This window comes from Galendromus occidentalis, unplaced genomic scaffold, assembly GCF_000255335.2.
Source record: "Galendromus occidentalis unplaced genomic scaffold, Mocc_1.1 scf7180000076336, whole genome shotgun sequence".
In the NCBI taxonomy this organism is placed as follows: domain Eukaryota; kingdom Metazoa; phylum Arthropoda; class Arachnida; order Mesostigmata; family Phytoseiidae; genus Galendromus; species Galendromus occidentalis.
The window spans coordinates 387,432-456,592 of record NW_003804325.1 but is presented as its reverse complement, the minus strand read 5'-3'; the positions used below and the strand labels follow the sequence as shown (position 1 = coordinate 456,592).

The following is a 69,161-nucleotide window of genomic DNA, read 5'->3' as shown; positions in this document are numbered from 1 at the left end:
CCCATGACGGAAGCCGCATTACCTCTCTGTACGCAAATTGATAGCCGTTGGCAGAGGTACTCTCGCGCTCGCCTACATCCCGTCGCTTCCTCGATTAACTGACCCACTGTATCCAGCAGTCTCTGCGTTACGGGGCCAGGGCCGCCGAGAGTCTCGAACGCCAGCGGGCACACGACGTAGTTCGCGGCGAGATCCTCGTACTTCTGGAGTTTGAGCGTTTCCGCTCTGGCTCCCGCGAAACCCGCTCTGAGACTACCGGTGTCGACATATGAAGGGGCTAGAGTGTCGACATTTGCATTCTGACACCTCCTGGCTGAGAACTGGAAGGCGCTCCACTCAATCTTCATCCCGGAGAATTCTGCTCGCGATAGACCTAAATAAAAACTAGGAGAGTACGGTTTGGAGCAATGGAGTTTTCCCTCTAGATAACGATTGCATGCGCAGCCGGGCAGCTCCGGACCGTATTACAGAAGTCAGACTCGCACTGACAGAGCCCAAATATCGATGAAAGTCGGTGGAAGGTGGCCATCATCCGCAAACAGATGTCGGAAGCTTTTCCATTCAGTGTGTCCTTAAACACTAAGGAGACTTGCTTCGCTTCGGGAAAGTCTCCGCCGAGCGCGGTCGATGCGGGCGAAATATTTTGACATAAAGGAGGAAAAGCCTCGCCGTTGGAAGGGCCCACTACACTGAGCCGCAGGATGAATCACATTTCTCACCAACAGCTGCAAGACGCAATCTTGGCAGGCTTCGGAAGCTCCACGTCCGCATCGATCGACTGTAATTAATCGACCGAGCAAACACGAAAGCTAAGAGGGGTGAAGTGTTTGTTGTTTCACTCCGAAGAGGGCCCACGGTGAGCGATGAGCGTGCTTCTCCGCAGCTCGATCCATGCCGACCTCGTTATCGCATCTCTCGGATATCGCGAGTATTCGGCGACGACCGAGGAGCTATCCTCAGAACAGAAAATCGTGATCGACTTCCGACACGCACAGGCGGAGAAACCGGGACAAAATGTCGGTCCTTCACTCGATCGCCGGCGCAACATCTCCGAGTGAATAATAAAGAGATTTCATGAACCGGAAACAGGATGTTGCTGCGACATCGCCACGGATCTGACGGATGGAAAGGTTTAAGCTTATGGATCTGACGAAACTCAAGGTTCCGCCTCTCAGGGCCGCTTTCAATAATTCATCTCGGTACAGAGCGTGCAGCAATTTCGATTTCTTCGCTTGCCCAGACCAGGCTAGATTCATTCCTCTCGGAGCGAGAGCTCTCGGTGTCCGCATTCGTGCATCACTCGATGCGTTAAGAGGAACATCAGGAAAAGGTATCCGCCTCGCTGCGTTCGTGAAACATCGCATGACGCTGACCTTGACGTGGGGATGTCTGGGCTCGAGCATCGCTCTGATGAAAGAAGATATCCATGCTGAGATCACTCATACGGTGCAGCCACCGATATTCAATTCGTCACCGTGATAATTCTCCGGATCGTCCGAAAACGGGCAGAGAGAAATGACGCTGAACACATGTGAATACTTACGGCCAGCGATCGACACCGCACCGTAATTTCTTTTAATGCACCACCCAGTGACCCCTCAAGGGGGCGGTTTATTCACGACGACCCCCTCTCATGAGTTTGTTCAGAATTTGTAAGTTGTACACATAGCAGCCAAGGTCTGAGCAATGGACTCCTGGACCACGAGATGCTCGCGCCAGCCACGCTCCGCGTTCGTAGACGCGTGACACAGAGAACGCATTACTTCACGTTGAGATGGGAAAGATTCTTCCATGAGCATGCCTCCCGAACCGATCGCGACAGCGCCGCCTCCGGGGAGTTCCCAGAGTGAAGCCTACACCGAGACGGAAATATCTTCCGAGCGCGATTTCCTCTCAGGACAGCTGGAACTGCTGTAAAGACAAACGGCGGGATCACCATAAATCGGGTCGCTCTCGTCGCTCGAAATAACTTCGGGACACAAAATCATTGTCAGCCACCGTTCTCCCCTTTCCAGTACTTGCCTTATCACGGTGAGAGGAGCTTTCGCTTTCGATACTGAGAAACCTCTGATGCAGAATAGAGCATAAATCCAAGGGTTCACGGCTGAGTTCAACGAAGCGAGCAGTAGGAACACCATGAGGAGAGGACTGACATGACTGCTACCGGGCAGAGCGTAAGCCATCAGTAATTGTGCGACGCAAAACGGAGTCCAACACACGATGAAGCACAGAACCACCGAGAACGTCATCTTCACCATGCGAACCTTGGCCAGAGACATGCGTTGGCTGCTCTGCAGGAACCCGGCGTCGGAGACCCGCTGCGGCGATCTTGTCGCTAACGATAAAGGATGACGCTTTTGCATTCGGAAGATGATATAGCAAATGTATCCGTAGCAGGAAAGCATCAGAGTAACTGGCAGTCCGAGAATAATTATCACAAAGCTGGTGACGTAGATTTCCACACCGCGAGGATGCCAGGAAAAATCCGCCAGGCAGTCGAATTTCGACGAGTTGTCCGTAGTCCCGAAATCGACACGGGAATAAGAAAATATGAGAAGTTGCGGTAGGGCAAGCACAGCCGAGAGAACCCAGGCGACGACCACAATGAACTTGGCCAGCTTGCGGTATCCTATTTGAGACTGATGTCGATTGAGCTTGCGCTTCCGACAGCTTTTCGTCACCGAAGAAATTTTCGTCTCCCATTGAGCTTGGATGGCCCTCATCGAAAAAAGCCGATCCAGAGACATTCCCGTCAGGATGTATGTACTCAAGTACAGGACGAAGACTTGAGCGTATTTGACGAATTTACAGAGCACGATTCCTCCTTCGAAGTTCCCGGTGAGATCCCACGCAAGCTGTGGTAGAATATTCAGCAAGGCCACTAGGATATCGGCCAGCGAAAGATTCACTATGAACAGTTGGACTCGCGACAACGGTTGTTTTTCCCGGACTCGATTCCTAACGAAAACGACCCACAGAACGAAAATGTTCGAGCACAGGGTAACGATGAGTATGCTTAACAAGGTGCCGCATTTCACATTAGACACCCACTGTTCGGGCTCGGCGGAAATCACCAGATCACTTGATTGATTGTTGGCGTTGTTTCTGCCGCCGCCGTCACCGTCAGCAACGTCTTTGTGGAAGGTAATCCTCTCGGACATTGTGTAAGTCGTCGACACGGTAATCGCAGCCGTAACACCGTCGTCGGTTGCAGCCATCCCCGTGATGATGCTCCCACTCTGGAAGCCACGTCGGAACTGATTCCATTTCCAACGGTACTCCATCCCACTTCACCGGGAGCACATGGCTGAATCTGCGAGGCGCGCCACCCTTGGCAGACGACCCAACTACGAGGGGCCTTATCAGTGCTCACTTGCAGACTTCTGACACTTTCCGGTTGGGTTTCCGTTCTCTCATTCTGGAATCGAGAACTCGTCGCGACTCCGGAGGCGGGAACGCAGGTTTCTCATTAGATAATTTTACGCTCCTCTGGGGTTCCAGCTCCCTCTTGCTCACCACCAGTCGGAGGGTCTCTTGGATTCTTCGGGGCGCCGGATCGGACGCCGCTCCACGGAGTGGAAATCCGGGGTTCGATCAGCTGCTTGAGATTTCGTTCAGTCTCCAATGACTCCACCCCACCTATGGTTTCGTGACCAGGCGCATCGTGAGGCACTCACCCTCGACGCCAGCGCCCCACGATGGAGGAAAGGAAAGCCCTCGACTCCTCCTCGTAGTCAGGACATCGCTCGTTCCTGCACGATGCCCCTCACGGCATGCGTTTTGTTTGCGATCGTGATGCAGGCGGTCCTTCCGTGAAGGGTCTCTTTTTTTTGACCGGAGTCCTTGCCGGAAATCGTTCGGTGGGTCTCCCCTGAAAGCCAAAAGTTCCCTAGGAAGTTCCGTTTCGTGATCCGTCTGTTTTTTATCTGCCTTGTGTCGACTTCAGTCGCCGAGATGCTTCGCAGAAACTTATTCGGGAAGAAGTTCAAGCCTCGTCTGGTGCCCGATCCGCCCAAATGCTTCCCGAAGGCCATCCATCCCGAGGAGCTGCCTGAAACTCCTGCGGAACGACTCGTTCGGCTCGAAACTTCAGTCAGTGGACGGAGCAGAGTTCCCAGAGCCAAGACCGACAAAGGAGACACTCTCAGAGGAGAACCGAAACATGCATCCCGGAGTGAGAGGAAGAAGGCACTCAACGAGAATTTGCTGGAGGATGACAGACACCTCGCACTCGGTGAGGACCTGGAAGTAACGGACGAGGAAGGAGAGCTTCACGATGATCATTTAGAGAACAAGGACGATCATCTGGATGGCACCGATCAAGAGAAGTTACTCGAAGGCGAGCAGATACAGCTAGATTCCCCTCCGGTGGCTTCGGTCGAGATTCAAATCGAGCCCCCTCTAGATGAACTTCCGATCGACGTTCAGGGACAGGCAGATCGTGAAGGTTTGCTCGGTGAGGATGGAGTTGTCGCGGTGGATGATGGGTCCAAAGACAAGAAGAGCAAGAAGGAAAAGAAGAAGAAAAAGGAGAAACAAGAGAAAACTAAGAGTGAGGACGGATTGGAGGAGGAAGCGTCAAATGAAGCCGGGGAAAACAAAGAAGAAGCTGAACGAGGGAAGGAGAAGAGGAAACGCAGTATCTTCGCCCGAAGTGAGTGATTTTTGATGTCGTAATTAGCATTCCCCGGAATCTTGCCGGGAGAGTCCACAACTTAGTTCCGAAAGTCACTACCGAGCTTTCCTTAGAACCGCGGCTTCTGGAATTGCAATTATTCGCGATTCCAGCCCAACATGGGGCGTCTATGGAGGACCGCTAGGGACCGCACCGAACCGCGGTTCTCGAGAAAATTCGCGGTTTTTCAGAAAGCCTAGTCCTAACAGAGTTCGCCAGCGGGAAGCAGGCGAACCAGCTCGCCTCCGACGGAACGGATGGTTCTAAAGAGAACCTTATGGACCCCTCTCTAGCTTTCCGGAAATTCTATGAGAGAGAGTTTCGGCTGGAGCGAAGTATCGCCTTCCCCAGGCACGCGTCGAGTTGCGATAGCTCACGAGGCGACCCGGTGCGTATCGGAGCGATGAAAAACCGCTGCACCACTCTAGGGAAGTGGTTGGGCTTCATCGTTCTCTGGGTGGAGTCTCCCTGATGCCAACGGAAACGCGTCCCACTTGGTCGCCACACTTGCGATTGCCTCGAGACCTTTCTCTTTGAGGAGCAATCACTTCTATGCCGAACCGTGGGGGCGAATCATGCGAGAAGAAAGTGTACTCATTGAAGCGGCTGCCGATCGGGCCATCTCCGATAGCCGAGGAGCCCTCTCTTTCCCCGCTCGTTCTGACAGCGATACCAGGGGAAAAACCTGGAGAATTTCTCGCGGCCAGTGATCCTCAGCGCGGCGCGAAGTCGATCTTCGTCTGCGTTCGCCTTCAGTGACAGTCCATGGGAGCTCCTGCGCTGTTCGTGATTCCCGAAACTGCTTAGATACCGTTCGACTTGAGAGCTCCCAACGGATTCCAGTTCTTGGTCAGAACTTCGATCTGAGTTTTCGGCGAAAGTACCGGCTCTGTTGCCTCCGTGGATGAATGACCATGGAGTCGAGTTGCGCCAGCTCGCCCAAGTTCCATTTGGCGGAAAAAAATCGGGAATAATTCAGTGTTATAGTGAAGCGCATCCACCGAGAGTAACTTTAGCAAGATTAAGGTGCCCACAGTTTTGGGCGTGGTTATGCTTGGCTCACAATTTTTTTGCAACAGAGGAAGCATTGCCGTGACATCATGGCCAAGAATCCCGAGCTCTCTGTTTACTTGATTGCAATGACCCGGTTTGATTCCTAAGTAAGTGAAATTCAACCCCCGCAGAAAAAAAGGAGCCGAGAGAGACGTCTACGGACAAGTCAGGAGATCACAGCGGCCTCGATGAAAGTGCCGCGGATAAGAAAATGAAGAACGAAAGGGGCAAACGTTATCTCAAGCGGAAAGACACCGACAGACATGTGGGTTTGAAGCTTCGGACTGAATATTCGAAAAAAGCTCTTTCATAAGAAAGAGACGAACTGGGTCTAATTACGTTTGAGTTGCCCTCCCACCAGGCCTCTGACTTTTCGCCGTCTGACGATGGCCCGCAATCGCCGACATCAGATGACGAAATGCTCGATGTGTATCACAAGCGACGCAGCTCCCGCTGGGGTCGACGAGGATCTTCGAGTGAGCCTTCCAAGAGAAGACTTTCCTCCTACACGACCTCATCCGGCGAGTACGTAATCATGCGCAGCCTTTGAGCCCGTCCCCATACGCGCGATGTGATTCCGAAGGCTGCGATTGCCTAGTTCCGAGACACACGACGCTCGCTTATTTTGCAGCACGGCCATTGACTTCGAGAATTCAGAAGACGAAGTTAAGGAGAACATCCGTTACCACAAGAACATAATCGAGAGTGTCAAAACGCAACCTTGGTCGATGGCTAAAAAGCTCCGTATGCTCCGGAGTGCCAAAGCGTACATTAAAAAACACGAAGGAGAGCTGGCGCAGAGCAAGCAGGCGAAGGATATCTTTGCTTCTTATTCGAACTGGTTTCGCAATGTGAGTAAACTTACTCGAGCCCACCCGAGATTATTTCAGGATCAATATTACCGCGTGAAACGAGGAGTCCGGGGTTTTTGTCGATGTAGCAAGCGTCGATCTCATTCCCTCAATAGATAATCAGGAAAAATCTCCTTTGTGCCACGTTCCGAATCATCGAGTTTCGTGTCGTTCAAAGAAAAGTTGGATGTGATCCGTCCTCCTTGTTGCGACAAAAACTCGGCTCACTCCCGTAAACATGAGCAGTTCGCACCGATTGAACTCGACGTCGAGTCCGCCCCTCCCCATTCCGTAGCAGAATACATCCGACGCAAACCGCATGTGTTCGCCTGGAGCGGCTGCTCCTTGTTTTAATGTCGGTCATCCTCTTTCCTTCCAGTCATGGCATCGATTTAAGCGCGAAATCGCCGACCTGATGGTGACCTTGACCCCGTGGGAGATGAGAATCAAACGCATAGAGAGCCACTTCGGCTCTGTCGTAGCATCGTACTTCATTTTTCTCCGTTGGGTCTTCTGGTTGAACAGTTTCATATCGTTGTTTATCTGCTGTTTTCTCATGGTTCCCGAAGTTCTCAGAGGCGACGACGATATCACAGGTTGGTAGTGGATTCCGGAGCGCTCCCGAGCTCCTCATCTGAAACGTCCACGCCGAGTGCGGTGTTCGATCGGAATTGATTGATTGATTGATTGATTGATTGACTTACAAGCATACAGACAGAGATTCTCCCAGAATTGCTCGCCGAGAAAGCAGTACTTACGCGCTCCGAGCCTCCGCGGAGGAAAAAGCGCAGTCTGTTTGCTCTGGCCCCGTTGGGCGAAGTCAGGCGGCTCGCTTCGGGATCCGCCTATTTGGATGTTTCTTCTAGAGAAGTTCATCAATCTGGATCTGGAGACTTGCCTGTTCCGGCAGAGCGAATACAGTCCTCGAACGAGTTTTCTCACTCCGTACGCGAATCACGAGTTCCCTCCACGGAGAGGAGCAATCTTAAAGGCGGAATGAACCGAATCTTGCTTCGAATCAGTCCTCAACCGAGAATAAGCCTCATATCCCTTGAAGGAACGTGGAGGCTTAGTCCCCCTTGAATCTATGTTTCGATCGTCGCTATCGAACGAGTGCACTTCTTCTGAAATAAGCTTAATTCTACTCGGATCAGGAATGCGCAAGAAAGTCAAGGATGAAGAAGCCAAGAGCGCTTTGAACCTCAAGGAAGTGTGGGAGTTCGAGGGCTATCTGAAATTCTCGCCCATATTCTACGGTTACTACTCCGATCGAGAGATCACACCGGAGGGATATCGGCTACCCCTCGCCTACCTGCTGTCTTCTTTAGTAATGTACATGTTCAGCTTCTTCGTGATCCTCCGCAAGTGAGTTATGCTGCCTAGGCGATTGTCTGACTCCAGAAGCGCATTCTGGAAACGCCCCTGAGCCCTCTAAAGTTTCCGACATTTGACAATTCGAGCTCATGCATAAAAATAGCGAACGTTCCCCCTTACGAGAAAAGCTCTCTCTAGGATGGCGGAAAACAACCGGCAATCAAAAATAACGGAGAAGGAGGATGAATGCACGTTCGCCTGGAAACTCTACACTGGTTGGGATTATATGATTGGGAATGCAGAAACCGCGCACAATAAAGTGTCGTCCCTGGTCATGAGCTTCAAAGTAAGCGCAAAAAGCTCGAAGCTACTGGCACAACGAAGTCTTGGAGGCATTTTGGACACTGTTCTCCTCTCTCTCGTCGACAACTCTCATGAAGATAATTATTGTTGTGCCATAGGAATCCGTTCTGGAAGAGAAAGAACGTCGCAAGGAGGAGCGCAGCTGGAAATTGATAACTTTGAGAACGTTCACAAATTTCCTCGTTCTGCTGCTGCTCGGCTCGTCGGCATACGCCGTGATCCTCGTGGTTGCGAGAGGTGAGGAGCCAGAAGCTCAGAAGAGTTGGTATCGCCAGAATGAGGTGACTCTCGTCTTGACCGGGATCAGCAACGTGTATCCGAACTTCTTCGACATGATAGGTGAGTTCCATGAGCTTAAGGATACGCTGTTTCCGGATTATTGCGATCGGTCCGAGAATCCCTTTCCTCGATACCGAACCCACACCCAATCCGAGGTGAAGTCTTTGTCAGCCTCCCGCTTGTTTTTCCTTCGCCGTCAGCCATCGTTCCCAGTCTAAAGACCCGAGGAAGAGTAGGATTTCGATTTGCGAACCTCACTCCGCCTGGGATGGAAGCTCAAGCTCGATTCTTTCCCACAAGGTGCGCTCGAACAGTACCATCCCCGCCAACAGCTCCAATGGCAACTGTTTCGTATATTGATGCTGTACATGCTCAACTTGTATACCCTGATCTTCGCTTTGTTCGGCAAAGTGAGGAAAATGGTAAGCCCACGTTTTCCGATTCGGCGATCCGTCCCAGGATTTTCCGATACTTTTGAGCGTAAGGTCTTCGTCGGCTTCGCATCGAAGGCTTCGATTTCTTCACCGCAGACAACCGAGCTGACTGAAATGAAGAAGAATATCACCGACCAGATCGAGTCCGGCTTCTTCGATACGACACCGGTTACCCCTTTATTCAACATGACTTTCAATGAGACAGAGATGGACAACATGAGTGGGTTCGCCAGCGGATCCTTGGAGCACTTTCTGTTCGACGCAGTTTCAACGTTCCCGCTGCTCGACATTTCCAAGTGTACCTCATGCAGCTGGCTCCCCGTGAATTGTACGCTATTGCTGGGCTTGCATTTGACCTTCTCGATTCCGCCGGCATTGTTCTTTAACGAGATACCCGAGCACTGCAAGAAGACCAGCTACAACGCTTCTTGGTGTTCAGAACAGATGTGGTAGGCAGAAGATTCACGGTTTATTCCCGCCAGAAACTCCGCGTCTCATAGAGGCTAATCGTGCGAGTAATCATTGTGTTTTCCATCGAAAGGAATGCCAGCGGTTCCTGGAATCTGAGCGATTGGGATGCGATGAATGCGAGCTACGCGCCTTGTCCGACCACTACGACGCCGATGCCGATTCCGAAGTTGACGACTACCCCGAAACCACCGTCGGTCGAAGAAATGGTTTTGCGCATCAATAATTTGACCGTTTTGAGCTCTTGGAATTCATCATCAGGGTAAGGAATTATCCCCGAGCGATAATTCGAGGCATGATCTGTCTCGGAAAATTTTTCACCAGGCGAGTATGAACGAACGACATAGATTCCATTCGTGTTTCTTTCGCAGAGTACCGCGGGTACCAATCCCGGCTTTGAGCACGAACGAATCGGACATTTGGAGCCTCCTCCCGAATATCTCTGACATGAGCGCTTTTTACGACTCCAATATGACTTACGGAAACATCACCGAACATCCTGTAACCATACTCCAAACAACTACCGTCTCTGTCAGCGACATGTTCCAATTAGACGACTTGAACTGCTCGACGGTTTATATGCCCTACTGCGGGAATCTTCCGGTCCCAGATATGCTCCTGACAGACGAGCAAAGGACTACGGCGATTTTCGAGAGGGAGGAGACTACGACGCCGAGAATTCCGGGTGAGCTCCCTGCATGTTTACTTCGGCTCGCTCCTTCTCTGACTCGCTTTCTGAAACAGTGGGAGGAAATTCGGAAATTCCGAACAGGAAGTATACAGGAAGTATACGAACAGGAGATATGCTCACCCCATCCCGGCAACTCAGGCCGAGCTCGTCTCCAGCCTCCCACGGGACAGACTTCAGCGTATCCTTCGATTCGGCGCCCCGGACGAGGCAGATTTGTTCTGCACTCATTTCATCCCTCCCATTCGAGACTTGAAATGATCGTTGTTCGTCTCGATAGGTGTCGTGAGGCAAGAAGACTTGGTTCGGATCGATGAGCCCTCGAAAGACAAGCTCCGGAAACTCTGCTGGGAGACGATGTTCGGCCAGGAGATCGTGAAACTCACAGTTATGGACCTTGTGATGACGATCGGAACAACTGTAATAACCGATTACATTCGCGCAGTCTTTATCCGTTATCTCAATAACTACTGGTGTTGGGATATGGAAGTTCGTTGGGTAAGATCATGCGAAGAGCGAAATAATTTCCTGCCCCGCTCAGATCTGACTCTAACGTTGTTCATTCTCGTCGACAGCCCGGTTACGGCGATTTTAAAATAGCTGAGAACATTTTGCATCTAGTCAATAATCAGGGCATGGTGTGGTGAGTGCAAAGAAAAACCGTCCGGAATTCTCTCTGCGCTACATGAATCCTCCAAGAATCGCTGTGAATGCAAGATACTCCTTTCAGGATGGGAATGTTCTTCTCACCCGGTCTCCCCGCAATCAATACGATCAAACTCGCGATCCTGATGTATATTCGCTCCTGGGCGGTCTTGACCTCGAACATTCCACACGAGACCGTGTTCAAAGCCTCCGGGAACAATTTCTATTACATGTTACTGTTGGTAATGTTGTTCATCTGTACTCTGCCAGTCGGTTATGCGATGGTCTGGCTCGAACCATCGTGGCATTGCGGCCCGTTCAGTAGCTTCGACAAGGTTTGCCCCGTTTGAATCGATGAATACACTCTCTGAGCGATAGGCTCCCCTCGAGGGAGGATTCCGCTCTTTGCCGGAAGCTCAAAAGTTCTAGAGTTACGACAACCCTGCTCGCTCAATATGTCCTGATCACCCGGAGTCACTTCTCGTCCATTCAGTGTAGTTCGTACGCTTACCACTCGAGCATTGATCACAATTTTCCGCAGGCTTATAAAGTCTTCACGAGCTATTTAAAACGAACCCTTCCGAGATGGCTCAATATCGTCTTGGAGTACTGCTGTTCTGCTGGAGCCATCATCCCTTTGATTCTTCTTCTGGTGTAAGTGGACTAGGTGTATCTCGAAAGAAGTCTCAACTGCGATGACCGAGCTCGGAGGTCCTTATCGGTTTGCGATACTGTATCCAGGACCTTCCGTTCGAGCTGATCTCAGTCGCTCCTGGCATTGCATTCTGCAAACTCCTTGCCCTCCTCTTGACTTCGAATCATCTGAGCAAAACGAATTTGTCGTGAGGAGAGAGCGAGCAGTCCATTTTCGTTCGGCCTTCGATGAACTCCGGCTTCGAGAGGAGCTTCGAGAATTTCATGGGATGTTCCGGATCGGGCACGGCCGATCACTGAAAACCTCCTAAGTGACTCAAATGTATGCTTCCAGATTGATCATTTACTACCTGCTCTCGATAACGGGCTCCTTGAGGGAGTCCAATAACGATCTCATGACTCAGATCCGGCGTGAGAAGGAAGAGAAGCGCGCCAAGAAGGAAGAAGAGGAGGGAGCCAGGGTGCCAGAGATCCCACTCGATCCCGATCAGCGAGACGGTGAGCCAGAGGGAATGAGAGTTCGTCCTTATTTGATTGTGGGGGGCCAACATGTTTGACGGACCGTTTATCCCCCTGTAGCTCTAGGCGATCCAGAACAAGCGGAGAAGGCTGAGAAGGTTCTCAATATGTGGTCAGCTGCCTCAAGACGTCAGTCCATGGTCCAGAAATTCAAAGGATCCGCATCGCCTCTGCAGAGAGCGGTTGCGTTGGCGCAGGTAAGCGGAGAATGGGATCTTAGTTGCGTCGATCCGTGTAGATTGGAGAAACCTCATGCTGATCATTCATTTTTCTACCTCTCTAGGAACAACTCTACAAGGAACGCGATGAGGCCCCCGGACCCGCGGCCGCCTCATGGAATGCCATGTTACAACATCACGTCGACAAAGCGAGACAAATGGGTTTGTTCCTCTGTTGAGTCTGTTCTTCTCTCCCCTGTCTTTATTGGAAAGAAACTCTCCGATCCGCTCGAGCTACATCCATCAAATGATACTAACGGTCGCCAAGATTGCCGGGACTCGCAGAGTCTCGCTCAGATTGATCATGAGGACGCGCCGAACTCGGCAGCATCCCTGCGAGCCTCAGACGATGAAAGAATTTTTTTTCATTCCGATGGATTTTCCGCTCATCAGTTCTTCATTCATCGGGAGCTTTCGAGTCCACGAAGCTTGTCTCGAGCGACGCACACCGAAGCGCACGTGAATCGCCTTAATCGACTGAATTGATTTGGGGGAGAGCCCGAATTCGTTGACGTATTACGGGACCCGTCGCGCGCAATCCAAGGGTCTGATACAGAAGCCTGTGAGGATTTATTTCCGGAATCAGGTTGTGCAAGAAGTTCTCATTGATTCTGTGATTAGAAGTACGAGATATGATCATTCACAGTGTATGAGGAGGGACACGAGTCATACTCTTCACGATCGAAAGCTCCACGCCTACAATCGCGCGATGGAGTGAGCGGACGAGTGACCTCGCCGAAAACCTGAGCCCTAATTCACTGCGTGACGAAAATCTAGGGAGAAACTCCTGAGGGGACGGGAGCATTAGGATCTAGGAGCAGCAGGATCTCTGTCTGACGTACTGGTTTTTCGTTCCGCATTCCAGACCGAAAGGACGATCGCACCAAGAATCAACGATCGGATGAAGAGCCGCTCGTTTCTACGGGGAGGTAGGTGTCTTTCTGGGAGAAGAAAAATCCCTCGCTTCTTCTCTCAGTGTTTGCCGGATGCTTCCTCTGCAATTCCGTCTTCCCAACGTCGGAGCGATTGTCTATATGCGCAAATTACTGTGAATATTCTCATTGTACGGCAGCCTCAGATAGACGGGTTTTTTTCCGCGGATTGGGGAATTGTACGGACGTACTCGCGCACGGGTACTTTCAGTATTCGGGCATGCGTGAAAAACTTTCCCCAGAGTGCGTCAGGCGCAGATTTATCACGATTCGGGATTTTCACGCAGAGTTCTGCAGAGTATGCCGTGCGAGCAACTCCGACCGATTCCCTTTCTGCGAGATGCTGAGGAAGTGTAATGCTAGATTAGAACACATAGAGACATAGATTTTGATGATCCTAAGAGACCGGATGACACGTCTCATTGCCCCGTCGCTCCAACCTAGAAGATTTCCGGTGCCGTCGAAAGTCTACACGCAGCTCCTCCAAATTCACGAGGCCGGAAACTCGTTGAGGGGATAGCGCTCCTTTATCGGATGCCCACAATCCTCTTGCTGCATGGGATATCACTGATCCTGTGCCTTTATTCCAGCTCACCAAAACTCACACCGAAACAGATTCAGGAGATGCGAGCCGTAGAGCAACTCAAAGCCTTCAGGGAGAAGAAAAGGCGTCAACGGGTGCCCAAGGTGAGCATCACATGGAGTTCTGGCGTACACTCCGGTAGTTTCCCTCAGTCGATCTTGCGGCTATGTAGTAGTATGTTTGGTCTCGATGTCGCCTGTTCTGACGACACAACTCGGTCTCCCAATGATTCCTTCACAAATATTAAATCATCGTTTTTCCGATTGTAGATCATGATCAGCAAAGATGGGAGCGAGGAGTCGCAAGGAAGCCTCGAGGGTGAACGAGCAGAGGAAAAGATGACCCCGCAGGTCGATAGTCAGCCTCTGTTATTGGATCCCGGCAAGCAGGTCAAGTGAGTAATCTTCCGCTTATTCCGCAGAGTCTGGAGCCTCTCACACAGCCCTTCCGAGCAGGGAGATCTGGGATCCCTGACATCGGCCTACTCCGATGACGAGCAGAGACCTCGGAGCGGGGTCGATCACCCTGCGGCTCCGAGTAACAACTTCACTGCAGACGTTTCGTCGTACATTCTAATTCTCTGTTTCGAATCGAGATATCAGTCTAGGGGATACCGACTCAGAGGGAAGCAATCCAAACTGGATGTTCCCCGTGACTATCGCTCAGTCTTGCACAAATCAAATCAAATATCTCGAAATGAATCTTTCCGCGTACAATAGAATCGACAAAGCATTCGAAGGTCGCGCCCCCGCTCCGATTCGTCTACTCTAGCGACAGATCGATACTCACGTAAATGCATGTTGGAGAGAAAAAGGAACTCTCAGACAATTGCGAGAACTCGACGACTGAAGCGACTTGTTCGAGCCAAACTTCGCAGTTCGCGCTTGCAGCAACCGTACCAGAGCCTCAATGAATAGAGCTGAGCTCAGAGATCGTGGCCGAGCATGGGCGGCTTCGCTGAATCGACAAGTGATTGAAGCGTGTCTTCATCAGTTCTCTTTCGATTCTCGTCCGACAGCGCGGTGGCGGGAGAATTTTCGGACCCATCACGATCCCGTCTGACTGATCCTGGCAACGTATGGCGATTCGCAACAATGACGACAAGAGAGGATTGATTCCCCTGAATATCGAGATATCCGCTTCGCTTGAGAGCTGTCGCTTCCTTCGGCGACTCGTAGAATAAGTGACCCTCCGCAGCCTCACGTCTCCGCGTGAGCATGTACCGATGTTCCCGCGACGCCTCAAGTTTTCCGCGAGTCCGAAGGCGGAGCGTGTTTTCCAGGCTTGCCCGGATTCGGAATGCCGGAGATGCTCGTTGGTGAGCATGCCATGGACTCATGAGTTATTCTCGATTCTAAATGTGATCGACCTCATTTTCAAGGAACAAGAAAAACAAACCAGCCTTGCGGAGGGAACCGACCAAGTACCCGATCGATGAAAAATCTTCGCAGTCCAAAGGGAGTCGGTCCCCGACGCAAACGCCCGACACGAAGCGGAAACCTCCACAACGTTAAGGTCGCTTAGCTCCGAGCGCATGATTGGAAAAAGAGTACGTGTGAGCTATCATTGGGAGCTTGTTGTTCGGAAGGTCGAGAGAGCTTCCGATTGCTGTTTGTGCTGATGATCACTGCCCTACGGAATCATATATAAGTGGAACTAAGGATCGGTTGTGAATTCTGACGAGAATAAAGCGCTTGTATCGATAAATCGCCTTCCTTGTCTGGTCTCTACGAGCCGACGTTCGTCTCCAGCCAGGGCTTACCGATTCGGATACGAGAGCAGGAGATTCGAGGAAGGGATGGCGCGCTGGACCGATCGGAGTCGAAATCCAGTTTCGCCCTCGTCGATAAGTTCGCCGACTCCTGAACTCGAATCTTGTAAGCATCTATCAGGAGCACGGTACGGGCGGGTGGAATCTCTCAGCCGCTTATTCTGATCACCACTCGGTAGAGCTCCGTCATCAGCAATTCTCTAGAATGATCATCGCTCTTCGCATTGTCACAATTCACCCACAGCTATCGAGATACCGCTCTATTGGTGGCATTGTGGCCGAGAGGTGATCGGCGGCTTGGAAATGAGGTCTCGACGAATTCGCCGGCAAGAACTAGTGATTCCAACGCAATGGGCACCTCTACTAGGCGTCCGAGTGACACTCGTGGCCGAGGTAAGTATAAGCGCGTTGAACGTGACCTGAATCCGATCAGCTGGACCAACTGTATTAACTCGTTCCGTCATAACGAGAGTCGGACGAAGTCGGTGGTCACGTTTTCATTTGTGACCATTCGCATGAGTTGCCGGAACCGGAGAAGTAACGCATCCTCCGTGGATCTCCCGTTCTCGTTCCCCGCCGATCCCTCCCGATGGAGTCGAACATACGCCTTGTTCGGTCGGCAGAACCTCTGTCGACTCGACCTTAGCCTCGTGAGACATCCGAAAGCGACCGACCGAAACCCTGTCAATTTCTATAGGGGTAACTGCAGAAAGAGAAGACTATTCCGAAGCTCAATGCGGAAATCCGATCTGAACTAGCAGGAGAATCGATTTTTTATCGTCCGCAGGAAGGTCTCCGCGTCCTCTAACAAATTCTCGCCGGAGAGTATGCGCATGAGTCCTTCGATTCGTAGACCCTCAATCCCCTGCATCGCTCTTTTCAGCTTGGAATCTCGGTATGAATCCGCGCAGAGCCCATGCTCACGACAGCACTACAGCAAGTTGACAAAGCAAGTCTCCCACATCCATCATCATAGGGCATATGGTATGATGTCGCCGCCTGCGAGGAGCTTCTCCGCATCATTGCTTCTTGTGAGCGAGCCTAGGCTACGAGTTTTTATGGCGAGGGATATAAGGGAAGATGAGCGGCAGTCAATTATAATTCACCCGACGAGGCCTCAGTATAAAGCTCTTCTCGAAGCGACGGATAACACTGCGGGGAACGCAATTCCAGGACACTGAATCTACGCTGACAGAAAAAGAAGCTCGCTTCGGATCATTCCAAGATAGGTGGCGAAATCGGTCGAACTCATCTATCAATGAATGATTTCATTATCTATCGATTGACGACTGAGTAAGTTCCCCTTTCGAAATGCCTATAGACACTGGAGCTCATGATCCTCACTGTACACCGTCGAAATGCTTATCCCGGCTACTCCGCAGCGACAAACTCAGATTTCAGCTCCCGAATCGATCCATTCATTACCGATTAACCCGATGCCCGGCCAATGTTGACGGCCAATCGTTAATAATGGCTGTCCTGATGCGGTTTATCGCTCAAGCGCAAGGCGACACCGATCCGTCTGGTGATCGTGTTATGAAATCACTTACGGGAATGCGGCGTTTGTAAGCAGTCCAGGGACTCGATTCGCAGGCTTCGGTTCGGGCGAAAGGCACGCCAAAATCGCTACCTTCTGTATCGACAGGACCGTTATTCCCGAAGTCTAATGGAAGGCTTACTCGAGAACGCTTGTCGAGAGGGAAGTGTACCTAGCTGTTCCACACAGAATCCTCTCGGGGAAACCTTGGGAAGAAGTCGTTTCCGATTCAGGATCTCGTCTGTTCGAAATTTTGATTTTTTTCCTGCTCGACCAGACGCGCCCCGGCCTCATCATCGGGGCCATTCGACACCGGCGCCGTGCGAAGACGGTCGCGCAAGGAGCCTTAGGAGAAAATAAATGGATTTCCACAACCCGAGACGTGGGCGTGTGTGACAATTCCTAATGTACGGTGAGTTGTCTCGAGTGAGGAATTGAATTAAGACAATTAAGTAACCCTGGACCGCTCGCTTCAAAATGCGTCTTCTTGATCACATGGCTGGTGGATCGATGGCCAATCCATTTGTAAGGAAACCTCCAAGAAGGCACAAATCCTAGTCGAAGCGTGGGAGAAGATCCTCCCGGACTACGTCGGAGCAGGCGAACTAATACAGTAGAAACGGCCTTTGTCCTTGGCGCTTATGCGTGGCGCACTGATCTATTTAGCAAGCAGTCCCTGAACATACTCGAACGAACAAGATAAATCAACAACATGAATTGTTGGCTGTCATCGGTTTGATCCTCACTTGTTTCATATATCGAGCACAGAGGGCGCTTCTGTTTGCCCATGTTCTACAAGATTCGTGGATACTACTTGAGGTTAACTTCCGCTGCGAATAAGTGGTCTTACTCGGGAGATCCCTGCCATGAGCCATGACCAGCTCCTTCAACAATACCTCGTTGATCGTTTTCGGAAACTCAAGGCCGAACAAGGAATCTACCAGAGAACCGAGTGACTTCTGTGAAGTGTGGAACTTTGCTTGCGATTTTCGTTCTGACCATAAGATCGAACTCGTTTTTGTCGTGGGCTATTATTTTTGGAAGAAGTTTCCCGAAGAAAACTCCGCTGCTGGGCCGTACTCAGCTGTTCATATTTAATCTCTCCGTAGCCGACATTTTGGTGGCATTGCTCAATATACCCCCTCAGCTGGCCTGTGATCTGAATGGGCGTTTTTTGTGGGGTAACACATCGTGAACATTCGTCAAACGCGTGCAAGTGTTCGTACTGTACTCGAGCACGAACACCCTCGCCGGCATTGCTGTCTATCGTTTCGTTTCTATGCGAGCGATAAAGTCGCAATGAGAAACCGGTCCGAGACGTTTCAAAAAATATACTCGGCATCAGCTACAAAAGATTCGCGAAAAATCTTAGCACGATCGCGTGGCTCATGTCGGCCATCCTCGCTCTGCTGCAAGCGTATGTTTTCTCTCCCGTGGCCGCGGACGAAGGCGCGGTTTGTAGAGCAGACTTCTCGATGCACGAAAAAGCCCTGAAAATCTACGTCTTCGTCCTCGTGATCTTCATTCTTGCAATACCAACGCTTGTGATGCTTTACTTGTACGTGAACACATGTTCCATAATTCTTAGAATTCTACGTGACTATGAGACGTCCCTCGGAAGCTCGGCGAGCCGCAGACAGGCTGAAAAGTAACAATAAAATCGCTCCGATATCTAACTCGAACTTCCAGAAGAGTAGTGTTCGAATGACGAAGGCCAAGACGCAAATGGCCTGTGGAGCCTTTTTAAGACTCCGGGATCGCTCGAGTGAGATGGCGATAGCATGGTAGCCCTCGAATTCGCGCCACGCGGAATCGGGATTCCGCCCAATTCAATTTTGCACAAAGCTGTAATCGCTTTCTTCTGTCCTCCAGCTACAATATCAGGACCCCAACAGATGACCTCAGACATCAGCCAGACGTACGGCCCTAGTATTCCCGTTTCCGATGTACCTAATGATGTCAATGTTATCCGGGAGATCTCACTCAAAATGTATAAAACGTATTCGCCATGAATTACGTGATCCTGAGGCCGCCATAGTCGCGAGTCCGTTCAACAGACTCTGATTCCCTTGACAAAACTTTCTCGACCCGGATATTGAGGGAGTTTTTGTATGAGAATTTATGCATGTACAAGAGGATCTGCTGGGAAGCTCCGCTCCGGACCTTTCCCTTGGATTCCGGCAGGGTTCCCATGACTTCGCCCTGAAAAGAAACATCACCGTCGATGTCACTCGATCACAAGAGGGGAGAAGACTGCCGATATTAGCTCCATCGAAGCTGTCAACGATATGCTCGCAGGGTGAGCTAGTTCCTAATACATACTAGAAGAAACCTTTACGCTTCGGGACGGTTTTATCTCTCTGGTTCACGTGAGAGTCGACTTCTCACTGTTTTACGCGCATCAGTTTCCCTGGTCCCCGTTGACCATCATAAGGAACCGCGTACGCATCCTGCGACGAAACTCACAGCTGCGGAAACCCAGGACGGATCGAGGAATGACATGAATTGAAATCTCTCCCGCGCTGCCCTCCACTGAGATTTATACGTCATAAGTCGCGCATGTTCCTATTCTCCGTACATCCCCCAAAAGCTCGTTCATCTTGAATCGAGCTCCCAGAGTTGACAGGTTATAACCCCGCGGAAACTCAGAATCCGCGTTCTCCAGCACGACAATCAATATCAGATCCTCTCCACTCAGATCTCTAGAGGCACTCCGTCTTCTTCCTCAATTTGAGATTTCCGAACAATTCTAGGGAATCAGTTCTATCTACAGGTTCAGCAATAGACTTTTAGGGATTCATAGCTCTTAACGTCGCGACGTCTCGTTGTCGAGCTTTCCGTCATTCTACTTCATCTCGAAAGAATTGTTGTCTCGACATCTGGACGTGAGTCCCCGGATCTCGTTCTCATCAGTCGGCATGGTGATGAACTGGACGCGTCGTAATTCATTCACAAAGTGATCTTGTTCCGCGGCTGTTAATTTAGAGACTTCCGCTGCGAATATGCAGGTGGCTGGCTCCGCGACACGCTCTAAGAGAAGCATGAGTCTGTCGAAGAAGTCCGACCCTGAGTTTCGGTATCTAGGTCGTCATCAAGACCGGAGCTGCATGTGGTCACTGTGTCAGGACCTCTTTCTCTCCCCAGGGTGAGTCCGGCCGGCCGGCCCGTATGAGGCTGTGGAGGTCAGAGATGACATCGGTGGTATGATTTCTATTCGTAATGGACATAAGTTCGGATCGATTATCCTTTCCATCCCTAAATATTCTCCTCTACAACCACTCCTCCAGGAGCAGGGCCGACCGCGACGGAGGAATATGAGCCTGGGTCAAGATGACTTTGTCTGCTGGGCGTCTCGGATGGACTCCTACGGCGTATCGCACACTCCTAAGACTGCGGGGTTTCTGTTCCGGAAGAGACGCAGCGACCTCAGAAGTTTCACTCTCTTGTGCAGGCAGGCCAATGAGAGTCACAGGTCGAGTGTTTCAGGAAAAAATTGAACTCGAGACGCAGCTCCGTTGTACGCCGACGACGTACGTTCAGGAACAGGACATTCATGCGACGATAAGGATATGCAGAGGAGAGAAGCGCGTTCTCGGTGTGGTCCGTTCAACGGGAGCGCAGAATTAACATCGCGTTGAAGTATCGCGACCTCCCGCACTGAATAGGATTTACATCGTTCATGACGGAATCCGCTGCCCCTGCTGAGACCTAGTAAGCTCGGGTCTTGACGCTCGCGATAATGCTTGCGACACGCATGCCGGCAGGCATACATGTATCGAGAGGCGCTTTTGCTGGCTGCCACACTGTGCCGCAGAGTGCTAGACTCGGTCGTTCGCTGGTAGTTGTGAGTGTAGCGGCCTTCCCTGCTAGGATCATCCAGACATTCGGACACATTCACTGGGATGTCCCCACGGGGATCCTGTGCGTAATTAGCGTAAAACGAACGTCTGTTGAATCCACAGTCGTAATCTCTGCATGCACTCAACGTTATTATTTTGCTCATGCTTCCTCTTCCTCCCTCACTCCGGAGCAGTAATTTCAAATCGGTGGCTGCTAATCGCGGTCAAAACCGTCGATGGGGATATATTTTTATCCGTTCTGTCACGCCTATATTCTTCATTTTCTCCGCGCCTCTACTTGACCCGAAATCCTCCGGACGCACCGAGCCCCCATTAGATATCGCGCTCCAAGTGATGATTTCGAGACGACTGCTAGGTAATTTCCGTCATGCGAATTTCTCCGGGGAGGAAAATTGAAGAAGCAAAAGCCCTCGAGTGTCCTATATTGACATCTTTTAATCGGTCGCAATACAAGTTGGGGGTTTCGGAGACGTCCACCGAGGGCGCTGCTCGGTTCAGCTTTTGCCCGCGCGAGGAAAGTCGGTTCCCTCATTGCACGCATAGCCGCGAAGAAGTCAGGAAGCAATAGGTCCTCAACTGTCGAGTCCAGCGACTCATGCAGTCGAATCGGCCGAATATGTCTCACGATTTCTGCTGACGCCAGCCGGCTCCAGTCAGCTCGTGCTGCCATCAGGAAAACATCTCGTCATGGAATACAATATCACCGATACAGATTTCGTTCCTCAACCGGAGAACTGGGTGTTGAGTGTGAAGTGTGCTACTCTTGTAATTATCTTCTTTTTGACGCTCTCGTCGAACTTGTTCGTTTTGCACGCAGTGCTCTTGAGAAACCGACAGAATCGGCCGCTGTCCAGAGTACAATTGTTCATGCTGCACTTGACAGTGGCTGACATCCTCGTTGCGTTGCTGAACATCCTGCCCCAACTCGCGTGGGACCTGACGATACAGTTCAGAGGAGGTGCTGTGCTATGTAAATTGGTCAAGTTCGCCCAAGTTTACGTGCTCTACCTCAGCACGTACATCTTGACCGGCATGTCGTTGGATCGACTGATTACCATGCGAGCCATCGAGTCCCAATGGCAGACGGCGAGTCTCAGGAGGAGCGATCACGACCAGAGCTCCGACAAATCGCCACAAAGTCACAAGATCAAGTTCAACAACCACCGCTGCCGAGTGGGCTATCGGAAGTTCGCCAAGAAGCTCATTGTATTCGCTTGGTTTCTCGCCGCGGCCTTGTCAATCCCACAACTGTTCCTGTTCTCTTACACTCGGATCCACGATCACGGCAGTTGGTACGACTGTAAAGCCAACTTCTCGTGGCATCGATTCGGGCAACGTATCTACACCACGTACTTTGTGGTTCTAATCCTCGGTGTCCCTGTAGTAATGATGCTCTTCTGCTATATTCAAATCTGCCTGATCATCGTGCGTATTCAGAGGCACCACATGACGAAGACCACGTCGGCCCCAGCGAATTTCGGAGTCAATACGGCCGGCTTCTTCGAAAGCAATCGGCGCATCACCAAGGCCAAAGTCCGGATGGTAAAAATGACCTTCACCGTGGTGTTGTGTTTTATAGTCTGTTGGAGTCCGTACTCGATCGCCGAGCTCCTGCTCGCCTATAAAATTGCGGGAGGAGAACACGTCAGTCCACCTTTCATGGTTTTCCTGCTATTAGCTTCTCTAAATTCTGCTGTGAATCCGTGGATATATACAGCTTTCACCAACTCATTCGCCTGCAAGTCTCTGCGGACTCTGAAACCCGAGGTGCATCTGATAACCGTTTGACGAGGGAAGTTCTCACGGATCTAAGCGACATTTTCCCCTCGATGAGCTTCCGTGCATCTCGTTATAACTCAAGAACCCGCTACTTTGGTGTCCGGGCGTGAGTGGTGCCACGTCGTGACAGCATCGAAATCCAAGAGAGTATTTCTCATCGACAATATCATCGTGCAATGTGGAATACGAATCATCACGAATCGATTGAATAAATGTATACTTTTTTGATACACCCATATCCTGTCATCCGGAGAATCGTCGGGATTGTTCGGGTCGACATTTGGACCTGTTCGAGCTAATGAAGCGTCAGCTAATGCGAAATGCGACTGCGCTCGGGATCACTTACACATAGCGTTCATTTGTTCACCCTTGACCTTCGGAGAAGCTGCGTCGGAGAAAGCCCATTCACTGGAGACTGCTTATCCCTGACTTAAACCACCTTTCGCGCCTTGAATCGGATCCGGAGCCCCGATGGGCACAACATTTGGGATCCCGCGACCCAGGCTCCCCTGTTCGTGGCTGCTTCTTCCGGCCTGGAGAGGCTGACAAGTACTTGCGGAACAATTAGGCTGACGGGACGTCGACGGAGAATCCTCGAGTGAGCCCGTCTCCGGCTCGCGGTCGATTGCCCTCTCGTGGGATGAGTGCGCACTGGAAGCTGAAATCGGGTTTTGCCCGCGACATCTCTCGAAATGTCGTCATTTTCGGGCTCTGTCACAGAGTGGGGACACCACGCAGAGACGAGTTCCCCTCGGACGGATGAGGCAAAAGGGTTTCCGTTATTTCTCAGAGACCTTAGGAGAAGTGTCTATGCGCCGTGGATGTCATAGAAGATATCGGCGGTTAGCTCATACTCCCGAGTAGGGCGGACGTCGGCAGGCGTCGGAGAAGGACGCGAGCAGCCGTCATCTCCAAGTAACACCGATGTCATCTCCCTTGTAAAACGTCGAAAAGGCGTCGAAGTGCTATCGGGAGGCGGGACGGATCAATGCTTTGGGGAAACAGCAAGCTGACGCGTTAAAGAGAGTCTCAGAAGGAAGAAATATGCATTCTGGATGGAATCTAGTGCGTACACTATCGCCCTCAAAATGATATCGTTCGGGACACGTCGCGCAAGAATCGAACACCCGATAAGAGCTTCATCGAGAGTCGATGCGGGTTGGGGAACTTTCCTAGCGATTTTTTTCTGACATTGTATCCCGAGGGAAAAGTTCAACTGGAAACGATCGCCTATCATGCTGTGGAGCTCTCCATTTTTCTCGGGGGTTGTCAAACGATTTCATTAATTCAGAGTCTGCTCTGCCTTCAGGACCGCGAGTGAGACTTTCCGCAGCTCTGGCGGTTGTTCTCAACCGGGGCTCCGAAAGGCAGGGTATATTCGGAGGCCGCCAGTCGAAACTATCCATTTCTCAATCCACCGCTTGCTGGAATTATTCTCGAATGCGTTTCATACCTTCATCTTGACTTGGAGCAAACTTTCGGCAGAGCGGTCTGCCCGGCCCTTATTGAAACACTGCAGCTCAGCAAGAATCGTCATCGGTTTAATTTCATAGGATGCGCCCCATTAGCTTCATTGCTCGCCTCGCAAAGCATCTCCGCATATTTCGAAGAAATGGGCACCTGTTGTTCGGTACAAAATTCTCGAGAACGAGATTCGGTAAATGGAGTTTTGGTGCGAGAGATTAACGCGCGGAGTGCTCGACCACATCTCTCTTGTCGTGGAGAGATTGCGACTGGTTTTCTCCAGAGAAGGTGATCGAGGTCCTGATGTGGGAGTAGGTTCCGCCCACCATAGACCATAACCGATGGCTCTAGGGAGAGCCGAAATTCCGGTCCGATTGTCCGAATCTAGCCAGAGCTACCATGAGATATTCTATGAATTGACGCTACGAGTTTGATGGTTCCCGGGGCGATGAGACTCCGTTCAATCATGAATCGTGACCGTCGAGGACCCGAGCTCGTTTGGCAACCGCGAAGTGAAGAGACACATGGGATACCGAACTCTCCGATGGAGACCGGTGTCGAGAGTCCCTTCACCTCTGTCGAAATGATCTGGGATAGGCGACGAATATCGGGCTAGTTCGCTTCACATTCTCTGATTGCGGCATCGATCAGCTACGCAACAATGATTCGAGGCGAATGACGATTGCCGTTCCCTTCCGACACGCAGATTAGAGAACTTTCCGATCGAGCTCCATGATTCGATTCATGCATTCGGGGATTTCCTCGAACTCTTTTGAGCTACGATCGGGATTCCACCTCATTCGGCAAGCTCCAGGTTCGAAGAGGAACCAGGACCCGAGCCACGGTGATAAAGCGGCAAGGAGGGCACTAGCAGACCGTTACTTGTGTAAATAAACTATCCCGGAAACCCAAACTCCCGCTGACCGGCTCCACGGAGTAAGCTCGTGCTCTCGGTAAGAAGTCTTGGTGAAACACACGGGCTGCTTGACTACACGGCCCCCCACAACATCATCATGAGTTCTGCGTCAGCCGTCAGACTTACGAGAGGTTGTATAAATAGGTTCGGCGGTCAACGTCCCGAAGCAAGTCCGGCGGGCGTCTCGGTCCAGGCACCGGTTGCTCTCGGATCGCGATTTCTCGCTTCCTCTCCTCGTCGATTTGTCGGTGTCGCTCTTCCGCGAGCCATTCACCCCCGATCGTCCCTCCCCTTGGAAGCATCCAAAACCTGAATCGAACGGTTCTTCTTCGCAGAACTTTCGTGATTGCAGGCCTTCCCCCTTTATACAGGAGTTCAGAGACATTTTCCCGCTAGGTGATGCGCCCGAAAAACATCTGATATATCCTCGAAGAGGCCGCAATAATTGTGCCGAGCATCCTTTGGGAGAGTCCCACAGGGAAGCTCGACACTGGAGACCTCCTCATCTCGCTCGCAATTTAACACGAGGACGATAGTTCGCGTATCCGGCGGAGGGACTCCCTCTGGGATTCCGCTCGCACGAATTTTCCGGATCTCTCGAATACTACGAGAGTTGTGTTCCGAGTACTCAGCTTCCATCGCTTGCTGCTGAGACGTTCAGTTCATTAGGAGCAGATCATATGAGTGTGCCTCATGAGTCCAGCGACCGAGCGGGACAGTCAGTCCTATCTGCATGTAAATGAATTGTGTGCTTTCTTAGCGAAGCCGTCCGTGGACATCAGTCGGATATTCAAATAGAGCCGGAGTGTATCGACCGTTCGGAATTTGTGATGAGCGCCTCCCACTCGAAAAGCGAGAAACGTTTCTGTCCTGGCACAAACGGAGAGAAGGAGCAGTTGTCCAAATCTGATGCAGGAAGACGCTGAGACTCCTCGGAGCCTCATGCTGAGCCTGTCATTGAGGTCAATATAAATTATTGGCTTCCTTCAAAGGCCAGCTCTCAGCGTACAGCAGACGCTGTCCTGTCTCTGTGGAGGCGATCTCGGAGCTCATCGAGGCCACTCTGTCGGAATCCGATTCCGTCCGCATTTTTGCATCGATTCCGAGATCTTGATGAGCGGAATAAATCTCACCCAATGATTTGAATCTGCGGCAGCGGGGAGCTCTCGCCCGAAATCCATAGCGCGAAAATTGCTTTATGAGATCGCTGGTCAAGGGAACATTGTCCTTGCTCCCCACGCATTGCCGCACAACTTAACCGGAGGCTCTTTCCGCATAAGTTCCGCAGGTTCCGTCTGGGTTTCATCTAGTCTGGGTCCTTGTATTCGAGGGAGGAGACGATGCCGAGTTTCCCGTCTACAGCCGGAGAAACACCGCCTTTGACAAATATCTCCGCTCCGGTCCTGGTCGTTCTTTTATGAACATGTGAGCTGCGGCGTCTCCGGTACGCTGACAGGTATCACTGACGTCACATGAGAAGACGGACTTGATTGCGCCAAGATTCGTCTGGGTCGAGTCTCTGGCTGGCTCTTACGATTCCTCCTTGGCAGGATCACTCGTACCGCGAGGTGATCAAAAATCAAACTCGTCCTCGATGGTCATACTTGGTATAACCAATACCCACAAACTTCGGGTTGACTCCCGACATCTACATACATACGAGATCTGGAGCTCCGGCATAAGTGTCCGAAGAAGGAAGCGCCGAGAAGCACCATCCAAAAAAGCGGGACACTCGAGCTTTTCCCGAAACGATCTCAATCCCGAGAAGGCGTCTCTGTCGAATCCATTTCCCACCGACACCGTCTGCCCTCACAAAATATGTTTCCGACGGCGCGGCGTTGTCGCAGGAGGCAGACGTCGCGGCGTTGTCGCAGGAGGCAGACGTCGCGGCGTTGTCGCAGGAGGCAGACGTCGCGGCGTTGTCGCAGGAGGCAGACGTCGCGGCGTTGTCGCAGGAGGCAGACGTCGCGGCGTTGTCGCAGGAGGCAGACGTCGCGTTGGCTTCTGGCGGCGGAACACCGAGGTTGCGCTAAAACAGCTCCCGATGTTATTCTGCTTGAATGGAGCAAAGCGAGGCAAGTAACAGGGAAGCTCTGTGGTCCGCTCTCTTATCAGTTGGTCCTGGGAAGCGCTATTCCAGCTTCCCTCCGTCTAAAGCTTCGCGCTTGTAACATCCCCCGAGGAGACCTTTTCCCATGAGCTTCTCGTAGGAAAAGTTCACGATTTTTCAGAGGGATTGCGATTCAGCGGCTCCAGCTCCAATGACCCGTCCTTGCTGGATGTGTCCTCTTCTAGTTCGCATCCGACTCCCGGTTCGCCCGAAGAAATCAGCCTGGTGAACGAGGCGACAGAGGAATTTTCCTCCACCTCCAGAGGCTATAATTTAAGACCAACCCTGGCGTCTGCTGTTTCCAGCACCCTCTCGCGCCCTGTAGTATAGATTTATCTCCTGGAGATAATCAGTTTCGCGAATGATTGCGTCTGATGCCGAGCCCATGGCGGGGAACGCACTCACAATGCTCTTTTTGGATAATGTTGCTGAAGCCTTCCCAGGGACCTCGGTTCCATAGCCATTTCGGTATCAATCGAGGAAAGGAAAGCAATCAAGAGAGGATACATCGTGACGGAGCCGCTTTCTCGTGGGCGTCGTGCGGATGTCATGTGACGTGGGGTGTGAAAGATGTGAGCATCGTCTGACTTCTGGGCTGTCTTTCTGCGAAAGAATCGTCACGGCGCTGGTGCCGGGGAAGATCATGGGGCGCGTTTCGTCCGAAATCACCCCATCAAGGGCGCGATTCCTCAGCTGTTACACTGCAATGATTTATCTCGATGGTCATCCATGTCTTCAAGAGTCGCTCGTTGCGATTGCGAATCTTGCACAAACTCCTAAGGCTCCCCGAATTTCACCTCGTCGCTACTTGGGGACCGCTCACTCCTCGATGAGAATTGAAGTTTCAGTGTCTTTCAGCGGCTCGCTGTTTGTTCTGTTCTCGTTCTGAGGAGTTCGCAGGGTTTAGTGACGTTAGATTTTCTGAGACATCCTGAGCCCTGATAGCTACCAGGGAGAACTCTTGTGCTTCGCTCTCATGAATAATAATCAGACGCGCAATTCCTCATTCTTTTGTTTGGAGCAGCGAAGATCCCAGACTTCCCGACCGATTCCATAGGGACTCATATCCCTACATCCCCATAGGCTCGGTTTCCAGAACGGACAATCCGCGCACCGTACTGAGCGATCTGTGGAAGTGAATTCACAGCTACATTATAGTTTCCTCGCGAGACCGGCAGATACTACGGGGATCGGTGCACCGCGCTCAGACTCCGTCTCTCAGATCACGAGCCGCCGTGGACGCATAGAGTGGCTCATGCTACGCCGTGCCGCCGGAGGTAGCTGAACAATCCGGACTGGATTGGAATAGGTACTTCCGGAGGATTTGCTCGCTAATATATGGTGAGGCATCATTCTCTTTTCTCACTGGCTTCTCCCTGAAATTTGATCGCTGACTCGTGGTGCGGAAGGATTTCACTTATTCGAATCTGAAGAATCGGAAGACTCACCCAAACAGCGCGAAAGGAAAACTACTCCGTCGGGCGAGCTAGATCCAATCAAATTGCCGTTCCCGGAGGCTCTGTACCCGGAAGTCCGAAGCTTTCGTGAGCATCGACGTGCCCGATTCCGATGTCGACCTGTCTGAGCTCATATACTCATTCCAATCCTGGCACATATCTCCGTAGGACTCCCAGCAGCTGATACCGTTGCTTCCAATTCATCCGAAAGTTCCAGTGAAATGTCGCTGAGCCAAGCAGGCACGAGGAATCGAGCGAACATCATGCGTCATCATTAGTTCCATCATTATCAATTATTGAGCTTGTGGCGCTTTGAGACGCAAATCCGTTACTCTGATTATGCTCCCGGGGAGAACGGAAAAAGGTTTCTTCGCGATGTCGATCGCAGCTTCACATCACCGTGAGTGAGACAATGTGTGAAATTCCAGCATGCGATTAGACGTATCACAAGACTTAATTGTTGTTGGGAGTGCTACTTTTCGACCACTATTGGACCGGACGGAAAACATGAAGCTTTCATCGCCACGGATGGGCATACACTCTGATTTATTCTGATCTCACAAGCACGTTATCTGTGACGACTCTCCATCTCAAATCCGACCCGCGCACCTCGGGCTCACAATAATCGACACAATGTGTGGTCAGACCTATTGGAATTTCGATGGAGCGCGTAGCCTCCCCTCATCGCTTGTATAGGCACTCGTGCCTTTCGATGCGTCGGACCACCTTACCACGACGGAAACCCTCTCCAGGGGTCGAACCTGCGCCTTCGACTCTTTCCATGAACGTATTCACGAGCTTTGTGTGTACACACGTTGCCGTCGCTCTGTAGATTCCAACCGCGTTGCCACTGAGGCAAGCTGCCCGGGCGATGCCTCATGTCGGCTGCTCCGCGAACACGGCCGCAGTTCCTCTTCGGGAGGTCCGTTCCATAGGTGAATCTTGCTTTTTAGTCTCAAAGATTCCGTAGAGAACTCTCTGCTCGTGCGAGGCCCTCGGATCAGACCCTCCGGAATACTCCGCTGAGCGAGCCCGATGACAGAATGGCCGGATATCAACTGAAGAAAGTGCCATCCGGATAAAAGCGCAGCACATCCTATTTGATGTTCCTCTGATCGCAGAATTCTTCTCGAAGGTTTAGAGCGGCCCTTGATCTACGATTCCCTCCTCGGCGTGGAGGATATTCGAAAGGGCTCAAGTTTCTCGCTGGTCTTTCAAGTTTCGCGATGAAGAAGTTTTCGAGAGCGGCTGTTCGACCAGCTCATTCCCTTCATTCCGAAATTCGGGATCGCGTCTCTTTTCCGAACCAGAAGGAATTATCGAGCCGATTTTTTGAACACCTGATTCCCCGTGCAGGACAGTCGGCTTAAAGAAAGTTCTGCCGGGCGGAGCGCCCCATATGAACGGAATGAATGCGTTCCAAATCGGATTAATGGAAACAACGATTCCCGCAGAGGCGTATTCTGAGCGTGACAGCGTGGACAAAATAAATCACAAGCCTCGCTGAGGGGCAAGCTCGTGGTCGGAGGCGAGCTATTCTTCTGCCTTTGTTACGAAGACTCTTGCGATTCATAGCGGCGGTCTGTTTACTGAACTTGTGGAGTCCGGCGAGCTCGCATTTTTCTTTCTTTCATCCCAAAAGCTTCCTCCACGATGCGTCTCGGTCCATGAGTCTCTCGGAGTCTCGGTCCTGATGCTCGAGCTTTAAATCGGGAGGAGAGCCGAAAATCCGGATAACTGTCGCAACCACTTTCAGCCGCACATCTCCTTGCAACGAGTCTCGGCGGATATTTCGGGTACATTTTTTTATGGATTTTCTTGAGCGAATGTATGTTATGTGGAATCTTATGAGAAAAAGAGCACGAAGAGCGAAAAGCTAGATAGTGTGGGATACTCTCGACCATGACTAGAGTGGTATTGTATCAGATTATGAGTATCCACGGACGAAAGTACAAGAGTGTCGTCATCGATCGTCGTGTGTATTCGAAACCCATACTGGAAAGGAGGGGGAGGAACAATAGACCTGGGAACAAGTTATGCCGGCCGAGGTGTTTGCGGGGACGCAGCTTTGATTTGACCCATGTGTCTTATCCGATGCCTATATCATTCCATGGGGAAATGACGGCCCTCCAAGCACGTACAAGGATGAGATGGAGCTCAGGTCTTCCTCTTTCCCGGGCACATTGACGGCCTATTGGAACCGACTGCGACCGTGAGCTCACACGAAGAAGGATATCGAGAGGGCTTCCGTTCTCTACAAAGTTCCCAGTAGGATGGGGCTCGCGTGGAAGGGGGGCTGCCATTATTTGCGGGCGGAAGGAGCCGGAAGTTTCAGAAAGGAGAGATATGCGTCGCACGCCCGGAAACAGCCTCGCCCTGAGTCCCACTCCCTGGTAGCGAGAGCGTCGATTCGCCATGACATTCGTCTTTCAACCACGACACACTTTTGTTCTCGGAAATTCGAACGAGCAACGGAATAGGAGGGTGTTCATGATCTAGCTGGACAAGTCCAAATCCTTTTTGGATGCCACTCGCAAGTCTACCGGAATTCTTCCGGCATCTGAATGGCATATCAGATGCCAACGTATTGGGGGTCATCTCGTGTCCGAATCTCGGGAGTGGCTTATACTCGTCAATGAGGAATCTTCGTCTGGTCGTGAAAATTCGAGGTACATAGAAGTTCGAAACTCGGTCATTGTTCATTTCCGCCACCTTAAGCTTCTTTCCGTTATGACCACCCCGCGAATATTGTCTCCGGAGCTGTGAACTGCAAAACAGTGCTCACAAACAGCAGTGTACGGTACAACAATAAAAGCGCATGATGCATAAGCTCCCCGGATACGAATCTTCGTGGTCCCGGATGTTTCCCTGTACAGTATTGGCTGTTCCCCAGCTTTCTAACTTAACATTGTGTGACCGTCGGGGGATCATTATAAGAGCGTTCAGCCTACTTTGCTGGTATGTGTATGATGGAAGCGCCGAAGGTTTTCGGCGCTATTGTCCTTCATAGTATAGGCTTGTAGAATATAATGTCTATACTCTTCCCGGAGGAGCCGGGCCGGGTTCCGGTCTCGAATCCATCGCAAGGCGCCAAATGCTTCGCACTTGCTTCCTCTCATTCCCAGGACGATATGAGTGGATTCTGCGAGCTGGCGCGGAAAATCGTTTTCCTCACTTGGGAGGAGCTCTTATCTCGGATTACGCCGCCAGACTAATCGAGGATCGTATTCATCCGACAATCATCAAAGAAATATAATATGCCGCGCGGTCGGAAAGTTGGGATGCTTCTGTGAAAGCTGATCTCTGCGAAATATTCGACGAGCCGCTCGTCTTGCACTGGTGACCGATTCCCCAGTTGGTCAGAAATACCGTCTCCCTGAAAATCTTTTATGTCTCTCAGCGAGAAGAGAGAGCTCGATAGAGGATCGTTTGGGGTTCCTCGACGGAATCGTCTGAATATCAGCCTCAAGCAGCTCCTGCTCTCGGCCTCGCTGACTCTCAAATCCGATCGAAGCGAGACTTTGTCCGAGGTATCCACTCCAGCATCAATGCGAACCATGAGCTCAGCTAATCACGACGCACATCCTGTGGCGACAAGGCCGCACCAGTAAAAAATTACCCTAGATGAGAACCTCGGAGCGTGCTCGCCTGGGCTTCATGAAATTCGGGAGACGGTCTCTCATGGCTCAGGAGTGCCGTTGCCGCGCGGTGAATCGGCGAGGGAGCTGCTGAACCAGCGGCACTGTATCCCACCACTGCATGAAGCAAGATCTGTCGCAAAATGTTCAATTTCTGAAACGACGGAGAATTACGTCATTTTCAAGGGAAGACATTGAGGACGTTTACTCTCATGCTGCCCGCGGCGCGCAGCTCAAGATCTCGAAGAGTCGACCTAGATGATTCGGAGTCGAGCGTGAACCCTCTCGCTACGACGAGAAGTCGAAGCACGCCGAATGGAAGCTTGGGGCTCGAGTTGGGTCCGCTATTAATCCTAGAACTACATGAGCGATTCGGCGTATGCGAAGAGGAGTCAGAGATTGTATCTAGCCGCATGGATCACGCTTGAGAGCATTTCATCAGTCTCTGTGCTCGTCGCTACAATTTTATTGAAGGTTCGGTGTGATGAATTGAATAGCTCAAGTTCCGCGGTGAATATCTTTAGAGAGGTTCGACTTTTCCGAGAGAATCAGCTACGAATCACGGCTCATGGCTCCGCAAATCGAGCAAGGAAATAAAATAGTACAGCACAATCTCGATTATATCAGCTGATCACTGCCAAAAACTTTGATGTAATCGCGGTCACATAAGGCTGCCGAGTCCGATGCTCTCGACCAATTGCTTCCGGAAACTCTCGTTCAGTCAGCTCCAAACAGGTTCCTGTGAGACGGTCGGCGAAACTTGAACACGATTCGTCGGGCTGCGCGAATCGGTTTTCGACGGTATCCCAGAGAGCATATTGTGCTCCGGAAGCAGTTCTTCGTCTGATCATCGGCATCCGAAAGACCACGATCTCAGAGGTGTCGGAGCCGATGTGGCGAATCAAAATCTCATCGGAACCACGTGTTGGCCAGTTCGCAGCACGAGTGATTGATCGGCTGAAGAAAAACAAAGCGTATTTCGGGATGATCGCTCGCGTCCACTAGAGACAACGGTCGCGCATGAAGCCGCCGAGCGCATGGAGCATGGGGTGCGTGACGGCTTCGGGGAAAGCCAGAATCGAGAAGCAAATAATCAAGCTCCACATCAAAGCTCCGTTTACACTGCGCGCATGTCGATCGATCGATCTCGACGAGGAATATTTTCGGTCTTTCAGCGTCGCAGCATGCGGTTTCTGACGCGTCATGGGGTATTCTTCTTTCATCTCTGGGACGGGATGGCGTAGAAGGGTGGGTGGACGCGTGAGAGAGTGAGATTGCAGGTCTCTCGCACTCGGAGATGCCTCGGTATATAATTCTTTCAGGTCCGATCACCAACAGTCACCTCAATTCACTCGAGGAAGATGATTGCCTTCCTCGCCGCTTTAGTGCTGCCGGTGGCCTTGGCCCGTGATACGCCTTTCCTCGGCCAGGCGTCCACCACCACCACCACTCAGTCCCCACAGGCGTCTCTGCTGGGTCTGTCAGCTTCCGCCGATGAGGTCGTCGAGCGCACCATCGACGTTGGATTCTCCTGCGCAAACCGTCGTCTCGGCTACTACGCCGATGTTGTCAATGATTGCAAAGTTTTCCACATCTGCAACCCGGTCCACCTGCCGGACGGTCAGCAGGCTGTGATGCAGTATTCGTTCTTCTGCCCCGCCAACTCCTCTTTCGACCAGCAAGCCACGACTTGCGTCAGCAGCCCGACAATTCCGTGCGGGCAGTCTGAGAGATACTATCACCTGAACAACAACATCGGCGCCAGCTCTGAAGTTCCCGATATTCGTCGTCAGCCGCAGCCCAAGCAAGCCGTTCAGCCACAGATCGCCACCCCAGTTGTTCACAAGCAGTCGCAACCGCAACTGCAGCAGCAACCGCAACTGCAGCAGCAGCAACCGCAGCTGCAGCAGCAGCAGCCGCAACTGCAGCAGCCACAACAACAACAGCAGCAGCAGCAAGTTCCCCAGACTTTCTTCCACCAGATTCCCCAAACAGGCTACGTTCAACAACCCGCCACGTTTATCCCGAGCTACCCGCAACCACTCTACCCCCAGGCTTTCGCACAGCCCCAAGCTTTCGTCCCAGCCCTTCCTTTCACCCAAGCGTTCGCTCAACCCCAGACCTTCACCCAGCCCGCCTACACCGCTCCAGAGAGCAGTGGAAACGTTGTCCGAGTCGGCTCGGTTCTCGGTTAAGCATACTCCGTCGCATATTCATTCTTCCCATCGGCATCTCTCGATGGATGGAGCCTGATTTATTCGTGCGAGATGTGAAATTCGGCATGAAGTGTCTAATAAAATCGAAGAATACTCACCTCGATGAAAATTATCCATGTCCTGAGCAAGAGTTATTTTCCTGCCAGAATGAGCTTCGGCCTGCAAGCTGAGAAGCATTCAGAACGACAATGAGCGGTTTTCAATGAGGAGAACTGTCTCACGATCCCGCAACTGAAGGAAGACTTCTGACGGGAAGCTTCACATTCCCTCCGACTGTACAACGAGCTGCCCCCGATGTCAATGACCTTCTCGGAGCTCAGAGTGCGATAGATAGAGAGAAATGCCAGAGAAAGATCAGCAAATCACGGGCAACGATGACGTGATCAATTGATCTATAACCTCACCCCCCCCCCCCCCCCCAAACGAATCGAAAGAAACCGAATGCTTTCGCTGTGGCTTATGCTCTCGGACCGCGGGAGGTGCATGACAGGCGCCTTAGACTCGTATGCTCTTCGGAGATCAGTGGCGGCGCTGGCGGGAAGCTTTGTAAGCTATAGCTTCCCAAGCCTCCGAAGTCGGGAAGCTTGGCTTCTCAAAAATTTTCCGATCATATGTTCCATCGGTTCCGGAGCATTCAGATTGCTGCTGTCGATCATGCCGGGTTGAATTTCTCGAGGTCACGAGAAAGACTTAATCGCGCACATGCGCTTGGACGCACTACACGCACGCAACCCCATTACGGGGGTTTCCTCTTTCATGATTGGCGACACCCCACCTGATATCCGTCATCAATATCTGACCGAGAGCTGAGAACTTCCGAATCAAATCGTGGACGAATTCGCCAAAGGCGGAGATCGAAGATTGCCCCTAGTGAAATGACTATGATTCAAACGCTTAACTGAGTCGTATCTCAGCTCGTCGCTAGGAAAGTAAAATAAGACGAAACGCGGAAAGTCTCCGCTGTTTCTACGATATAATATACATAGATATGTATCATTGTATGCATTTATGCAACACCGATACTTGCCTTATGAAGTAAATCTTTGTGTCTCCGAGCGCGCTGACTTCCTTGTTCGGGGGAAGCTGTATCCAACACAAATTCAAGCTTCCGAAAAAAAAAAACGCAGGCTACTGACTGAGTCTATAACTTATAAGTCGGGTAATGGGCGTAGAACTACGCTTTTCTGAATTATTTCCGAGTTTCCGAGGAACTTCGAGAATGATACATCAAGTCGACAGGTACTCGATGCACAACGCTCAAACCGTACTGAAAAACCGTTCCGTAACTGCCGTGAATAGGTTTCCGAGCAAATTGTGAGAGGGTGTGACATTATAGAAACAGGCGAATCGGGCCTTGCGCTGTGCATCGAGAAATGAATGGTACCCATACTTCGCCCCGGGATCAATGAGAAACAATGCTCGTTCCTAAACGGTGTGATGCTTCGCATTTGTCTGAAATGCACTAGAAGCTCAAACCGTACTGAATACCGTTCCTCAACTCCCGTGACTAGGTTTCCGAGCAAATTATGAGAGGGTGTGACGTCATGGAAACAGGCGAATTGAGCTTTATGCTACGCATAGAGAAATTAATGGTGCCCGTACTTCGCCCCGGGATCAATGAGAAATATATAATACCATGCAACGCTCGTCCTAAACGGCGTAATGCTCCGCATTGGTTCAAAATGCACTTATTCGTTTTTCACCGGGACAGAATGTTTCCTCTTGTTCCTTTTGGGTTGGCTCCTCGAAGTATGATGTGACATCAAGAGCTTCTGACATGAGTTTCTCCCAATCGGCTTCCTCCTCTAAATGCCTCACGGGTCCGAACCTTTGTTCCACAAAACGTAACGACCAGAAGGTTGACGGAACTGTAGTACGTAGACTGAAGTACACATGGAAAGAATCGTAGGCTTGGGGTTCACCACTGCCATCATAATTCCAGTCGACGTAGTCTCGGAATGCGATAGAAGACTTTTTCTGACTGCTCTGCTCTCTCTTCTCTCCCAGAGATGGAGAAGCCTTTCGAAAACATCGACGTCAGCTCTACTGCACATTGGTACGCTTGAGGTAGTGACATTAAGCGACATAATCCCCCCCTTCCCCCCTTTTGTAATAAAGGAGTTATTCATTCATTCATTCAATAATCGGACGAGAGAATTACCATACTATGAGGTAGTATCTGCTATCTGCTCACAGTGAAATTCGTTTTCGCCGTGAAATGAATGATAAAGATGACTTCGTATGAATAAGAGACGCCATTTCGACCCGTCGCGGATATCCTTGAATTTTCATTCTTGACCATAATGAAAATCATGATCCCGCGTGCAATCATAGTTTCACCCATCAGAGAATGCAAACAATACTTCGCTCAAATGTTTGTGCAGGAGCAAATTGTGTTTTTGAAGGCTTCCAAAGAGTGAGAACGCCTTTTTCATCGTCAGTAAGTGACGGAATCGAGCCGCTATCGTCTAGCCGATGGAAACTACCGAAGCTGAACATTTCTTGCCATCATGATATTTGTGCTAGGATGCCTGGTTCTCGAGTATTTTGAATCGGAGCCTACATTATGGCCTATTTCAACCTGAAGAAAGGATTTTCGAGTTCAGGATGACCTTCTGACGATGCCTCACAAGTGGTCACACATATTTGACCATGACATTTTTCCTTATGCAATGCTTAGTTTCAGAGGATTTCGACGACCAAGTTTGTGACCATTTTTCACGATTCGCACCCCATCTTGTCCACCTACCGGGGGCTAAAGCGTAGTTCTACGCTAAAATGGCTGGCGCCGCCACTGTCGGAGATCTGATGGATTCTATGCTATACCTCCAGAGGAGAAAAAAATCATTGCGACTCGACAATGGAAGTCCACGGAGGAAGGATTCGTCAAAGATCGACCCCGAGCCTTAAGTGGGCGGCGGCTCGCGAAGTCATCGCTGCGGCAACATAAAAGGATATTCAGTCCATTTTCCCTCGGCTCCTGAGCGCTAATTGTGAGCTCCATGCCTTCCTCTCATTGATGCAGGCCCGATCAGGGGAGGGCTGGGGCGCGTCTTCCTGCGCGCCGCCTGAATCGCTAGGCCCGAAACACGGCCCTGAGTAGGTATTCCTGTGTGGATGCACCACACATGGCCGACTCGTGTACCGCAGACGCCCGAAATCTCTTCAAATATGCCGGGACGACAAGCGGTTTCATTGATGACGGGGAAATGCTCCCCGAGCGGACGTTCCGCCCTTCAAGCTGCGGTGAATTGCTCCAGCTGGCTGTTTTGCGATTCAAATATCGGGAAGCCTCATTGTGCTGCCGACATGACTCCTTGTAGCGCTCTAGGATAGGGGTGGAGGGGGTGGAGGAACTGGGAAATAGATTTCTTTGTGAAAATAATCCTGGTTCTGCTGCCTCGCAGCTGCTCGGGACTCTTTTGTGGCGAGTGTGCTTCAATGAGGATTCCGGTCCCAGCACGAGGAGGTACCAATAATGTCACGCACCGACCCGGCATGCGCTCATGCTCGGAATTGATCCTTGATCATGACCTCGAATGGAGGCAATCGCAATGGAAAGTTTTCGGATATCGAATGAAGTCAGGCTTCAATGAGCTTTCGGAGGGATTCGCGTCCAGCGCATTCCTCGACTTTCGGCTCGGTGTTCATCTCATACTCGTCCCGTTTAACGCGTTCGAAATGCCCGCCGGAAGTTTCGTGTCATGGCGCCGCCCAGGCGTTCGAGGGAAAATCAGAGACGCGCTGTGGTTCTCGACAAAATCGTGAAGGTGTATTTTTGAGCTCTCAAGTCGACAAGGGACGACGTACCAGAAGTTTCGTGTGATGGCGAGTCTTCTTCTGAGATCCGGGAGACCGCGAGCCGTCGGAATCCGGAATCAGGCGATCGTCCGTCTCCCTCGCGCGCGGATGGCGACTAAACAGTTCGAACACCTGGACGTAGATGAGAGCCAAGGTGAAACGACTGATTTCCAGCTCTTTTCCCCGACGAAGGTAGTTGACAAGATTCGATGTCGCGGGTCATTTCTTCTGAATCACCGAGCCAAACCTTTGCAGACAAAAATCTCAAGTGGCAAGAATATGAGTACGAGGAAGAGACCACTGGGCCTCTCTATGCAGAGCACTATCCCACATCTGCTTTCCAAAAGAGCCTGCTGGCTATGGGTTCCTCCATCATGTCTTTGAGCGATGTGTACAGAGCTGGTAAGTCGACAGCGTTTCGTATCATTCAGATCAGCTCAATTGGATTTTTGCGGACCTAAGGTGCTCCTATTCGACAAAGTTACCTTGTCCGCTCCACTCCAGATATGATCGCCTGTTTCGGAGAGGTGACGGGCCAGTGCGCTTTCCAACACATGCAGGCGCAGATGGAGAGTTCTGACGAGGGACGCCGAGTCCTCAACGACAGACCACGCATCAACACCAAGACCGTTGACTATCCGAAGCTACTCGAAAGTCCTAGGAACACGCTCGGCTTCGTCTACGCTAATTTCATGAAGACTTATGTAAGTAGGAGAAAGACTTTGGAGACTCTGAAGCAGGCCCTCGCTGTCTGGAATCATTTCACTACGAGCGGAGATGGAACATCCTATCGACAGGGACTCTCTGCGGATGATAGACCTCCGGTCCATTTCGTGGACGACCTGAACCTCGCCTACGTTGCTCAACGATATCGGGAAGTTCATGACTTGTTCCACGTTCTCCTCGATATGCCGACCACGATGCTCGGCGAAGTCACCGTGAAGTGGGTCGAAGCTTTCCAAACGCGGTTACCCATGGCCGCGACAGGAGGTTTATTCGGCGCAATAAGATTGAAACCAAAGTCAGTGTTCCATTGATTTTTTCCCTTATGGGGTTGCTCCTGAAATCGACGAGAGTAGCGGAGCTCCCTAATCCCGCTTTATCTTCGACAGACACCGTCAACTCTACGTGACCACGTACTTACCTTGGGCGCTCAAGACTGGCTTTGAATCCAAACCCTTCATGCCTTTGTATTTCGAGGAACGTTGGGATCAAGATATCACGGATTTACGTCGAGAGCTGCAGATACCGATACTGGATCTGAAGCAAGCATAGACGGAATTCCTAAGACTCTTAGATCTCGGGGAGGCGCTCTAGCGTTCGATGGATTAGATGCGATGAATTCGAGGGAAAACCAGCGTTCGTATGATGGATGACTCCGGAGAAACGTGATATATTTTACACGCGATCAAAGACATCCGATTCCCGTAAATATTTACATATTGTACACAAATAAAAGGACAGCATCGGATACATTCTTCGGAGAACTTTCTGCTGAGAGACGAAAAACGATTTCCTAGTGTTTTGTAAAGCTTCCGCTCAATCGTTATGTCCGCGCAGCTAAGCACAAAGCTATCGTTCGATCCGGAATCATCTTAAATCAATCCACTGCGTTTCTTGGTCGCGTCATCGATGACCCGAGCTTCTGGCAGTGAACCATGTCCTGTTACTACCCTACAAGTATATACAGCTGAGGTTTGAGGCTCTCGAGGCGAAAAAAATCACTAGTTTAGCAAAATGATCCGCCTCCTATTGAACAACCAAATGTCGCGACGTGCTCTCTTCGAGATCGATGGCCTATTGTTCAATGACCGTGTGGATGAATCTCGGCGTTGGGCCTTTTGAGCGAGTTCCCCGACTGTCCAGCCCGGACCAGGATTTCTCGCGAAGCAGGACTCAATTTGATTCAGAAGCCGGATAGCGAATCTGTACGTGCTCCCGAAGAGAACCGGCAGCGGGATCGCACGAGAATTCCGGAGAGGAACATCCCTTAAGTCTCCCTCCAGATGGTCTCAGGGCGAACTTATGACGTTCCCGCCTCCTGTGCCGTCCCACGATGTTTTAGAACAGTTCTGGTTCGTTTGATCGTTATGGAAGTGAACGAAGTCGTCGAAGAGCGATGGCCAAGCCTCCGTTTCATCGTATGTTGACAGGTCATGAGCACACCGACGTACGAAAATCAAAAAAAGGTTCCACGTATCGCGTGAGATGCCTCTCACGGAGTCTCCACTGGATTCGAGGAAATTGAGCCAAAAGTCTAGAATGGGCGGCTCGTCGGGAGAGAAGACGACTTTCCATAACTGAGATGCCATTTCCACGGATAAAGTGCGTTGCGTTTCGCTTTCGAGAGCGAAAGAAAAAGCCCACTTGTATAAGGAGTGGTAGTCTATAGATGTGAGAGGTTTCAGCTGACTAGATACATCTTGTAACGCTGTCTTGAGTGACGAGATTGAGTCCGCTTTCAAACCAAGGAGCCCTGTAATCGAATGCGGGCGCTATCAGGATCGAGATCACAGCTATACTCTCGAATCGAGACTATCGGATGACGTAATATCCGATTTCTCTGAATGCAGAAACATTATCCAAGATGGGGAATATCATGACACGGTTCATACTGACCGTTGGTGAACTCTTCGCGGGTGAACTGGCACATTTGACTTGCTTGGCAATACCAAGCCAACACCAATATTCGGAAATCGTCGGCTTCGAGCTCGAGATCTTCGCACAATTGGCAGATTCCTGCATTGGAGACGACGTCGTCATTGATATGGATGGATCCTTCCATCGGAACTCATATTCTCGATGGAGGGCTGCTCGAGCATTGTGCATTCTGATCGGTGCATTTCCCTACTCACCCTCAGCTTCTATGATATCCTGGTCCGGTGACTTGTATTTATTGAATAGGTCGCCAATCATCGCTCCATTAGCTGAATGGCTGCAAGCAGACTTCCGTGAGACACTCGTCGCGAAAAATTATTTACCTTGAGTCTCGACTCTTGACCTGCGGTCGAAGAGGAATGATTCGCCGATCATAGGAGCTGCATATTTGTGCATATCATATGATGATAGATAGAGGTCGGGAATCTCGGTACCTTCGTCCCTTTAATTCGATGGTCGATTTCTGGCTGTGAGTGCATACTTTCGCGCATTGACCGTTGTCCGCAGGCTGCTGAGGGGAATGAGAAAATTCACTCTCAGTAAGGGGAATAGTTCTGCCAGCGAATCTCCTCAGAGTTCTCGAAACACTACCAAGCGCATCAATAGGCGGGAACCAATTGCACTCGGAAGGTGGGAGCACATCGCGTTGGATGCCTTACCTGTTCTAGAATGGTGTGCGCTGTCGTTGACGAATGATTCACATTTTCTGCACTCGAAGCTTGGGACTGAGCCGGTGGCGAACCCCTTTTCGGGTCTCCATGAGAACAACACACGTTGCCCATAGAGCTCTACGGAGCTCGAACACCCCGATCTCCCGTGGAATTTCTCTCTTCCCTCCCGGAGGGATCAATTCTGAAGAGAAGTTCGAAATCACCTAGGAATCTATACATTATCGGAGGGGCAGAGTCCGCTGGGGGATACAACCGTAGACTCATCGACTACACGTTCGCGGAATGCATGCATTTCGAAACGCGAGGCACCGCTCTCCAGAGTCCCATCCGGTTTTTCGTAAGCCCAGAGACGTACAGATCGCCTTGAATGGTGCTTGGAATCGAGCATCATGCAGGATTCCGGGAAAGAAGCTTCTCCTAGTTTTCATTCTGCACTCGTTGCTATCGGGGGTCATTCTGCATGCTCCAGGCACAAGCTGAACGCTTGGATTCCCGCAAGAAATTTGGTTCGAACGATTCGAACGAACCGCAACAGCACAGACAGTGAGCACGGAGAATTCTATATACGAGTCGATCGAGGCATCGCTATTCCCAAGCGGAAGAGAAGCCTCCATAAAATCAGACGAGGAGCGTAATCTGAGCTTCCAAGAACTTACATCACTTCTTGAAAACGCGAGGAACGCTTCAATTATTTAGTTCCATGAGTTGACGCACAGAGCATTAGCCCGAGAAGCTACAAGCGCGGCCATGTTGAACATTGACAGCTCGCTCATAGAAGCCTCGCTCAGCGACCGGTGAGTCCTCCGCGAGCGCTGAGCTCGAATTTTGAATCTGAAATCCGCGGAAGACTCCTACAGCTTTGAGCCGCCGGAGTAGACTCGACGGAAAACACAAGCTCCCAGCGTCGCACTTTCGATTATTATTGGGCTTTGATCAAGTCGGAAGCTCGGACGCACGAAATTGCGGAACGATGTGATATACAGGCGTATATGAATCATATGTATCACCGACGGTATCTCTCACAGACTTCCGGCGGAGCAGGTTCTCGAATCAGCTATCAGCTCTGGCCAAGAGAGGAATAGGTGGAGAGTATTTCCTAGTAAACCGGTCTGCCCGGGAGTTTGAGAATGCCCGTGATGCTTATGGAGATGAGTTTCATGAAGCTGACCTGATCCCCGCGCTCATCGCTTATCTACGAGTTCGACTACGTGTGTTCTTTGCAAAGAAGACGACTACGTTCCGCAGAATAGTCACATGTGTGCCTGATAGTGACAATCATGATATGGAAATAAGTCTCCAATGTAAGGACGAAAGGATGTCACGGAGTCTCTCTGATGGAGAAGACACGGTTCAGAAGAACAGTGGCCATGATCAGATTCTGGCCTGATCTGGGCTGTTACTCCTGTCAAATAATACGCATACAATAATTTGAGTTTTTAAATATTACCGGGTCGTTTTGTAAATAAACCCTTGCCATCACTCGTATGTGGCCGGCAGTCAGCCGATCACCGGAAAGAGAACCGTGCGGAGTTTTTCTCTTGTCAGGAATAGTTTCGCTAATTCTACCCCGATCCCTGGGAAAACCGATTAGAACTATAATCGACATTGGTGCCGGTCAGGACGAATTCAGGGCAAATCGGTTTCGTGTTGTTCTTCAAAGCACGTTCGACGAGCACATCAAAATCCCAATCTTTGCCTATGAGCGAGCTTTCCCAGTGAATCCTAGAAACCCGCTGTCTCCGACGTCCCGTGAGGCTTCCGCGATACACAGCCAGACGGAAACTCTTGAACGAATCTGCTTGTCCACGAGATTGTGCACCAGCAGTCCTCATCGGAGTCAAGATGACCTTCGCCGAAGCCGACGATTGGAAGGTGGGCCTGCAGCCTCCGATGAAGGAGGAGACAATTCATTCGACCATTGCCGGCAAAGGCATCATCGCACGAGCGAAAAACGGCACCGATAAAACAGGAGCCTACCTGCTTCCGGTCCTCATCGAAATGGTCAAGCTCAAGCGCTCATCCTGGTTCCCACCAGGGAGCTCGCCTTGCAGACCTCCCATAATTGCACGCAGCTCGCGAAGCATACATCTATCAAGATCGCTCTCCTCATGGGGGGAGGCCAGATGCGAGAGGACGTGAGGTCCATCCTCCACGGAGCTCAGCTTCTCGTCGCCACCCCTGGTCGAGCCTTGGACATCTTTAGCAACCAGAACGTCAAGTGCGATTCGATCAAGGTGCTCGTTCTCGACGAGGCTGACAAACTCCTCTCGGGCAGCTTCCTTCTGATCGTCGAACAGCTGATGTCGATTCTCCCGAAGAACAAGCAGACCTTGTTGTATTCTGCCACTTTCCCAGCGGAGGTGAAGAACTTTGTTGACAAGAATCTCAATGAGGCCGTCCATGTCAACACGATGAATGAGCTCACGCTGAAAGGAGTGACGCAATACTACGCGTTCGTGACGGAGAGCAAGAAAGTTCATTGTCTGAATACGTTGTTCTCGCATCTCTGTATCAATCAAGCCATCATCTTCTGCAACTCCACTCAACGAGTCGAGCTCCTGGCCAAGGAGATCACCGATCTCGGCTACTCGTGCTACTATATCCACTCGAAAATGCAACAGCAACACCGCAACCGAGTAATCCATGATTCCCGTCAAGGGAATTGCCGAAATCTCGTCGGCACGGACCTTGTCACCAGAGGGATCGATGTCCAGGGAGTCAACGTTGTCATAAACTTCGACTTCCCCAGCCGTTCCGAGTCCTACTTGCACAGGATTGGCCGTTCCGGCCGCTACGGACACCGAAGTCTCGCCATCAATCTCATCACTGAAGACGACCGACACAACATGGCCGTCGTCGAACGTGAACTCAACACTCAGATCCTCCCGATTCCGAAGAGCATCGATCCGAGCCTGTACGTCGCCGACGCGCAGATCGACGAGAAGCAGAGCGAAGACAAGGAGAAAAAAGGGGAATAACTTAAACAACCGGAAACTTTATTTTCTCGACTTCAATTATTCTTACGATGTCGAAAAACTCAAATTATTGTATGCGTATTATTTGACACTCCGTTTTGCAATGTCCACCATCGGTCCCTAGCACGAATACAGTTTCCTAATCCGCTCGACGTCACTTTTGCTTAATCCTTTCTTATGATGAACTTCGGTCAAGGTTTCCCCATTGAGCTTGGTCATGGAAGGCTTTCTCTTGCTTTTCGAAAACGACTTCGAACCGTACAGCATGATAGAGTCGTAGCTGAATGCGTTGATCAACCTGCGGGAAGATCACATACTCGAGTCTTTGCGCTTCGCAAATAACGGATACACATATCCGAGCCTTCTTGAGAGGATCGAGCCACCAATTGATAGGCTCCTGCTCTGCCTCACCGATTTTCGTTGGGTGATTTTTTCCGGAATTGGCTGCCGTATTGAGGATCAATGTTTTCCATGTAGATTTTTATGTATTGGTCCCTGTCCGAGCGGTTGTGTTCGTGGTGGAAGCCGAGTGAATGGGTCAGTTCGTGAACGACCACTCCAAAAGATTCACAGCCTGGCGAGTAATTCAGAGTGAGACTCCTTGAATGAGGTAGCAGGGCGGAATATTTCCGAGTCCACGAACCTTCCCCGATGGAAACTTCTTGCTGTCCGCCTTGACGACCGACGTAGCTGTTGCAGCCTTTGCCTTTCTTGATGAGAATGAAGTCTCTCTCGCCGCTCCTCGGCTTGAAACGAATACATGCAGTTCGAGTCTGAATGTTCTTCATCGCTTCCTGTATCAGAGGCTCCATCGGGCGGAGACTCGAGTCGATAACGTAAGGAACCAAGCCTTTGTACCAGCGTCTAGAAAATTCAAGGTCACTGAGGCCGCGGACGATAGCGTTAAGAGTTCAAACCAGGGTCAGAGCAGTCGGAGTTTACTTTGATTCGGAAGTCATCGCGTTGTATGAAAGCGACTCTCGAGCATCGGGAATGATATCTCCTTCGATCAGGTTTTTGTTTTCCATGGGGAAATATTCTTTGAAAGCTTCGACGATACTTTTCTCGATTTCGCTGAAGAACCCCGATGCTCCACCCACGCTGAAGAGCATCCACATAAGAGCAAAGCGTGCCCTGCCGAAAAACAATAACATAGGGAGGTCAATGGACAAGATTCCATCGCGGCGGGGAAAAAATCGCATATATCATAATTTATGATGAGTCACCATTTTCCACTCACATGTTCGGGGAATTTCGATCGGTAAATCCCGCGGGATCCGAAGTGACAGGGTCGATTCGAATTTATACTGGTCACTCCCAGAGAGGAAATAACGCAAAATCAGAGCATGTGGGCCGTTCTCGGAGGATGCATACGGGCTGTCAAGGTCCTCCTAAGGCGTAGCAAGTGGGTCTCGAGGAGGCCTCGTTTTTCGCGCTCTGGCAGGACCGAGATGCATGGAGCATCCGGAAAATCGATGATGGATGCTTTCTGAGGCGGCCGAGTATGATTCTGCCGCTGGCCGATGAGATCGCAATGGTCATCTTCGAGTTTCCGGAGCCGATAGAGAACTATAGTGCGTTTGACGTACACATTTATTTCGAAAGGTGAATGTTCATCCTTTCTCGAGAATCACGCTGATCCGTAGCCTGTCCGTGGTCGCTGGGCGCTTTCTACTCACGGCAGGCTCGGACACAAATTAGGGAACATCTGAGGCCGGCAGGATTTCCGCAAACACAGTGAATATGTGCTTGCACCAATGTAATCCAGCAATCTTCTGTGCGATCGATGGAGTCTATGTAGAGCTCCGGAGCCAAACAGTCTTAGAAGCTGAGCTCGATTCTGACGAGGAGCTTCAAATGATAATCATCATAACCCTGGTGAACGGGAGCGGAACGGAGGAAATAGTCTCGTCTCACCGAAACAGACGCTGAGCCAAGTGATCCTTCGTGCACAGAGCGACTTCGCGACCCGGCGGCTGAAATTCCGGGGCTCGGAGTCAATCTCACAGGACGTGCTCGACAATGTATTTCAGCGCGAAGAACATCTGCTCCGCGTACCCCGGTAGCGTGTTTCGAGTAGCAGAAACGTAACAACGCGTGATGGCATTCATGAATTGTCTCGTTTCGGCGCGATCCATGCAGACTCGAACCGTCCCGTGGCGTATACACTTCGACGTCCGCAGCGAGTTGTCGAGCAGAATCAGCGTCAGGTGCTCTGTCAGGAGAGCGTACGATGAGGCGTTCGAGGCGATGTTTTTTGGAATATGGTTCGGTGCGTCTCCCAGGAAATTGAAGCACACGGCCGCTGTATAGCAGAACGAACGCAAGAGATAGTGAAACGTTTTCCAGTCGGGCTTGTGCAGGACATAGAGTTTCGCACCACATTTGCTGAACATCGAGCTCACTCGCGCGCTTTCTTGCGCCATCAATACTGGGTTCATCTTGTTGATCCCCTGGCATGCATGGAATTCAGCATCTGACGTAGGGACCGAGACCTTTTGTGCCGCAGCGTTCCATAAGCAAAGAGAACAGATCGTCAATGCTCGATGGAGCATGACCGCCGTCATTGGAATATTTCAAAAAAGTGAGCGGCTGGCAGCTCCCGAGACGTTTCGGGGCTTCGGTCGTTTCTGTCCACTCTTAAAAGGTTCCCTTGTGGACACAGCGGATGATCGTTTGGTCAACCTTGGGTTGCCTCAATCTGATTCTCCATTAGAGGGGGATTAGGAGGAGGAGGCTCATCTCACGAAATATTTCCGATCCGGATGATTCATCGATTTAAGAGACAATCGAAGATAATTCGCCCGAATCTTCCCTTACAGATCTGACACCTTAGAGATCGCAAGATGCTGCACTCAAACGGGCTCGAGCTAGCAGCTTCGCGCTTCATCGATGCTGTGAGCGGATCGAGCGAAGCGTGGGAGCGTCGACTGGTCGAGGGGGTGGAGATTAAACAAGACCTGAAGATGAAAGAGCTCATCTGGATCGACGACTCCACGCGGAGCCTCCTGGGTCAAGGAAGTTTCGAACATGGGATCAAAGATTCTCCTCTGGGTTCCGGGGATCGAGCATGGTGAGGGGTAGCACGGTTGATGCTCCGCCACGAAGCATGTTTCGATTGGAACAGAGAGGGTGCCGCTGTCGTTGACCTGACCCTGGTCAGGTCCACGAAGAGTTCGTCTTCAGCGGCAATGTGAACGGAAGGCTCCGACCGATTTTCGTAAACTCCTCGGGCTCGGATGGACTCTCTCCGCAGGATCGATGTGAATATTCTGGACAATCGAAATTCGACGAACCGATTGACCCCGAGAGGCAACTCACGAGCTCCGAGACTGAGAGGACGATAATCGGTCGTCAGCTATGTGGTTGAGAACTAGTGGAATGGATCTCGAAAAGAGACGTTCCATCGCATCGATTGACTGTATTTCTACCCGCCCGAGTTTTACTTCCTCCATTTTCGTTTTTTTCAGCATCCCTGACAGACGATCGAGTGGTGAGAGCGATGTGCAGATCAACGGTGCTTCAGACTGACTTCGGCTTAGTGTGGGGGGAGCCTGTATTGAGCCGAGAGTTTCATCGGCTTCCACTTCATGTCAGTGGAAGATATCGCCGAAGCTTTGTTTCAGCTCTCTCAGCATCAAACATGGAAGAATTATGCACACCAGGAACGGCCAAGGAAGCTTGTCAGCACTGATCGAGCTCGCGCCGATTCGTCGGAAAATGCCCCCTCATTATGGCAGAGTGCACTGAAACCTCAATCGATCTTTTTTCCGGCTCGTTCTCTGCAGCGCTCGACCGAGAATTTTTATTATACACAACCCGGCTCGAGTTTAAGCTCGCAGTGGGAGAGTCCTCTCCCGGATCTTTTGAGAACAAGTCATTTCCGCTGCGGAGAGATGCATACGAAGCGAATTCCAGGCGAGCTGCCTCTGACCAAACTTCTCCAGGAGCAGGGGAGCCTTACGTAAGGGAACCTTTCTTCTGTGAGAAGTTTCCGGAGTCTCTCGCTTCTATGGTTTCGTTATCGGATAGGGGTGCGCTGCTCCCTCGAGATTCAAGAATGAGCTCTGCAAATAGTACGATATTCGCTTTGCACAGTCGGTTTATGAGAATAAGGCCACCGATTATTGCACGAGAGCATGAATCCTCCATCCTTTCCGTTGCGGGAACGAGGGAGGGGAAGCTCCCGAATTCCCGAAGCTTCCGCAGAATGCCGTGATCACCGACCCTACGTCGAGACGCGATTTGCCATCCGATTTGCAGAGACAGTGCTCGAGCCATACTCTCGGATAATCGCTCTTAGGATATCGAATCTTCCCCCAAACAAATCAAGAGGTATCGGTTGCCGTTCCGCGGCGAGAGAACAACAGTTTCCGTTCTCGGCAGAAGGGATATTATTTTCCTGTTCGTAAGCGTAGGTATGACCAGCCCTTCAAGGGAGCAGCGGTAAACGACATGGAAAACCTGGGGGAGGGGTAATCTGGTGCCAGAAAATTAAAGATTATGCGATCTTCATGATCCTATAGGAAGGGAAATGCTTAGTTCGAGGTGATATCCCCCCGGAGAAGAAGCTTCAAAACAAAACTGGTCAGGAATCTCCTCTCAGCTTTGACCTTCTCCCGGCTCTTCTCTTTATCATCTTGCATATCCTGCCGCTCATATCGAGAAGACTGCTCGTAGATCTCATACTAATAAAGAAAGCTGGACCTGAACGCTCATGCTGCTCCTGGCTTCGATAAGGTTAGCGGTTCTCCATTACATCACTCATCTCGACCTCGCAGGAGTTATTCTCGCCCTTTGTACTGGGCTGCTGTTGTTCGCAGTCGAGAGGGCTTTCCGTTGACTGATGAGCATATGAAGACACAAGAGGGTGGACTGGCGATATGAGATAGATAATTATTCTGCACTTGATAGCAATGACCGCTCCGCAGACACCGCATCTCGGCACTCGCTCCGGTAGGAAGCGAAGTCCTTCCAAAATTTTCCCTTCAAAAGGTAATATGCGGCCGAAGATCAGTCTAATATCTCTCGGACCGCGCCAGCCAAAAGTTGTAAACGAAGCGAATCTAACGACATGCACTCGCATCGGCGGGTTATGAGAACCAGGGAACTGTTTCTCTCTGCGGGACGGTGATTATTTCGTTGTTCATTTTTTTCTAAGACAGAAGATGCTCGATGATGGCAGGAACGCGCATCCGGGATCGCAATCTTATTACCCAAGCGCCACCGGTACATATGTGCGAATGATGATGCGTTATGAGATCGGCTCTATCGACAGACAAAATCAATCTGACCTGGATGGCGGATTGCGAAATCCATGAAACTAACAGCGACTTGCGCCTAGGGATCACACACGTCGTGTGAGGATTCGAAGATACCGATTCTCTACATCGGAGAATCGATCCAAGCACACGAACACGCCGTGCCGATTCCCGTTCTGAAGATTCTCTACTCGATTCGGACTCCAAATCTTTCACACTTGGGAACTATTTCGATATATGGGGAAGAGTTCGAGGTATCCGAATCCATTAGTGTGAATGATCGCGGAGGAAAAGTCGAGAGACAAGTTGAGAGAAATGCATCGAAAACAGTACGACGCCGGCCCGTGCCGACGAGGACAATTTTCGACGAGGCCGAACGTGAAGAAGCGAGTTCCTGCTCATGGAAAGTGCCGAGCAGGATATCCCACAACGTCCGAGCTTCCTATTCTATTTTTGCTTTCATTGTGCTTCGCCTGAAATCTGAACAGGTCTCGGTCGCAGTAAGGAACGCAATCGGTTGGGGCTTGTCGGAAACCGAGAAATCGAATCGGCGCCGAAAAAAATACCTGGAACTGAATCAAGCTCCGATGAATCTGGTTGATCAGTGGGATCGAACCATATGTCTTCTACCGAATATGGACCAAACTTGGAGTCCTCCGTCGAGCCTTATGAATAGCGGTTTGCGACGCTTTCCGAGCGTGGAACTTGCTTGAGTCTCCGATCGATTGAAAGCCCTGTGGTTCACGAAGTTCAACTTATCGTCGGGCATAACGCAGAGCTCCTCGCACGAATAGATCAGCACGTCGCGTCGAGACCATGAGTCTCTCAAGCGCAATAAACGTACGAATCAAGCACTTTCCCTAGGCATCGGGCGCCCTGATTCTTCTCTTCAAATGCTCAAATGAGATAGGGTACGATGATTGCGGCTTCAAGAGCACTCCTCAATCGCACAAGTCAGTCTCGGATCTCGGAAATAGCCCGACATGATTTGATGGGAATCGATTCGTTGAAAAGGCTTTCGATGCCTTTGAAGCCCGTTGAGATGATTATAGAGGTCGGAGAGCAGATGGTACCGCTCTCGAAGACTGCAATCAAGCGGGCAGAACTTTCAGAGTCTCAACTGAACCAGTGATTAGATGCTCGAACTGTTTAGAGCTACGGGGCGTCGTCCGATGGGTACCGGACAAAGGTCTCGGTAACGACATAGGAGGTAGCCTCTCAGCGAAAGCTTATCGTCGACAGAGCGTAAATCCTTCGTGACATTACACTCATCAAGAGCAATAAGGAGATCTGCGACACAAGTTTCATCATCGTCGACAATTCTCTCGTCAAGCTTCCAATCAGTCCTGCGTGGGAACCCGGATCGCGACCATATTGAGCTCCGTCTAGGGAAGGTTTTTATGAGCTCCATGTCACGACTCCTCCCTGAATTCCTATAATATGAGACATTGATGGAGTAATAGTCGAGCAGAGACATGATCGCTCGTCGAGAAGTCGATGCCGGGGATACTCTCTCCACCAGAATCCCCTCTTTCCTCAACATTCCACCCCAAAGAATAATTCGTTTTAATTCCCGAATGTCATCCATTATATATCATCACCATGATTTATCATCATCGGCACAGGCGAAGTGATGAATTCCGCCTCAGGGCATAGACGACGTTGAAGAAAGCCAGTAGAATGTCCAAAACAAAATCACGTATGAGCCGAAACCTATCAATAAGAGTTGCCGGAATTTCCGATCAATAATTCCAGAGGTCCATGGTCGGAAGAACCAGGGAGTCATACTCTCTATGAAAATCAACAGAGAGATCAGCGCAAGCTCCATATCTTGGCGTGTCAGCTGTCTTCGGTCAGGAAGGAGGGTGGTTGTCTCGCTCAGGATTCCGGCTGTCACGGTAGATTGAAATGATTCCGTCCGGAGACGCATGGGTAATCGATTCTGAAAGACCGAAGTGAAATTAGCTCCCTCGAAACATATACATCCTCGAGGCTTTCCCTCGAACTTCCCTCCTCAGCTCTCCACTTACTCGGAAGTCTCGATTTAGTGCGTGGATGTCTTTCTTCTTGCTGAACTTCAACTCGCGTCTCGCCTTGCGCGTCTCGACGTCCGCCTCCGCCGAGCTGACCTGCTCCACGAGGCAGCATTCGACCGTGATCAAGAACTCGAACAATAAACAGCCTAGCATCCATTGATCACTAACCTGCCGATCGATGGAAGGATCGATTGATCAAGCACTCAAACGGTCTCACTCGGGCTCTGTGTCCGCGTCTCATTGCTTCATCAGAAGAACGGATAATTGTCACTAACCGTTGAATCCGCAGAAGGCGGAGCAGAATCACGGCTGCTGCTATAAACACTGATCAGACCCAATAAAGCGGTCGAAGTCAGCGTGATTCGAGCGCTAGAATTCTCCGTAGGCATCAGAAACGCGCCACAGGATGCGATCACCAAGAGGAAAGCCGGAACAACGTTGATTAAGAATTGGCTAGTGGCATTCCGCGCGAAAACAAATTTCACGGACACCCCACTCGTGTTGCGACCTTCGGAGAGGTTGTACGTAACCAATTACGAGGTCGTGCATCGACTGAAGTTCATGTTCGAGCCTATTCCCCTCTTCTGGTGATTTTATTGGACTGACGGAATGAATACAGTCTCAAGGAATGGTGGCGAAGTATGCGTACCGAGGAGAAAGATTCGCTCACCATTGACGATGATTGGAACGAAAGGGACTTTCGAAACTGACAGGGAATACTCCGATAACCTGATAGAGGGATTCACGCGGAGTGATTCCAGCGAAGGCTCAGAGGTAGCATCCTTCCACGAAAAGCGTACCTGATCTTGGGTGTAACTGACTGGGGACGAAATAAGGGAGCCGTTCAAGGAAGGAATGTTCTGATTGATTAGTTCCCGTTGAATTATACCCATCGCCCGCGAAGTACTTGCATGGCGTCACGGTGAACAGACACTGCTGAACGTCGAGAGGGAAAAGTTTGAAGTCCATATCACAGCCCATCTGCACCCGCTGCCTGGAAATGTAGTGAGTCGGCGGCTTCGTGAGGCAGCGATGGGAAACTTGGAGTCTCCCATATTTTCATATCATAGAAGCCCCATCTAATTGAGAGGTTGAACTTTCAGATCGAATACTTCAGGTCAGGCTGCACACGGGTCGACCGCTCGCTAAGCCTCACCTCAAAATCGACAGAACTTCGGAAAAAATGGGAGCATTCGCTGCAGGAGAAGGCGCTCATACCGGGAGGGAGTTACAATCTGAGATGGGCTGTCATCCCCAATTCGCGACCTCGATAAATGAAAACATTCTCGACCAGAAGGGATTCTCATGCGTTTAAGTGGAAGAGGGTGCAATTCGATTCTGGCTTATATTGGTAGTCTCGGAGGACCGGGGAGATACTCTTCAGGGAACAGGACATAGTGTCGTTGCCTTTCGGTCCTTCCATCACTCGCTCTCACAGATCAGATTCGTTCCCTCGAGGGACATCTGCTGCGCGATGGGACGAACAGAAGAGTAAGATGGATGCTCCGATACCTGTGTGGGTCTCCTCCACATCAGGGGAAGGTCCCTCCTGCCAGAGAACTCCCAGGAACGAAACGGTTTTACATCAGGGATGAGAAGAGGTCCATGAAATGACTCTGCGGTTTCATGGGGAGAATAGTCCACATCGAAGCTCTCGCGGGCGATATGTCGAGCTGTCCTCGCGCTCTCGAATGCGCCAGGAGAAAATTATTCACCGGCATACTCGAGTGCGAAGAAGACAGGTGGAATAATGATTTCGGGGCGTTTACCGCGTCCAGATTCTCTTTGCTCGAACTGTCGTCATGCGATTGGGGGTGTCATAAACGGCCATCCTCGCGAGAGAACTGCATGCAGCTGCTCTTCCGCATTTCCAGGATCGGATGCGGACTCATCGGAAGATTCTCGAATCGAAAGGAGGGTACCGCCCCCAGCCCTGTGCTTGAAGCCAAATTGACTCACATGATGGAGAACTCGATGTGTTTGCAGAACTTTCTTTCGCCCCCGCCGAATCTGGCACCGTATTGCGGATGACGCATGAGTTGGGCAAAAATCTGAAAACGGTTGAGCTCCCTTATGCCAGCCTAACCATTACCTAGCCATAATATTCGAAGAGAACATTCGTGTGCTCGGCTCGGGGTGGGGGGAATGGGAGGGCGGAACACGTCAAGTGTATGCGCAACTTCGTAATCATCGTTCCTGTTCGGAGACGGGCATAACCAGACGTGCCAAGTGAAGTGGAAACATCATCTTGATCGGAAGGCCTGCTCATTTCTCGGTAGCGACGGGCGATACAGACGGACGCGACGAGCGGCAATAGCGAGCTCGAGAATTCGATACAAAAAAGTCTCAATCCCCGCAATCTTCGCAAGCGAGACCATCTGGCGTGCGGTAGTAATGAGAAGAGCGTTTTTTACTTCGAAAGGGTTCCCTGACGTCGGAATCTCTGATTCGAGAGTTGCGGGCAATGTCATTTCAAGCGACCTCCGACCTCTATAACAAGCGAAAAGCTGGCTTCGCCGGAGACGGGGTCCTGAACGGGAGCGGCGGAACGATATCGTCAATATCGACGGATCCGGATCAGCCTCTCAAGCGCGAGCGACGCACATCCAGGGAATTCCGAGAACGAGTCGCGGAAATTACCTATCGTTCTTCCCTCCCGGACGCGGGACCCCAGAGCTGACCGAAACCCGATAGTACGGAAATCACTAGCCGTTATCCTCAGAGAGCATGAGGATACTCCTTGGAGCGCACATATCCCTCTTCGGTATTATTCGATGTTCCAAAATACTCACTCTAATGGACTCACGGACATATAGGGATGGCATCCAGAAGTACGGATCGTTTTCGACCTGACGTGTCGTCGAAGTCAAATAGGTGATTTCACTTCCGCTCGGGGGGCTTACTCCTCTCTTGGGTAGCCTCGCGAAGTATTGTTTGCATGTTTCCACCGACTTGAACGTGACAGCCGCGTCGAGGATGATGTCCACGTCGAAGTCCTAGAAAACTCGATAATTGAGGGAATGCTCGTCAGAAGTACACTGATCGAAATTCTAGACTCAGTGGCTCCAGAAGATCGGAATCGCATTCAGTGAAGGGCCGACGCCGTCGCCTCACACGGGAACGACAGGTGGATAGAGTCCATTTCGCCCATCACGTAAAACGTCATCGAGCGTTTCGGCAGTGATTGTTTGGAAAATCCCAGACTCACCATCGAGCTGGCTCGGATGTCGGAGACGCCGAGAATAGCCAAGGACACTTGCATATCCACTCCGGTGCTCGGTGGCCACGAATTCCATGTCGTTTCTTGCGATTGCGACACGACCATCTGGAAAGCGACGCAAATTATGAAAGAGAGCGAGTTTACTGCCGTGCGCGGAATCATGGCCGCCGGAGAAGACTGAATGCGCCTTACTCGGTGAAATACTTCGCGTTTTTGCGAGCAAACATATACAGCCGAAGACGTATTGAGGCTGTCGCAAACAGAGCACGCTCAACCTTGGCCCACGCGAGGCATCAGTTGCATCATTCTCTCAGTGAACGCAGCGCGCCATTTGACTCTACTCCGGTGACTTGAGCGGGATTCCCCCGGATGCATGTTTGTTCATTCGCATTCGCGAAAAATTCTTCACAGAATAATAGGCGCGCCATGATCGACAAGTGTGACGTCGGATCAAAGGGTAGGGGGAAGAATCATTCATCAAGCAGGCGATGTAGCAGCCGAGCGCTCTTTGAAGCCTACTCCCGGCGTCATTCCATTAATTATGCGCGCGTCTGCCTCCTCCAGGAAGATCCTAATGAAAGGAGCGGCTCTTCCTTGAGGGGCCATCCTTTCTCACTGACTGACTGAGTGAGCGCATCTTTTCTATAGCGGAGAGACCCTCTCGAACGAGCGCGAGCTGATCTTGTCAACCGCTCTGCTTTCCATTCCAAAGCCTGAGATGGATCCATCTTCCGAACCACAGGAAAAGTTGGAGTCGCTCAATCCGAAAACTTATTCAAGAGGAGTGAGCGGGAGAAGTTCCGGTTAACGAGTGCATTGAAGCTGGTAGCGTTCCATCCTGGAGCAGGTCCTGAGTGAGCATGGGGAAATTATCTCCCCCCACATGAGAGCCGATCCGCCATCGGAGCACTTCTGCGATTCCGCTCGATTATTCAAATCAGTTGCATGCTCCACCCGATGTGACAAACTGGACCAATCATTAATGAACGCATGACTTGCTTCCAGGAATTTGAGTCATTCTGTGCAGCCTCCCTCGTGAAAGTTCACCGGGAGCCTCGACCCTGTGGCATATTCATTGAAACAACGTCATTCGGAGAAAAAGTCACCTACGGGACGCATTTCTAATCAGTATTCCTCCGTAGTTTCCGTCAGCCATGGTCCGACGGAATTGGCTGCACGGATGTCTCGGGGCGAGGCAGACCAGTGAAACTACCATGTCGGTAGGAGAAAATTTGTCAAGATTAGCGACGTTACCAAGTGGCTAGCGAGCAAGCTGTGTCGAGCAGCTCGAAGATCCCTGCCGCCCATTCATACTTTCGATGAGACATCAGAATCAGGACATCATCCTATTAGGCGTATCAACGGCCTACCCTGCCATTCGTCGGACTTATGGTTTATACGAGGCGAACCATTCAGCTCATCCAGTGAGCCAGCGAATTTCCGTGGTTCTTCCCTGACCGAATTTCCGTCGAAAGTGTCCCCGCACTAAGGAATCTTTCCTCGCGATATCAGCGAGGCTCTCAATATCCAATCTCTGCTTCCCGGGTGCTGTGGTCGGAAGTCTCGCGCTACCGAGAAAGACCTGGAAACGCTCGTGCCCAAAAAGTTTCGGGAATAGTCGGGGGCTATCGAAAAGTGGAATCAAGCACCCGATCGATTGAACAATTGTGACCCTCGGAACCTGGAAGGGTTTGTCGCACAAAGCTCGGTGTACATTGATTTTGATAACAGAATCGAAGCACATGAGTGTGCGTCTCTCCGCGGGCTTCCGCGGAGAGATGGAAGACCCGTGTGACGATAACTAAGCGCTGATGATTTAATTTCGGAGGCTGGGTCCAAGACGACGGTGGTTAGCGCGTGTGGGAATGTCACCATACGACGCTCCACTCCGAGCATTGTGTTATCTGGGGTGTCTCGAAAATCGTCCCGTGCGTCCATCGTGGATGGTCTCGTTCTCCTCCGTTCCCGAACTCCAGGCCACCTCTTTGTCGCTCAGGCATAGTTCGCGAGCAGCGACGCTAGCGGACGCTTCCGCTCGCCACAGCGAGCAGGAAACTGTCATTCAAAGTTCGAAAGCACAATGCGAGGGCGATGATGGAGCTGAAATTCCACCGAACTTCGCAAGAAATTGATCGAGCTTCAATTGCACATCGGCACAAACAGATCTCTCAACCGAGAGGCGAATCCAAAGCATCGATTTCCATACTACTCGTCTCTCCCTCCTCGCCCGCGCATTTTTCTCGATGAGCACATCGAGAAGATCAGAGGACCTTGAGTGAAAAGTTCAAGGACCCGCGAGGGGGAGCTGAAATCGGCGTTTCCTTTTCCGGGCATTTGGAAGCTCGCAACCGTCTGGGAGTCCGTCCGGACGGAGCGTGGGAAATCCGAATGCCTTCTCCGACTTCGAACAGGGAGCGTTCCTCAATGGATTTACTCCGTCGGATGGAATTCTCCACGCTCCTGATTGGAACGATGCATCGAGTCAACTTCCGCTCGAAATGGAGAAGCTCCGTCTGTCGTGCTCATGAGCTTGCCGAGCTACATGTTCGTATCATACGTGAGTATCTCGTTAGTCGGATTCATCTCCCTGATCCGTCATCCATGCTTCCGAATAAATACTCCGTTACATTCTGAAGTTTCGAGCAATCGAGTTGTTTCCACCGTACTGCGAACCTCCCACGGATTCCTAATCGTTTCGCAATCGCGAACCGCTTCGGTATGGAATCGTTTTTTTTTCTATGGTTTTTCGAAACGAACATTGGGGAAACCGCTGCAGCTCATAAATCTCCAAAGTCGGAGGGAATTCTCCCTGGAACATCAAAATTCTATCAGAGAGTCAGTCACGGTATCCTGCACGCCTCGATGCTCACCGGGAGAGTTTGAAGGGAGAGTCGCACGTTGAGGTAACAGGTCCCTCAGTGGGTCGCGACGCTCGATGTCGGGTTGTTCAGCGCAGAGGCAGAGATAACGACTTCCCCCGAGAAATATCAAAGAATCGAGATCGGATCATTCATTCCGACGGGGTCAAGGATGAGTTAGGAGCAGCCAGCCCTCTCCCTCTCCTCCATAGTCATCGGGGGAAATTGTCGGCGAGGAATCATCCATCTCGAATCATCTCCAAATTCCATGAGCGATTCGGGGAGGGGATAGCGGGAAACAATGCATATTCCTCTCGCGAAATTCGCCGTGTCTCGACTCTCCGACCAGACTGGCAACGATCCGAGTCGGGTCAGATACCTTTTGTATTTTTCGGGAGCTCGTTTGTCCTGCTCTCTTCGCCGCGGTGGGCGCCGATGGGGAGCGTGACGCCCCGTTCCCTCGGTCGATCGAGCTCGACTTTCGACGACAGATAGCCTCCGGTCCAGTCGTCATGTGACTGGCTTCAACTCTTGGAGTGGAGACATAGGAGATGGAACTCATTGAGACATCAGGTATTCATCGGAGTGATGTTCTAATAACTCATCGCGATTAGCTCCAAAATTCGCCGAGGCTGTGCCGAGGGTCACAATGATTATGCAGAACCGAGGAGACGAGCTTCCACTCGTCTTTCATTCTGATTGTACCTCTCTGATAACCTACGGTCCTGCGGTGCCTCGAAGGATATTTGAGCATTCAGTATCTATCTCGGATGGAGTGATGTCGTTGGAGTGCTGTCCGATCCAGTGACATGATTCACTCTGGTCGATGCCCCTGCGGCAAGACAGTCTTTTCCATCACTCCTTGTCGGTTTTCTCTCTAAAAACTCGTATTGCAGTTCGCAGTTTTTCTGACATCGCTCCGAACTCTGAACGAGGTGGTTCTTGGAGGCTGACAGGTACTATCAGAGCCGAATACATATTCTACGTTGAAATGGAAGAACCGGGACCCTGGCGATGCCAAAGCCTCTCGATTTTTTCGGGGAACAGTCGGATGAAGGTTTTTTTGAGATTATCATCAGCTCAAGCGGATCGCGAACTCAACTGCAGCCACAATCACCAGCTGACATCATTTAGAAAACTTATGAGTGAAACATGCTTGGGCGAGGTTCGAGCTTGAGTCACTGACTTTTTCTCCGAGTCGGCTCTCCCATATTTGGCCGCGATCCAAAACAATTTTCGCAGCTCTCGTCGGAGCGACCACATCAACCTGCGCTTGCTCGATTCCGTCTTCCGAGTCTCAGCTTCGCCCATACCGAGCAGCAGGAACATGCTCGGTCGATTTTTGGCGAGAGCTCGTCTCCTTAATGTATATCGGAAAGCATCGAGATTCGACATGCAACCTCGTGGAACGGGGACTTCCCGATCACTGTCGTTCAGGTAGTCCGGCTCCTAGTATTTCCATCTATTAGCGCTTCGAACGATTCCTGCTCGATGTGTAACAAGGATATCGCCGGTCCCGCAAGATTCATCAAGTAGGAAGTCCATAAAAATTCAATCGCTGACTGGTTGACTAAGAAAAATCACGTCCTCGTCGAGATCGTTCTTGAGGATCCCCCGCCCCTTTGTCATCGCTTTTGCAGCTTTGCTGCTCATCTCGCCTGAAGTTTCAATATCGACTTCGTCCATGCTTGGGATGCCTCCGCTCCCCGGCTCTACGAGAGCCTTAAGGAACGATTATTCTTATGCCTTCCTCCACTAGGTACCTGCCCCAGTGCTTCGTTGGTCCCGCTCACTGAGTTAATGATATAGTCCCAAATCCGGAGATGCCAAGAGACTAAGTTGAAGCTTTATTCATGCTTATTATCCAACGGATCGAGAAGCCCTCTCTGCGTGTAGCAGCGTGTCGAGCAGAAGATGTATTCACTAATCGCGAATTATGTACCTTTTGTCAGACGATGCGCGGGCTCAGATCCAGAATACGGCTGGATTCGGACCACAAATGCACCTTCAGCACCCATCGACGTCCGGCGCGGAGGTCAAGCCACTCTGACAGGAACAGGTTGCGCTCGACTAGGACGACTGGAATCTGAGCTTGAGCACAGGCTGTAAATACGGGCCAAATCGTCGCGATTACTATCGAATAGTCTGCTTAGTTACATTTCAGCCGTGCCATGGGAGTGGTCCCAAATCCTGCAGTTCTTGCGTCGACACGATAAAGCGACGATGCTCTCCCAAAGCCAGCCCCACGAAGCGCTCGAGCTTGCTTCGGCAGCCGCTGGGATTATCAGGAAGAATTTATTTCAGATTTTTTTCCGGCCCGGTCGAACTTTTTTTCAGAAGAGATAAACTCGAAGAACTCACGCTCTTACGTCAGCGACGGCGAGCTTGTCCAAACATTCCAACTAGTCTCATCAGAAGCAATTTACAAAGCAAAAGTTTCCTGCGAGCGCTTTGATGTAAGAGATAGAACGTGTACAAAATTGACGCGCTCGCTCTCGTGGAAAGATCTGTCTGGACTTCGAAGCGGCTCGCTCATCAAAACCACAGCGTACGTTCCGCTGAAGGTTGGAGCCGTCTCATGACGCTTACGACGGCGGTCACGTCTCGCTCCGAAAAATGAAATGCATTCGAGCGGAGCTCTGTTAGAGCGATTATTCAGCTTAAGAGAACTCGAGCTCAGCACCCCGGATTGGGTTTCATCGTTGCGACTTTAAAAACGAGCGCGGCAATAGAGTTTCAATTTTTCCCCTCGCGAAATGATCTCGCGGAAAGTGTTTCCCCCCGCTCATTGAAGCTTTCCACTGCATGGTCGGCTAAGCTAAGGATTTCGAGGATTCCGGATAGAGTGCCGGATCAGAATTTTTTCGGCGAGGCGCGGATGGATGGAAGGCTGGGGAGAAGGTAAAAGAGCCATGGGGAGGAATGCATTGACGCACGACCCAAGAGAGCGGAGAATTCAAGTGGACTGTGGCGCTCATGTAGATAATTCCCACTATGTAAGAAACGGATTCAGAGAATTCGGGATCATACGCTGGAGGGACGTCATGAGGGAGAAGGGAATCCTATGGAAGAGATGTGCGGAGGCAAAAGGTGGAGTAGAATGAGGTAGAAGATGAACAGAAGGGGGTGATACTTGGCACTCTTCCTGGTTCCACGAGCGGGGACCGAGATGGAAGGAACGAGGGGAGAAACTCCAGCTGAACACCCCACATGAGTACCTATGTGATAGCCAGAGGTCGGTGATGCTTCGTCGAGGAGATGAAGATTCGAGAGAAGGGGACAGGGCTGTATCACCGATAAGACGCAAGAGACGCACGCTTCGGGACAGAATCCAGCATAGAGAGGGACGGGGGAGCGACTTCGTCAAGACATGCGAGCAGTTCTTAAGAGAGGGGCGGATTAGGGTTTCCTAGAGTCCTAGAGTAACATGAGATGAGAAGCAGGGCCTATCGACCCATGGTCGAAAGAGTTGATCAGGTGGAATGCGGGAATGAAATGCTGAAAACCGAGCTGGTCTAGATCGAATAGAGAGCCATGGGAAAATCGATGGAAATAGTCAAGTGAGGCTGCGCTCGATGTTGATTGGCAGCGTGTTGCCCAAGAAAGGACGAGTTCCTGAAGCTACCGATGCAGATCTGCGGGGAGTTGATCGAGACATGTTCGGTGCCTCGAGTAACCGGCTGTCGAATGGTCGCCATCAAGCCTTGGATGACAGCCAGACTGATGAAGAACATCAGGATGAGAGAAAGACTCCATAGGGCCTGCAAGCGCACAAACTCACCGACCGCAAGGATCCTGTACGAACCATGTGAAATGCCTGAGACGAGAAATGAAGGAAGCAAAATCCAACATCCGGAGATCGGAGTTGGAAAGAGCTCAAAATCTCAAATCGACCTGGAACATCATCAACTCCTTCCGGAGCGGTTACGAGGACGGAGGCCCTATCTCTTCCGATGTCTGTGACTCTCCTCCAAGGGAATCAACACGTTGTCTGCACAGATTGCCGCGAATCTGGTTCACACGAGGTACGAGATTTTGACCGGTAGCCCCGGATTCTGCTAACCCAAAAATGTCGAACGCCCCTTCCTCCAGATTTGTCCCACGCGACTACCGAGCAATTCATGATAAACTCGCTCACAGTCACGCTGGAGAAGCTCCCGAATCCGATGGAATACGTGTCAAAATGTTGTACGGTGTCAGAGAGGTGCTGGCGGGCGTTTTTCTGTCCGTGATATCTAGGATTCTGGAGAAATCTGCGTATTTCGAATGTTTGAATACAGCGATCTTGATGTATGTCCAATACATGGGCTTGGGCCTCATGATAATATCTCAAACTCTCCACCTATCTCATTGCTATCTGGTGTGGATAAGGTCGTGGAGAGGTTTTTCGCAGACTAATCAAGATATTATTTGGAGCGCAACGAAATTCTACATGGATGTCAGTTTCGCATCTGCTCTACCCTCGACGCAGCCCACCTTCTCTACACCTCCATGTGTCGAGCCAAGAGTGATGGAGATCTCTGTCTTATTATCTTCCATAATGTATCGGGAGCATTTGATACCATAGATCTCGACCATCTGATTCGGGAACTCGACTTGAAGGAAGCGCTCTGTCCCTCTTCAGTTCTACTTGGCCTTGAGATCTCGACGCTTTGGATATGGCGAATCCACCCGTGATCCGGCTTCTCTTACTAGCGGGGTTCCCTTCCTCCGCTCTTTCCTCAATATATCTGACCGCCATGAGTGAATTTATAAGAAGAACCATTACAACCTCATTCGCGGATGCTACGGTACTCTGGCTTCGAGGGGCTGACATTGTGGAATTATTCGAGGCCGCGTCCGAATCCCCCACGTTGTTGACTAGATGGATGGACGAAAACGGATCCGGCATCAATGTTGACAGAACCCAGTACATGTTCATAGGTCGCAAGCGTCGAAGGCCTCTGAAAAATACGACTCTAGCGCACACGGACCTGTGAACAGCTTCGCGCCTGCCCAGGCATTGAACGTTGCAGCAAGCAAAAAACCTGGGCCTCGTAATCCAGGATTGAATGTACAGGTTCCTCCGCCGTATTGTAAAAGTTTGCTCAAAGCTGAGATCCGGGAGGACCCTTCCCAGCCAAGATGGAGAAGGTTCAGCACAAGAAGAAGCATCTAGTTCGCGCTCTGCGAATCACAAATCAAATACTTGCTGCCAATCTATGGTAGGACGAACCCGACCCTACTGGCTCCGATTCAAATGCTCAAAACAGGGCCATCAGGCTCATCAACGCTGCCAGACATCGTGCTCATGTTGCTCCGCTAATGCGAGCTATTGACACAAGGGGGCTCGACGAAGTATTGTCAATATCTGTCCTTCTGCTAGCCTACACCCGATCGAATGAATTCGCCCGCCAACACTATGAAACTAGCGCCTGGAGGCAGGCCGAACTATCAGCCCTAATTGTGTGTGGAAAAATCAGTACCTATCCCCATACGTCGCAGGATAAGTTCATCGAACCATCCCACGGGCTACTGGCCGAAGTTGCCAGCTAATTTGAAAATCCCTCCTTGATCACGACGGAGTTCCTCACGATTCTGCTCAAAGCTCACTTCATTTCTGATTCGGATGCGACACAGTCTGTGACTAAACCTCATCGATTCCCCCTCAAGCCCATTGTTTAAGTCGAATGCCATCGAACCCTCCGTAACACAGGTCAGCTGGCCTCTCACGGAGTGCCAGACAATCCGTACCTTCTCACCTAATAAACGAGTCAGTTGACGTAAAAAATAATGATAATAATGGTAAGAGAGTGGAACCTTCTGGTTGGCTTACCATAGACATGGTGTGGAAGAATTTTCATTACAGCGAATTTTATTACAACGAACAGATTTTGTCGGTTTCGCGGGGTTCGTGGGAACGATATTCTAATGTAATATCATTTCTCATTGAAACTTACGGAGATCGGTTCCTGAGGACCGAACTTCTCTACCTTCCCGAGGAATGCATTTTTATCCTCCACAGAGAAGAATCAGACGTGCTTCATGGTGCGCCACACTACGTGCACTTCACGGGACCAAACAAGATTACCTTATTTTTCTCCTCGGGGCTTCGCAGGAGATCATCAAGCTAGCTGAAACAATCGCACTCAGCAGGCTGCTGTCATCTACGTGCTTTGCGGTAAGGCTCCGGGGTCGTCACAGGGGTGCCGAGTCGAGAGATCTTCCCGGATAAAGAGATCCGCCTGAACCCGACTGAGAACCCGGACCCTAGCTAGCTGTGGTCCTACGTTTGAAGAGAAAGCTTCCCTACTGGTTTGAGACCAAACTCCCCACCGAGTCCCGTGCATGGACGGCGAGCTCATCCCGAATATAAAATGAGTTGTTGACATGCATCCCTCGTCAATATCCTCGCGATATCATCCAAGAGAGAGTGATTCAAATTCTCAGAGAGACTAATATCTCTCATCCAGAATGCATCAAAGAGGATTGCTATGGATGAATAATTGATGGGGGAGTTTGAATAATATTCCATTCTTAAGCGAGAGAAGAAAGAAGATAATAGAATAGTATGCACTCTGGCCTTCCACAGGAAGATCAAAGAAGTTATATCTTCTGAGGCACAGTGACGTGCACTCTGCATTATTGATCGATGCGGCTTCTGTCGCTCAGCTCACAAGCCAGGCTGCGACGGTGAGATGTCTAGACTCCGGAGGTTCAGAAGATCAAGCTGAGTGGAGCCCCGCACACAAATGCAATCGAGCTGAAAACTCTCGAATGTCCCGCGCAGGATTTCGCCCGCACTTCTGGTCGCGTGGATTCCGGAAGCATTGGCTTCTATTGACGACTCGGGCTCCGTGGTTTCTCCGGCGACCAACCTCAATCAATTTTCCTCTCAGGTGATTTATTTCCTGTCAGATCAAAGCTTACTCAGGCCTCTGCCTTGTTGAATCGATTATGATGGAGGAACAGGACCGAATGAGCGAGTTTTTCCACGGAGCCCTCTCGAGAGAAGGGGAAAGAAAAAAACAATCGAAACCAAGAAGTTTTTCCCGCGGAGAAGCCGTCTTTTCGCGATTGACGGCGGACGCATAATCACGATCATATAGAAGAGAGCTTGTCGATGGCCCAGGATTATAGCAGTTCTAGGACTTTATGAAGGGACCCGTCGATTCCCATCGGCAGCGACGATTTCGGCTGATCTTGTGTCAACGGCTCAGAAACCTCGTTCAATATAGCTGATTGCTCGTCATTGAATCATCACAGAACAGCCACTCGCGCAAAGTGTCTGACAAGAGGGCCTGTCGACACTCGGATGAAGGCTACAGAGCGCGACTACCGTCGTTTTTTCAGAGAGGCTTTATCGAGAATTCATTGACAATTGTCCTCGCACGGAACGGCACTTCTCAGGATCTTTATTTGATTTTGTCAGTGTCATATAAATATATCAGTTGAACGCTCTATAGCGAAGAGTTGATAAAGTTCTCAGGGAGACGAGGACGAAGCGCAAGCGGAGCCGCATCCGCCTCCAGCCAGCACGCTTTCGAGCAGTCAGTTGTGGAGCGGCGCGGCGAAAAACAGCTGTGTGGAGGACATACATGACCGTCAGCGCCCTTAACGGCAGAGTGTGGGAACATCAGTCCCTATGACCCTATTCAGATAGATCCGCCAACTGGTCAGCGGAAGACGACGTCGGATGGGCAGGGGGAATCTGGTTCTTATGCTCCTCCTCGGATATCTGATCGCCATATATGTATATGACGATCGAGGCGAAAACGAAATACTTACTCGTACGATTTTCGTCTGGTCAATCCATTCTCTGTTCCTTAGTTGTCCACGTGAGCCAGTCCGATCGCGCGAAGTGCATAGAAAGGATTAGAAGAGCTCCGGAGAGTCCGACAGAATATTAGAATCGCTTCATTAGAGATTGCGGAGTTCCGCTCCCCGGAGTATCTAGTACATGAAACTTTCGAGGGACTCATGCGGGGCTGATGAGAAGAGTGCTGCTGATCGTGTTACTTGCTCAGTCCGAGAAGATTCCCCCGCTTTCGTTGAACTGAGCGCGTTCGACGAAACCCATGGAAGCGCAGGAGGACGTCTGTAAAATCTGCATCAACCCCCCATGATCTTAGGAGGGATAGTGTAGACATGTTATTCAAAGCAAGCACCGGATTCCGCCGGGTCGTATGACTTTCCCGAGAGGATGAATTACTGCGCAGTTTCGCGACGGATACGCTCCTTGACGATTCGGAATAACACCAAGCACGAGAGAGGGCGCCCATCCATTTTTGAGCTCGAGGTAGGTCACAAACGGGTCGGATCTTCAAGCATTCCTTAAGTCCTCATCTCATTCAGGGCTACCGACCGAGGGGAGAACACCAAGGCGAGTCGTGCAACGGATAGTCGTGACTCAACTGGATTCGATTCCTACATTGAGTTCTCTGCTCCTCGGCCCTGCTCCCAGCCATTCAGCTCTTGTGGGAGGTTTTACAACCACGTCTGGCCTTGAGCGAGAATCGAGTCTAAACGCTGAATCGTTGTAGCCATTTTCCGGAACCAGTCATGGTCAGATTTCCATGGGGTTCTGGGAACCCCCGGAGAGATGAGATCTCGCCCGAGATTCAAAATTCTGCCTCTCGTGACTCCGGGCTGGATAAAGCTCAGAGGATATGGAATACATGGAATCAGGACCATGATCCCGGAAGGGTTATGCCAAGCGGCCTGGATTCAGGAGTCCCTCTGAACGCAGACTCCAGGTCCCTTGAATAATTAGCGGGCAATTCAGGAGGTCGCAAACGGGAGCGCCACGCATGGAAATCCTTCACTGAGGACGCACCTATCGTTCTTCGGCAGATTTGCAGAGAGCCCCGACGGCGCGGAGTCGAAATTTCATCATTCCAGTGGTTTCTCGTGCGAGGTGCTCCCGGAGCAACGGCACAAATGGCCGTGAGCCGATTATATACCGGAAGATCTCTGCAAACATCGTAAAGGGAGAGTGGTCGGCCCTGTAATTCTCAAAGAAGGAGGTTCGCCAGTCGCCCGACGACCAGCCTACCAACCAACCATCCTTATCAAGAGTCTCCTTAAGGAGCACTATCTGTCAGCCGTTACTCGACAACTCAGAGCCATTTCGTGGACGTGTGTACGCCCGGCGTGTCTAAGCTCCGCAGGCTTTGCAGTTCTCACTCGTCAGGTGGAAGTGGCAGCAGCAGTACTAGTAGCGGCGGCAGCAGCGCGGCATTGCTGAGGCCGAGAGACAGCGAGAGCGCGCATTAGCCGTTTCTCCGATTGTCAAGCTTGTCAGGATTTAACGAGCTGTCGTCCATCTTCAATTCAATCCTTGAGCGGCCGGAGAGCTTGGGAATAAATATTTCTTCCAAGACTCCTGCCAGTGTGTGAGGATTCCTTCCGACGGACGGACGGCCGGGATAGAGCCCTCTAATCCCACATGAACGCCTTGGATGCTGTAATTAATTCATCGACGCTCTCTTGCTTCATATCATGTGTGTACACAAGGGTTCTGGTATCATCTCTCGCATTGCGAGGAGTCGCATGTGAGGAATGAAGCGATCCGGTCGGGAAATAATTCCTCAGTAGCTTGTCGCTTGCGAGATTTCCCTCCTCCACATACGGTCGGTGGTATCAAAAGAAATTATTTTGGCACTCGGGGAGGTTCGGGGAGCGGCACGTCTAAAATCCTCGACCTCCCTCCCGTGATCACCGGTCTGAATTCGATATAAGTCGGCGAAGCGTGCTCTCCTTCCTCTTATTGTATGGGCCTCACGTTGAATGTTCATTCAAGGCACGATCTCCGAAATCTTATTCATAGTGATTCGAAATCTGAAGGGAATTTTGGATTCGGTTTGACCTTAGAGCTGAAAATCCTCGACCAGCGTCGTAAGCACACAGCGCGGCGGTCTCATGAGCGATCCCTACTATTGGCGGGTCGACTTGGTCGACTGGGCAACCCTGCCTGCTCGTGGCTGGAGTTCGTTCATGCCAGGCTACGCGCAGTGAGTTATAGGGTCTCTGATGCTCTGAGCCTCCGTGTGCAAATGGGCGAGGACGACGGGGACGAGCAAGCTCGCCTGCCTGCCTGCCGACCTCGGAGTCTCCTAGCTGTCAGATCCCGAATCGCGAGCCGTTACCCATCCGGAGTCTCCGCGCGGAGGAGTCTACACTCGCGTCACTCCATGGAAGCTCTGTGAACGGAATGAATTCCTCGAACGAAAGTTGTCAGGGAGCGCTCCAAATTGTTGCCCTACTCACAAAAATATTCATAACTGTGATGATTCCGTGGAATGCGTTCCCGTCTCCTGAGTGAACGACTGAAGTTTCCCCGCTGAATTTGAGCTTCCCCGCTGAATTTGAGCATTCGGAAAGAGCAGATGGATGGGCGACCATTCTACCGGGGTTCATCGGGAGCGAAGGTTCTGATTTTTCTCGCAGGAAAAGGAGAATCGCAAACGGTTTTTTTTCGCATCCAGATCGAATTCTGGTCGTGATTTACTGATTCTATCGGTCGAGTTTCCGAGGAGCTTAAATTGGAAATAAATCGTCTGCTTTTAATCACTCCACCGCTTCGTTCCACGTAGTCGATCCGACGCTTTTTCCCTCCTCTCCCGGCTCCGTTGATTGGAATCGGAGACGTCTCGATTGAAGACTCGCAATCTCGAACTAGATATCGATTGATTTCGAGCGATTTCTGTCATTAGAGAGCAGACTACGGGGGTGAAGAGGAAAGGAGGGGGGCTCCCGGACGATTTGCGAAGCTTAAAGTCGCTCCGTTCGTCATTGAATCATTCGAACGGGAGAAACAGAGATCTCTGAACGGTGGGACGTAAGGCAACACACAGACATCCGAGAAGTCCAATCACCACCCCGATTGCTCCCTTGCGTGGGTTAGACCCTTGTCGCCGCCGCCGACGTCGGACGGACCACTTGGCCTGGATGCAGATTATCTCACAATGCGAGTCGCTCCGAGTCAACTGCGAATCGCAGAGAGGCTATCAAGCAGAAAGCGGGAGATCGGGCTCTTGATTCGTTTTCTCCACGAGCGGAGAGCGTTTGCTGCTTGACTGCTCGGATAAGTGGCCCGGTCGTTGGGTGGGGTGCACTCCCAAGCAAACGGATGAATCAATCCCCGGCCACTTGTGCGTGGGCTCATAAAGACCGGCGAACGGACAGCCGATTGCATGAACCGTCCGGCCAGCCGGACGCTTAAACGGACGCATGGACGTCGTTCGTCTGAAGGGCTTTGAATCAGCCGCTTCTGTTC

General features: G+C 51.0%; 8 protein-coding genes across 8 annotated transcripts; 5 read left to right on the top strand and 3 right to left on the bottom strand.

Annotated features, from left to right (window-relative positions):
• Positions 1–1,853: 1,853 nt before the first annotated feature.
• On the bottom strand, positions 1,854–3,284 carry LOC114828559 (mesotocin receptor-like). Its single transcript, XM_029113131.1, has one exon. It carries the CDS (start codon positions 3,282–3,284, stop codon positions 1,854–1,856), a length of 1,431 nt encoding a protein of 476 aa, XP_028968964.1.
• A 2,862-nt stretch (positions 3,285–6,146) lies between these two features.
• Tmc (Transmembrane channel-like) lies at positions 6,147–15,190 on the top strand. The gene is made up of 21 exons (XM_029113130.1): positions 6,147–6,253; positions 6,360–6,579; positions 6,959–7,175; positions 7,734–7,944; positions 8,092–8,239; positions 8,355–8,595; positions 8,836–8,957; positions 9,066–9,418; positions 9,511–9,699; positions 9,809–10,122; positions 10,406–10,623; positions 10,701–10,768; positions 10,856–11,105; positions 11,312–11,424; positions 11,759–11,922; positions 12,004–12,140; positions 12,227–12,323; positions 13,027–13,090; positions 13,684–13,780; positions 13,946–14,070; positions 15,058–15,190. Exons 1-21 carry the CDS (start codon positions 6,147–6,149, stop codon positions 15,188–15,190), a joined length of 3,588 nt encoding a protein of 1,195 aa, XP_028968963.1.
• A 6,341-nt stretch (positions 15,191–21,531) lies between these two features.
• Positions 21,532–22,748, top strand: LOC100904928 (oxytocin receptor-like). The gene is made up of 2 exons (XM_029113129.1): positions 21,532–21,930; positions 22,033–22,748. Exons 1-2 carry the CDS (start codon positions 21,532–21,534, stop codon positions 22,630–22,632), a joined length of 999 nt encoding a protein of 332 aa, XP_028968962.1. The 3' UTR covers positions 22,633–22,748.
• Positions 22,749–33,550: 10,802 nt separating this feature from the next.
• Positions 33,551–34,521, top strand: LOC100899395 (putative mediator of RNA polymerase II transcription subunit 12). Its single transcript, XM_003738832.2, has one exon. It carries the CDS (start codon positions 33,570–33,572, stop codon positions 34,401–34,403), a length of 834 nt encoding a protein of 277 aa, XP_003738880.1. The 5' UTR covers positions 33,551–33,569; the 3' UTR covers positions 34,404–34,521.
• Positions 34,522–38,135: 3,614 nt separating this feature from the next.
• Coq4 (Coenzyme Q4) lies at positions 38,136–39,695 on the top strand. The gene is made up of 5 exons (XM_003738830.2): positions 38,136–38,379; positions 38,481–38,627; positions 38,730–38,929; positions 39,023–39,246; positions 39,338–39,695. Exons 1-5 carry the CDS (start codon positions 38,250–38,252, stop codon positions 39,498–39,500), a joined length of 864 nt encoding a protein of 287 aa, XP_003738878.1. The 5' UTR covers positions 38,136–38,249; the 3' UTR covers positions 39,501–39,695.
• On the bottom strand, positions 39,594–42,286 carry LOC100899253 (DCN1-like protein 3). Its single transcript, XM_003738831.2, has 6 exons — positions 42,211–42,286; positions 41,543–41,735; positions 41,318–41,394; positions 41,081–41,160; positions 40,845–40,964; positions 39,594–40,701 (listed from the first exon to the last, which is right to left on the bottom strand). Exons 2-6 carry the CDS (start codon positions 41,663–41,665, stop codon positions 40,238–40,240), a joined length of 864 nt encoding a protein of 287 aa, XP_003738879.2. The 5' UTR covers positions 41,666–41,735; positions 42,211–42,286; the 3' UTR covers positions 39,594–40,237.
• A 1,110-nt stretch (positions 42,287–43,396) lies between these two features.
• LOC100904786 (ATP-dependent RNA helicase cgh-1-like) lies at positions 43,397–44,634 on the top strand. The gene is given in 2 exon segments (XM_018641852.2): positions 43,397–43,559; positions 43,562–44,634. Coding segments are annotated over 2 exon segments (1,134 nt in total). The 3' UTR covers positions 44,533–44,634.
• Positions 44,635–44,649: 15 nt separating this feature from the next.
• On the bottom strand, positions 44,650–45,657 carry LOC100904640 (astacin-like metalloprotease toxin 5). Its single transcript, XM_003738867.2, has 4 exons — positions 45,472–45,657; positions 45,173–45,393; positions 44,941–45,103; positions 44,650–44,827 (listed from the first exon to the last, which is right to left on the bottom strand). Exons 1-4 carry the CDS (start codon positions 45,645–45,647, stop codon positions 44,650–44,652), a joined length of 738 nt encoding a protein of 245 aa, XP_003738915.2. The 5' UTR covers positions 45,648–45,657.
• Between the last annotated feature and the right edge of the window lie 23,504 nt (positions 45,658–69,161).

Coding starts and splice junctions, on each gene's coding strand:
- LOC114828559 (XM_029113131.1), bottom strand. CDS start 3,284: ATGGAGTACCGTTGGAAATGGAATCAGTTCCGACGTGGCTTCCAGAGT.
- Tmc (XM_029113130.1), top strand. CDS start 6,147: ATGCTCGATGTGTATCACAAGCGACGCAGCTCCCGCTGGGGTCGACGA. Junction 6,580..6,958: donor ATTCGAACTGGTTTCGCAAT/GTGAGTAAACTT, acceptor CTTTCCTTCCAG/TCATGGCATCGATTTAAGCG. Junction 11,425..11,758: donor CCTTTGATTCTTCTTCTGGT/GTAAGTGGACTA, acceptor GTATGCTTCCAG/ATTGATCATTTACTACCTGC.
- LOC100904928 (XM_029113129.1), top strand. CDS start 21,532: ATGGAATACAATATCACCGATACAGATTTCGTTCCTCAACCGGAGAAC. Junction 21,931..22,032: donor TCGAGTCCCAATGGCAGACG/GCGAGTCTCAGG, acceptor GGCTATCGGAAG/TTCGCCAAGAAGCTCATTGT.
- LOC100899395 (XM_003738832.2), top strand. CDS start 33,570: ATGATTGCCTTCCTCGCCGCTTTAGTGCTGCCGGTGGCCTTGGCCCGT.
- Coq4 (XM_003738830.2), top strand. CDS start 38,250: ATGGCGAGTCTTCTTCTGAGATCCGGGAGACCGCGAGCCGTCGGAATC. Junction 38,628..38,729: donor GAGCGATGTGTACAGAGCTG/GTAAGTCGACAG, acceptor GCTCCACTCCAG/ATATGATCGCCTGTTTCGGA. Junction 39,247..39,337: donor GCAATAAGATTGAAACCAAA/GTCAGTGTTCCA, acceptor TATCTTCGACAG/ACACCGTCAACTCTACGTGA.
- LOC100899253 (XM_003738831.2), bottom strand. CDS start 41,665: ATGGGCAACGTGTGTTGTTCTCATGGAGACCCGAAAAGGGGTTCGCCA. Junction 41,161..41,317: donor ATCGAATTAAAGGGACGAAG/GTACCGAGATTC, acceptor GTCTGCTTGCAG/CCATTCAGCTAATGGAGCGA. Junction 40,965..41,080: donor GGATATCATAGAAGCTGAGG/GTGAGTAGGGAA, acceptor TCTCCAATGCAG/GAATCTGCCAATTGTGCGAA.
- LOC100904640 (XM_003738867.2), bottom strand. CDS start 45,647: ATGTGGATGCTCTTCAGCGTGGGTGGAGCATCGGGGTTCTTCAGCGAA. Junction 45,394..45,471: donor GCGATGACTTCCGAATCAAA/GTAAACTCCGAC, acceptor TGAATTTTCTAG/ACGCTGGTACAAAGGCTTGG. Junction 44,828..44,940: donor AAATCACCCAACGAAAATCG/GTGAGGCAGAGC, acceptor ATCTTCCCGCAG/GTTGATCAACGCATTCAGCT.